The following is a 59,792-nucleotide window of genomic DNA, read 5'->3' as shown; positions in this document are numbered from 1 at the left end:
TTATTTTATTACAAGCTCTAGTTATTGATATTTGAGTGATAATGGATCATTTCTGTTTCACTCTTACATAAAAAAATAACAAAAACAGCCTACTTTGAGATTAAAACACTGTCTAGAATATGCAAAAATGAAAGATGAGCTGGTGCTGTGTGGGTGTGACTATGTGCTGGTGACCTTAAGATGTGTGGGCATAATGAAGACTTGCAGCTTGCATACAAAACATTTTTCACTGTTTGGCTAATTTAGAAAAGGAGTATGATGTTGTCACTGTCATCACTGTTTTTTTGACGTGCATTATTTAATTTAAATATGTGTTTATTCTCATGCTAAAAGAGGTGCTTGCTCAAGATGTCAGTGTATATTATGCCTTAAAGTATGTACTGTATGTTTAGACAGTGAAATGTGTTCATGCGTCTCATGTCATACAAACACTAGGCCCATTTTTTTCAGTGAAAACTCTATTTGGCAAACTAAAACATAGCTTTATAATGGAAAAATTTAGTGGAGCACAGTAAATACTTTCTTTTGCTTGTTTATGTGTACCACTTCCATGCATTTTTGATCCTTTCTAGAAAGTTTGAGATATACTGGTGCAACTTGTGACATGATTTTTACATTATCTTTTGTGTTTTCTTTTTGGAAAAAAGTTGAATGTTTAAAATTTTGCTTTTGCAGTCATAAACAGATGTGTATTTCTAATATTATTATTATTATTATTAATAATAATAATAATAATAATAATAATAATAATAATAATAATAATAATAATAATAATAATAATAATAATAATAATGCTATTGGTGTAACCCCTTTCTGAAATAAGCTACAAAATGCTTTGTAACAAAATAAATGCCGGCTATGTGTAGCCCTGAGTTAGACTGGTGATCTGTCCAGGGTGTCCACTGCCTTCATCCTAAGTCAACTGGGATAGACTCCAGCCCCCTGCAACCCTAATGAGGATTAAGCGGTATTTTGATAATGGATGGGTGGAAGGGATTTAAACCCTACAAAAATGTAATCATATACTACAGGCTAAGGCTGAGACCCTCAATGCAATGCTAAAGCTCAAAACTATGATATTAGCAACTATATAAACTTGGCCTCACTAATATAAATATTGTGACTAAAACCCTGCATTCTTAGAATTTATACATATATGTTACCTTGTAAAGGGCTACTTACTGAAAATAGAAGGAGAGCAAGGTGAACTTTTGTAGTAATAATAATAATAATAATAATAAACTTTATTTCTAGAGCACCTTTCAAAGCTGGAGTTACAAAGTGCTTCACAAAACATTAAAATACACAAAACAGATAAAACAATAAAAGAAATAAAACATCAGTTCAAAAAAAACATAGCAAACTTAAAAAGACCAATAACCAAACATCAGCATAGGAATAAAAAGTTATATAAATGCTTGTCTGGACAGGTACAGAATAAAATAATAACTTCCGACATATAGAGTGGGGCCTTAAACTGAATTCTATATTGTATGGGGAGCCAGTGTAATTGTGCCAGTTATTGTTTGTGATTGTAAGTAGTCTTGTTGCCAAGTTTTGAACCACCTGTAGCCAGCTGATTGTTGAGTTCTTGAGGCAGGTGTCAATAGTCAATAGTCCTCTAAGCTGTACGTAGCCTGACTGGACTAAAGTCTCGATGTGTTGGTTAAAGTTGAGACTGTAATCGATGATGACTCCCAGGTTTCTTGCTGCATGTGTTACATTAGTTGAAAGTGGTCTGAGGTTGGGGATGATGTTGCGGGAAATATATTTGGGGTTAGTAGTCAAGAATTCAGCTTTGTCTGTGTTTAGCTGAAGGAAGTTAGCTGCCATCCAGTCCTTGATTGCAGTGAGGCAGTATTGCAGAGAGTGTAGATAGTCAGTAAATGATATGTATAAGTGGCAGTCATCGGCATAGCAGTGGTAGGAGACAGAGACAGAGATAGAGACTAAATAAAATGGGTACAAGGACTCACCCCTGAGGGACTCCACAGGACATGAGGGCAGATGAAGATGAAAAATTGTCCACTCTGTGACTTTGACTTCTCTGTTAATTATGATGAAAACCAGTTAAAAGCACAAAGGCCGACCCAGTTCTTCAGCCTGTTTAAGAGTATTTTATGGTCTAGTGTTTTGAATGTTGCACTCAGGTCCAATAAAATAAGAACTGTGAGAGTAGGCATTCATAAGGATGTCATTAGTAACTCAAAACACTGCTTTATTCAGAACACAGTCTGATTTTTTTCAAATGTGGAATTAGCATGTTTCATGTAAGGGCAAAAAAGACTGAGAAAATGCAAAATGGCTAAAAAAAAAAAAAAAAAAAATAGACCTCATCTGTCAGCTACAGCATACTGGATCATTTAAATCTGCAATCATATACGAAAATGAACAAATGTGCTACAGGATCTTAGAACAGCAGAAGCACCAGACTATGTAACATCGCCTGACTCATGAAGAACAGAAATATCCCACACACACACAAACCACCGAGTGTCCAGAGAAAATGTGTGAGAGAGAGAGAGAAAAAAGAGTGAGAGAGAGAGGAGGGGGCTGTATTTCTTTCTCTCTCTTTCTCTCTCCTCTGCATGTACTTCACTGATTTACGGCGACTCGAGGCTGCGTAGCGCCAGAAGTGAAGCTGAGCAGGGGCTGGAATAAACGACAGAAGGGACATTGTTCAAACCAAATGAGTAAACAAATCCAATGAGTAAGAGTACATTGTTTGTTCAACTCTTCGCGGGGCTCGTTCTCATTGCGACAGGTAGGCTGTGATCCCACTTTCACTGCTGAAATGATGATCTGCAGGCTTTTATTTTATATATTTTTGTCATGTCACATACTTTCCACAGATGGCATGCTTTCACTATATAAAAAAGAGCTCTATATGGGAATAAACAGAAATGTGAAGACGCAGTTTAATCCAAGATGTTTGTTGGTGTTAACAGTAACACTGGCAGATAAACTCCAAAGGGAGTAGTATAATGTGTGAAGCGAGAGGCTCAGATCATTATACAGGAAAGAAAAAAAAATGATAGTTTATGTTACATTAAACTTTGAGAGAATAAATTAATTATGATCTAAACTTGACAAAATAAGCTTTTTTTCTGCATCTGTGGTATTAGTTCTTATCAAGAACATTCATTTAGTAACTTTGATTTAAAATTTTTTTTTTAGTAGCATTCAATTGAAAATGTTTACAGGACTGTGTAGGTAAAGCCACGTAGATAAGATTGCCCTCTGCAATTGCAAAACTCCATTAAGTGTATGATTTATTTGATCACATTGTTTCTTACATCCCCATCTTGCGTGTCTTTTTGTGTCTAATTATGTCACGATGATTCTTTGAAAGCCGTAGATTATGAAAAGTCAAACAAAGCGCAGAATCTATTAGTTAGATGTTCACTTCTTATTTTTGCTAAAGATCTGATGCCAAAGTGTTCACTATTGCTGTTAATAAGGAAAAGCTGTGATAGTAATAGTGAGGAAAGCATTTTGTGGCAATACTCCTTCAAATGAGTGAATTATTCCCATCTTATCACTTCCCGTGACCTTTTCACTTCAATGGATGCTTTTTCAGCAGTCATTGTCTATTCTTTCCTGACCACACTTGACTTTTTATGCATGCCTGTTGTGCAAAATAAAAAGTGAAAGCTGTGAAGCCATGGGCATTTTCTGACCTTGAACCACTTGCATTCATCTTTATTCATTTGGACAGGGCTGTTAAAACAACACAGTTCTATCGTTGACAGCAAGATAGCAACATGTTTTTCTATTTTAATGCACTGTTTGATGTTTTCTCCACATGTGTGGAATATGAGGATAGACAAAATGCTTTGAGGGCTCTTGTCAGCTCAGTGATGCAGCTTTTATTTTGGTGATGAAGGCTTGATATGTAGTTCCTTATCTGGTGAAAGTAAGAATTTATACTTTTTTGCCAGACTAAATCAGAATTTGTCAAACTTTTTATCCGAAAACCACCTTTCAAGAGACTTTTACATGCATCATTCCACATGGAAGGCAGTAGGTGAATATGTGAATATATGGATGACAAAGGGCTGCACAGTGGCGTAGTGGTTAGCACTTTCGCCTTGCAGCAAGAAGGTCCCTGGTTCGCGTCCCGGCTTTCCCGAGATCTTTCTGCATGGAGTTTGCATGTTCTCCCTGTGCATGCGTGGGTTCTCTCCGGGTACTCCGGCTTCCTCCCACAGTCCAAAAATATGCTGAGGTTAATTGATTATTCTAAATTGCCCGTAGGTGTGAATGTGTGAGTGCTTGTTCGTCTTTGTATGTGGCCCTGCGACAGACTGGCGACCTGTCTAGGGTGTCCCCTGCCTTCGCCCGAGTCAGCTGGGATAGGCTCCAGCCCCCCCCCCCCGCGACCCTAGTGAGGATTAAGCGGTGTATAGATAATGGATGGATGGATGGATGACAAATTAAAGGAAAAACCAACATAAAGTGCCTTACTAAGTTGTTGGACAGTCACCAGTCCACACAGCAGCTCCAGTGTGCTTTGGTACTGACACTAGAACTCTCTGGAACTTTAATGGAGGGACAAACACTATTCTGAGATCGGAGACTGTGAATGCCATAATGTCATCATTCCATTCAGTGACCCCTCATGCCCTCTGGATGGAAGCATTGTTGTCCAGTAAAAGACCACTCCCGTCCGGATAGAAATGATTAATCAAGCTAACAAAATGCCTCAAACGTCATAACGGAGACACTCAGTCCTCTCACAGGTTAAAGGTTAAGGGTTTTCCTATATTGTGTCATCTGTCTGTACCATCCCCTTTCAGACAACTGATAGCACACAAAAATTAAACATTACAGGGAGACGTTTCTCTTAACATTGCCAATATGCACTCCCATGCTGCAGGTGTCCATGCCTCCTGTCCCATTGAGTTGAGCCCCGCCAGCGTTGTAGTGAAATATGGAGACCCAGTCTTGGTTAACTGCAGCACACCGGAGATCCAGTTTGAAGGAATAGGCTGGGAGGCTTCACAAGGAGGCACAGGTTTTGAGTTCGTCAACCATTTGCCCTGGACTGTGGAGCGTCTAACACAATGGACCGTCTCTCCGTTTTGCTTCTTCAGCTCAAATTACTCTAACCAGTGCAGCAAGGAGTTAGACCTTATTATTTACAGTGAGTCTTTGCTTGCTTTGCATGGACAAGATTGGTGGCATGACTGTGTCTGATAACGTTTGCCTTTTCTCCAGCATTTCCAGAAACAGTCACCATCAGCGGTGACCCCAGCAGTGAGATGGAAGAAGAAAAAGAATATAAATTTACATGTCACATCCCCAATGTAGCACCAGTCCAAAATCTCACTGTAAGGTGGTATAAAGGAGACACAATCATCCAGACAGACACTTTTGACAATCCTGCTAAGCGGCCAGTGGATCAGACATCTGACCTGAAGTTTACACCGACTAGACAAGACAATAATGCCTTGTTGAGATGTGAAGCATATATGGATCTGAGCCCAGATGGGCCACAACTTAACATATCCACTCAGGAGTACAACATCACAGTTGTCTGTATGTATATCATTTCTCATTTTTCCAATTCTTTCCTTTCACTATTTCTTTACACCATGAACAGTTCTGCTGTGCACTTTCAAACCACACATGCGTAAAAGTCACTTTTCATGCCTCTTTTGCTTTTCATTTCTTAAATCAAAGTGAATTCATTTAAATAATTGTTGTTTTTGCATCTGTTCAGATGGACCAGATATACTGTGCCCTACCACTGACATACTGGAAGAGCAAACTTTAGAGGAGATTTGCATGGTGACAGGAAACCCCACCCCTCACGTCAGATGGCTGAAAGACGGCGAGCCTGTGAACCCTACTGTCCCTCTGACAAGGGATAATGCTGGGATATACACACTTGAAGCTCAGGGCTTATCCACTGTCCAAAAGACAATCCCAGTACTTGTGTTATGTAAGTGTCACATTCAGTGTTTATGACAATATTACCAAACAGGAAACTCATTCCATCTCAAATCATCAAATTTTTAGAACAATTTCTTGCTCAACCACTCTGATTTGTCTGAGATATTTATAGCATAAAATATGGATATCTATAAAATTTCAGCTTGATATAACAAGTACTTTCTACTTTAATTAGGCTATCTATGTATTATATGTTTTGTGATATGCAACTGCACAAGGGCCATAAAATATCAATAGTCGACTTCTGCATCATCAATTTTTGTTAATTTATTGGAATAACCCAAAAATAGAATTTAAATCCAATATCGTGTTTTTGTGTCTTTTTACAAATATGAAAAAAACTTAAGTACAATTTGAAATGCTAAAAAAATCAAATGAACCTGCTGTAATTCAATACACTGACTTAAAATTATACTTTAGTAAAAGTACACAGATATTGTCCGCAAAAGATAGCTAAAAATGCACTTTATTTTATAAACTGACAATATGTTTTACACTTGAAATCATGCTCTGCAAAGCAATTAGTAATGGCAGCTGTGACATAAACATATACTTGATGTAGAAGGGAAAAGTCAGATATTTGCTCTGGCTTGTAGTGGACAAGAATCATCCAAATAAATCCCAAACTTGTGCTTGAATACAGTGCAGTGCAATAATTGTTCTGTGTAGCCGAGCACCAGTGGGTAGGTGATGTATTGTTACTCCACTGTGAGGGTTTTTGTGTTTTTCTTTTCAGATGGACCAGAGTTGACGTGTCCACTCACTTACACTGCAGTAGAATATTCTCCTCACAACCTCACCTGCACTGATAAGGGCTTTCCTAAACCTGAGACGCTCTGGTTTAAAGATGGTGAGGAGGTTGTGCTTCCACAGAAACTGACCAGAAGCGACGCGGGACAGTATTTTGTCACCACTTCAAACCTTCTGTCGAGTGTCAATGTAACAGTGGATATCACCGTCCTGTGTAAGTCCTTAACACATGCTGGATTTGTAGCATGACTGATGTATGATATTACACTGTATTAGCTTTTTCTTCTTATATGTGCTGTTTAAATTGTAGATCCACCATCACCGATAGTTGAACTCGAGGACTCTGAAGTCCATGTTGGTTCCTCCGTGTGGCTGAAGTGCTCTTCCATGGGCAACCCACGACCGAAATATTCCTGGAATTATTACCAGGCGGCCAATGTTGTGGAGACAGACGAAGATGGAGTGTCCCGTCTGCTCATCCACAATGCTACTGTGTACAACATGGGCTCCTACACATGTGAGGCTTGGAATGACATAGGAAATGTCACCAAAACAGTTCACGTCAATGTTAAAGGTAGGTTCAGTAAAATGTCCACACTGTTTTAGTGTAATCAAGCAGATAAATAAAACAAAATGAAGAGCTTGTCTTCTTATATCGCCACTCTGCGTTGCAATATGCAATATATCATCCATTAAATTCCTCAGATTCAATTTCAAACAGTTGTACAGCTTAAATTTAATTTTTATTAACTCAGGTATAACTCACCATTGTGTAGCTTAGAGTAGTTTCACAGTGTTTGAGCAGAGGCATAGGTGAGCTAGCGTAATGGAACTGCAGCGAATGGGATGGGCTTGGCATAGAGAGAGGCAGGCACTTCATAGATCTGCATATTCTAGAGGAATGACCTATGCACAATATGGTGAAAACCCATTTTTCTATTGTTTTGTGGTTGCTTGGAGATGTAGAGTGGAAGCTGTAAGATATGAAAAGGGTTACCTCTGTTATTTCTAGTCCAGTAACAGTTAGCTAGCCTCCCAGCTTTATGAGCCAAATTAGACACAGGTGCTACCTCAGACAAACAGAGTGTTCTTCCTGAAGGGGGCAGGAAAAGCAGCAGCTTTGGCAAAACAGCCAGAGTTGGACAGGCCTAAAAACAGGTTTTCTGCGGTCATGATGAAATTAATCAACTTTTTAGTATTTTTAGCTGAAAAATTGAAAGACTCACTGCAGGGACACGTGAGACTTTGATTATCTTGCTGAAAAAGGGACACAATATGGGACCTTCGGGATAGTAAGGGATTGCTTTCATGGAAAACAATTTACAAATGTGTAATCTTGATATACAGATATGAATTTTGAGGGATTTTTTTACTGACTAAAAGGCTCTTTAATATTTGCCTGATTTACATGCAATAATATGACCAGTTTAAAAAATATGATCTGGGATTGGGGCTGCACAGTGGCTTGGTAGTTAGCACCTTTTCTTTGCCTCCCGGCCTGGGATCTTTCAGCATGGAGTTCACATGTTCTCCCTGTGCATGCGTTGGTTTTCTCCAGGTACTCTGGCTTCCTTCCACAGTCCAAAAACATGATGAGGTTAACTGGTGATTCTAAATTGTCTGTAGGTGTGAATGTGAGTGTGATTGTTTGTCTCTATATGTAGCCCTGTGATAGACTGGTGATCTGTCCAGGGTGTCCCCTGCCTTCACCCTAAGTTTGCTGGGATAGACTCCATCCCTCCCACGACCCTAATGAGGATTAAGCAGTGTATAGATAATGGATGGATGGATCCTGGATTGTAATACAATAGTTCAGAATCAGAATGAGCAAGTAGCTTGTCACATACAAGGAGTGTGACGTGATTTAGTGCATTAAAGTAAATGCTGACACATAGAGAACTTTTAAAGGGGCATAATAAGTTGTTTCTTTTTTTTTTTTAAAGAAGTGCTGCAATTCTGTCGACAGTAGGCATTGCAAGACAAATAAAAAAAGTTGTGTTGCAAGTCAAATAAACAGCAAGTGAAGCAAATCTCAGGAATTAAAAGTAATAAGAAGTGTTTATAGTGTGCAAGAATGTGCAGATTATTACCTTGAAATTGTGCAAATTACTTCATTGTGTATACTTCAGATGTACATAGGATAATAATCTTATTCTTAAAGCTATTATATTATATTTGTTACGAAGGGAGCTGGAGAAACCAGGCGCAGACACAGAGAGACTGGCAAACAGGTGAATAATGGAAAGAGTTTTATTTAACAAGATAACTAAACTAGTACATAAATGGAGAACTGAACTGGGGAAACAAAACTAAACGTAACTATTCAAAACCCAACAAACAAACACTACGAATACAGAAACAGAAGTCAACCAATACTAAACTGGATTAACAAAACTAAACTAAGGAGGGGTACTCACAAGATGGGGAAATTGATAACAGAGGGGAAAACAGGTTGGGGAAATCCAGTAGCAGACAGGAGATAAGACTGATACCATGGGCTGGTGGAAATCCAGAAGATCAACAAAGTCCAAGTGGGGGAAATTCAGAAGGGGGTGGGAAAAGAGTCCAGAGGGAGCGGAGTGTGTGAAGGCATGTGAGTCATTGTGGGAATCCGAGTCTGGAGGGAAGCAGGTATCCAGCAGTTTATGGTCCGACAGGGAATGAGTGACTGAGCAGAGATTAAATAGTGAGCAGGTGATATTGAGGGCAGGTGAGCTGATTACTGCAGTGTGAGTCACCTGCAGTAATCAGCTGAGTGCAGACAGGTGAGCAGGGAGAGCAAGACACAGGGATGAGAGAGATGACAGACAGAGGGAGCCAAAGGGACAGGTCAAAACAGAAACAGATCAGGAACCAAGGGAGAAAGGAGGAAACAAGAGGAAGAAGGGAGAAGAAGGGCAGGGGCTAGAGCAGGATCATAACAATATTATATTATATTATATTATATTATATTATATTATATTATATTATATTATATTATATTATATTATATTATATTATATTATATTATATTATATTATATTATATTATATTATATTTAAAATAGGGGAAGGCGACTCCATACAAACAATGTATTTTCTCTTTTAAAATAGCCATTTTTTGAATGTCAGTACAATATGTACACAAGAAGTACACTTAAGTGAACAAATTTGGATGATAAATCAATCATACCAGAGCTTTGTGAAATCTTGAAAGGAGAATTTTCCTCCACTACCCACGAAAGATGCCCCCCTACTGGCGGAAGTTGTCCGACTTCGCAAGACACTTTGAGCAAACTTTAGCATAAGAATAATCATATTCTCAAAATTTGATGTTGCTTGGACTTACAATGCAACATGAATATTGGTAAACACATATAGAAATTATTTTGGATTTTTCCGAATTAGAAAAGTGCGGGACTTAGGGAAAAAGTTATAACTTTACTAAATTAACATGGATATTTACATTCATGATATAAAAATAATGTTGAATTAGCAGGGATGTTTAGCTTTCAGTTGCAAAAAGTTCAAGCTAGCTAATGTAGCACAACATTATTAACTTGGCATAAAGTCAATTAGTGAGTATTTCAGACACAATAGTCCTTTTTTTGTTACTGCTGGTTAGCTATTGTGTTACTGCAACAGATGATTGTGTACATATTTATCGAAAAAAATATAACATGAACAAGGCTAGAGTTTTGAAAATCTGTGATAGCTGATCAAAAGTTCTACTTTAACAATTTCACATATTACGGGGGGGGGGGATTATTTCTTGTTTAAACTAATGAGTAAACATCTACATGACTGTCATGTTAACAGAAAAGTTTCTGTATGTATATTCTTAGAATATAAAAACATTTTTTTTGGGTTTTTTTTTAGTGCAACATGAATTTTAGAAAACACATAGAAACAACATTTTGGCATTTTCTTTTTGAATAGTTTATTTCCAATTAATTTGCAACTGAGGGGTCTAGGACAAAAGTTAGAACTTCACCGAATTATCATTGGTATTTAAATTTAAGATATGGAAATAATGTTGAATCAGCAGAGATGTTTAGCTTAGAGTTGCAAAAAGCTTAAGCTAGTTAATGTAGCATAACATTGTTAGCTTAGCATAAAGTCAGCTAGTGAGCAGTTCAGACCATAGACTGTGTAATGGTTCAGAGAGACAATACTTTTTTTTCTTTTACTGCTGGTTAGCTATAGAACTAATATATAATATATAACTAATGGGTAACCCTCTTCTTTTTTTACTGTTGTAAAACTTCAGACTTTAAATGCACTTTAAATGCACTTTAAAACATATTTTTACACTGTTGCTGCTTCTTCCTTTATTTTCTGCTCCTTTTAATAGCATTGAGTCAGTGGTGGTGGCCCCAACAAATTAAATTCTAACTTGTAGCACAGCTGCTACATTTATAGTCTAAGTGTGTATGTGTGTGTGTGTGTGTGTGTGTGTGTGTGTGTGTGTGTGTGTGTGCAGCTGAATATGTATGTGTGTGTCGGGGGGAGGGCCGGTTTCCTCTCCGGTGATGCGGAGCGGGGAGTTGGGCTACAGCGGTGTAGCTTAGCTTAGCTTTCGCCCTAAAAAGTCAACCAGTGGCCGCTTGGCTCGCACTGTGCTACTGCGGTGAAGCAGGAGAGACTCTACTGTAACGGAAGAAGGGCGACAGCTGTTGGGAAAAAAAACTCTGAGATTTTAAAAACATATTCCAATGGAGGATTCCAGCACCCTTCGTCTGCTTTCAGTCCTTTTGACTTTAGAGCTGCTGTCGCTTTCTAACGGGACAGAGAGTAAGTTGTGTCACTTGAGCTAACACTTCATGTTAAGCTTTGTGTCGAGTTTGAAACAAGTTCTGGTTTTGTCGTCCTGTTTATGTTGCCTGCCAACTTAAAACGACACAGTAGTGCTAAAAAAAGTTATGAGGATCCTGGAAATTCTGAATGTAATCAGACATATTCATGTTAGACAGACTTTGAATGGGAAGTAATAATAACTGAATGCGTAAATGCAAGCGGAAAATCTGTGGCATTGCTGTTGTGGTTATGATCTGTGGACCTTCAATAAGCAATCTAATGTTTTAAGCTTCCCCCCACACCCTGTGGCTGTTGTAGTTGTAAGATTAAACAGTGTCTGTGTCAGTTAGGAGCACATTATTGATTGCAACAAGAGGATTTGCCAGGAAGGAATGTGACGCATTCAAACTAAAATGTAGATATTGCAGTAAAGTCCAGCACAAAGAATGGTGGGCAGCAAGTGCAGATTTCCCTAAGGGAGGGGTATATCCTTCCTGAACATTTTCCTGTTGCCTCCAGAGACATAGCTTTTGTTCTTGAGACCTTTGGCCTTTCAACACGACTTCATTAATGCTCCAAACGTGGAAAATATGTGTTATTATAATGCACTGTACTGGAATAACATTTCTCGTCCCCCACCCTACGTTCCACAGGTGCCAAGCTGGAATGCCCTATCAGAATAACTCCAGACACGATGGTGATGCAATACAAAAGCAAAACCCAGAATGCAACGTGCACGCCAACATCCGACAGCTTCGCAAATGTTAATAAAATATTCTGGCAGGATCTGCAGGGAAAAAGAACTGATAGCACAGTTTGGTTTGCTGACACCCACAAAGACTGGAATGAGAGTCCTGTTTGTTACGCAAATTTTCAGGGAATTGGAACGTGCCACAAAACTTTAAACTTCATCCTTTACAGTAAGTATTCTTACAAATGTTCTACTTTTACTGTCATATACTTAACATTTTATAACTTTGATTTTGCTTCTGTAGAAACACCAGACAGTGTTACAATCTATCATTTGGATAACTCCAGCTCAGTGGTGGAGAACAGGGAGCTCCAGCTGCAGTGTGACATTATTAATGTTGCTCCTGCACAAAACCTCAGGATACACTGGTACCGAGGGAATGAAACCCTTAAATCAGGTGGGGTTATCTTTATGTATGTGTTCTGCCTTTTCTATGAGACCCATGATGTCGACCAATGGTACTCACATCTGCAGGACAAAGAGACAAACATTAATAATCATCAGTTAGTCCAGCACAGCAATGGTAAATTTTCTTCATTTAGCAGATGTTGCTAAAATTAGAAACCAGCACGATTCTTGGAAAAATATTTTCTTGATCATCATAAGGACAACAAATACACTGAATAGTGTTTTATTCGCAGCCAGAAGTCATGCTTTACTGTCACCATCTGTACAGCTGATGGATAGAAATGGCTGTATGATGTGAACTTCTTTATCAACCCCCCCCAAATAAATAAATAATCTTCTTTTGTCCATCAGGCTCAGTGCAAATGACTCGCTGTTGGACTGACAATGACACCAACTGCGACATCAGCATGATCAGATCCCCGGTAAATGTGTCTTCTACCATTAGCATCACTCTGAACCGGAATCACAGCGGAGCAGATTTCAGATGCGAGGCTCAGTTGGACCTGGGACCTGGGGGACCAGAGCCTTCTCCAAACATGATGTCCAGTCCTCTCAACATCACTGTCTTCTGTGAGATCACACTTACATTTGCTGCTTAGTAGTCACAAAAAAGACACTGTGGTGGTAGAATTTTGTATGACGTTATTCCAGTGAGCAAATATTTACAGCAAGAAAAGCACTCAGAGAGCGCAGTACTCCGCCAAGACTGTTCATTCCTCAATTTGTGTATTCAGAAATCACGGCAACATAGAATCTGGCCATTCAATATAGATAGACCCTCAAACTAACTAAATAAATAAAAAATTACCTTGCATGAGCACAGGCTTGTGTTGTGCATGTGTATGTTATGAACAGATACTGAATTGCGTGACCGAAATATGTAGCGGGTCGAGTGAATTGACGCAGGTAACTGACACAGCGTTGTCGGCACTTGTTGTCATGGTTACGGTGACAGCATGCCGGCCGCTATATCTCGCAATGGGAAACCCTGAACAAATCCGTGGCTCCAGACGATAAGCTGCATCACTGCAAAAATCTAATGAGGTGGTCCTTGTGTCATTTTTGACTTTCCCTGAAAATTTCATTCAAATCCATTTGTCCGTTTTTGAGTAATGTTGCTAACAGACAGGCAGACAGACAGATTCACAGACAAACGTACACCGATCATCACATAACTCCGCCGCGATCCTTGGCAGAGTAATAAATAGCACACATGAGCTTGTCATTTTTCTTTCAGTTAGAATAAGAGATTACCATGAATTGTGGACTCCGCACAAGTTTAGTTTCCCTTAAATGTCATAGTCTTCAGATAGTTTTATGTCCTCACACGGCTCTGATTTTCTTCTCTGTATCATCAGATAAACCCACCATTAATACCACAAAGCTGCCAAAGACAATCCCAGTGTTCAGAGGTTATCCTGAGGAGCTTGTTTGTGAAGCTGACGGTCACCCACCTCCAAGGATCCAGTGGCTCTACAGCTCAGACAAGGCACCTCATGAGCTTGAAGGCAAACTCATCGTGTCTGAGGCGGGCCTCTACAACTGCACTGCTACCAATGATGTCGATTCCACAGTGCATGTGGTTGTAGTGATTTTAAAAGGTAATGCATATATTATCAGTCAAGCCAACATTATTTACATAACACCTTTAGGACAACACAATCATAGAAACTTCTGATAGATTTCTTTGCTAAATATTTAAAGTCCAAAGCCCAGCTGAAACAGGAACTTCAGTTAATTTTTACACCTGAGTGGGGAAAAAATGTGATTTCAGCAGCATGGTTGTTAGTGCCCGATAGGGTGGTTTAACTGTTTCCTGCTGCTCTTTTGAGATTTTCATCACAGCAGTTCCACAGAGCAGGATAAGGGAGGAGAATAGTTGCTCTGAGCAGGAATGCAGCTCTGGATTCACAACCCTTCAAACCTTAAGACGGGTGTGCTACAACAGCAAAGGACCAGTTCTAGTCTTTACATAAAAAAACACAAAAATATAATAATGACATAGCTCATTTAAACTACATAGCTGAAGAGTGGAAAATGTAGGCTGAAATGATTGATTTCTGCAGAGGCTCGCAGATGGTAGGGTCAAAGATGGTGTCAACAGATGGAGTCCATGCACCCAACTTGCTTTGACTGTCACAACAGTCCAGGCTGCTGGTGGTGTAATCGTGGCAGACATGTATTTTTTGAGGTATCAGTTATTCATCGTTTCAGTGTTACAGGCTATCTGAGTGTTGTTGCTGACCACATGCACCTCTACATCTCTACATAGCCACAGTCTTTAAATGGCTACTCTCAGCATTAAAATACACCTTTACACTACATATAAAAGATGTACGCACCCGCAGTGGCTTCACCCTAATAGTCTGAAGACTGCACTTTTGAAGTGTTGCGTTTGGAATTTGACTGTTGACATCTTGGTTTGTTGAAACTAGACATGACGAGTGAGACAGACGGGCATATTGTAGCAACTTGTCAGTTACAATGTATTTACACCTTAAAACACATTCTGCTTTATCATAAAATTTACTCTTGATAGGAGCATCATTTGTAAGAGAACATCATAATGTATTGAAGCAGACTTGAAACTAGCAATTGAGACCATAAATTCATGAGGAAAATATGTACAGAGGTAACAAACGAAGTGAGAAATAAGGAAATTTTTCATAGGCTTTCATCCAGTTGTACTTTTTTTGCAATCGGGGGGTCGCCCTCTGCTGGATGTTGAATGAATGCAAGGTTAAGGTCGTTTACACATCTCCTTCACTTTTCAAACCTGCATTTATCTTTCATATACTGTCTCTGAATACACCATATTACAAGGGATATTGATCTCAACCTGCTCTCGTGAAAATGACTCCTGTGGACTTCCGTTGCCTCACCAGTGGCCAGGTCTGTGTGAAAGTGCAGCTGAAAAATCTGTGGACATGGTGTGATGCATTTATTTAAACATGGCTTCAGAATCTCAAAGGATTATTTCTAACATCTCAAATGGAATTCACAAAGAATCGATGCTGTATTTTGGGGGGGGAATCCCACTCTTTTCTCCCTATGTTCAGACTGCAGTTTTTATTCAAAGTTTCTGTTGCTTATCATGTTTGCTTTGAATATATGTTTAAGCATCCTCAGACTAGATTTAGCTCACCCTCTCCCATTTTTTGTCTGTGAATGGAATCTATAACCTGTCATTCAGAAGGCGTCAAAACCTTTACATCTACCACTGCTGCATATTACTGCAGACAGAACAGCACAAACATGATAACATCCAGGGCAGTGTAAATTAAAGGTTAGGATTCGGTCCAGTCATTGAATTTATTTCAAAATCGTGACAATATTTTCTGGATGATATGATACTATTTGCATAAAAGACAGAAACAAAATGGCAGAGGGCAAAAGCCTGGGTACGTTTTTGGTGCATGTTTTGCTTCTTTTTACACAGCAAATAGTTTTTCTGTTGTTTCTATAGTCATATAAATATGGCCTATATTCTGTAACACGGGTTGATTACTAAAACTAGATCATTATCTACCTCTGTATAATTGTCTTTTGTGCATGTGCATCCAGTGACGTACATCTTTCATAGAAAATGAGAATCAAATGTGAGCAGTAAGAATCATTGCATGTCAGGAATAGAGTTGCTTGTATTTAATGGGGATTACTTGGACGTTTTACACATAAATATATTCCCTGTTTGGCTGATTTCATTTCAGAGGACTACCTTCCCCTCATCGCTGGATTTGTGGCAGTCACCGTAGTGGCCATCTCCATCGTCTTCCTCTTCATCTACTCCATCTACTACAAGAACACCAAGATGCGCCGCTACAGTCTGAAAAACCCCAAACTCAGCACTCACCATGGGAACGTGGCTCACAACGGCTGGGACCTGCCGCTGCCTATGACCAAACTGTCTTAGCAGTACGTCTGTTGATAGAACCGACCACTCTGAATGAGCTGCATCTCTGCCACCTGGATCTGCAGTGTTTTAAAGCCCACATAGCGCTCAGAGGGCAGGCTGACACTGGACGCTTTTGAAATCTCTTCTGTTCCTCCGTTTGTCACACACCCAGTTTCGCTCACATCTGTTTTGCCATATATAACAGCATTTCATCCTTTAAGGAGTAATATAGTTATGCAATGGAGCAACCTTGACTTGAGATGTACAGTTCTGTATGTACTACTGGATTTTTACCAGTTTTCACTGGACAGGAAGAACGAGCAAGGAATCTGACTTGCAAAAGATAGAGTATTTGTGTTTTTCATGAGCCCAAAGGGAATCTAATGTGATTATTATTGTTGTTTTTATGTTCTTTGTTTCACTAATGTTTGACTTTTTGATAAAATTATGCCCCATTATAATGTACTTAAAGTCAGGTCTCTGTATGTAGTTCTGTTCCAAACCAAACGTGATTTGAGCGTGCACTTAAGATATTGGAAATCTTAGACTGCCGTGGTTTTATTTCTCATACTAACCGGTAATGCTTCTGAGTTTGTATCTTGGAAGGTGTAACATGGAATGTGTGAAACAGGAGAATCTGTGGACACTCGTACTTGTTTATGCCATTTATTGAGCCCACTGCCCTGTCGCTACACTTTGTAAGCCACTCTCTGCACTTCTTTGTGAGTTTGTAGCCTTCTCCGTGCCTGGCCCCTTTGTAGTGCCATACTGTGTCAGGCTCAGGCCTTATGGGACAAATTGTCCTTTTCCACACTTGTGTGCTTTTGTATGAGTGACTGCAGGCGTTATAGCCTATCTGAACTGTATATTCTGAGTGATATTTTATGTAAAAGCAAATCTTTATATTTATTTATGATAAAAAAACAGTAACGATTGAACAATTTAGCATTGTAAATGGACTGCACACAGGTATGTAAACGTTGCAAAACGATGAAAGAGTTATGTGGAATTCACCTGCAAAACGAGGGATATGAGGACATTGTAATGCATTTGTGAATACTGCTGTAAATATTTATCACTGGTGTAAAACAGTATTTTATTATTAAAAAATGTGGCTTTTCAAACAGATTGGTGTGTTTGATATATAAATACACTCTACCATGGTGAAAACATGACACTGCATGGTTAATAAAAATGTAGTCAAGCATTTTATGAAAGGTTTAAATTGTGCCTGAATTTCCATGTGAACACAAATATTTCATTATGATTGTTGTCTGGAATAACAACAGATCTAAACCTCTAATATCAAATCATTTATGATTCTGCAGATTTTTGAGGTGTTTATGATCAACCTAAAAGTAGCCAGAGTTCTCTAACTTTAGCAGTATGAAGAACTGATTGCTCTATTTTGTAGACGTGTTTCATTTTTCTGGGATAAAACTTTGGAAATCCTGAGAACTTTGGGGTTTTCCGGGGTCTGCTTTGCTCAACCCATGGCAAAAGGTTCCCAGAAGTCCCTTGTTGGTGCTGCTCCTAGGGAGGGTGCTGTGACTTCACCCTGGAGGACTCCTTCCTGTACTGTCGGAAATATTGCACTTATAGCGATTTCACTTGGGGGGGGCGGGGGGGTACTTAAATTGCCAAACTTTTTATGTGTGGAAACTGAATGAACACATAACATAAATCTTCCACTGGTTTTAAAATCCATAACTTTCAAGTGCAGTTTGTGTAAATCGTGTTTCCAGTATTCGTGCAACGTTAAATCAAGGGGCATCATCGCAAACATGCAAAGGTTTTATCAGGTGTTTCCCCAAAAAAATGTCGAACTATCCCTTTAATTCACACTTAAAAACCGCCTTAAAGAGCCTGAACCAGAACGAGGGAGGGGATATTTTTTCGAAAGTAGCTGAATAGCTCGCAAGGGGAGTTTACGAGTGGCACGTTAATGCACCACGGTAGCTTTTACTTTCGACGCTTTGTATGATTTGCGGTCGTCAGGTAAAAGAAAACAAGTCGAAGAGAAGCACAAACGTAGCCGGAGCTATTTTGTATTTTATGTCGCTGTGAAAGCGCTGTTAAGTTGGTGAAGCCATGCTGAGGTTCTTCATATTCGGCATCCTAATCGCGTCCACAGGTAATTTTGAAGTAGCTTTGTGTTTTTATAGGTACATGAACTCAGCATGTTGTGTTTTCATAGTCTGAACGTTACCAGCGAATCTCACCGGACAGCCTACGCCCATTGTTTGTTTCACATTGTCTGCTTTACGATCATATTTGTTTCCTCCAGGGGTCACATACCAATGCATGATTTATAAAGTAACTTGTAAATCATTTACCTAGCTTTCACTTACTTTAGGAAGTTATTATGTCCGATTCCCAGACAAGAAAACAAAGACACACAGGAAAAACACTTGGCTTCTCACCAGTGTTAGTTAAGATGAATTGTCATTGTTGTCACTGCAAATATTCTTCCCAAACACCTCAGACTTTTATAGTTTTATATATACAGCATGTATATGTGTGTGTGTGTGTGTGTGTGTGTGTGTGTGTGTGTGTGTGTGTGTGTGTGTGTGTGTGTGTGTGTGTGTGTGTTTGCTTGCTTGCAAATTACTGTATATTTTTGCCTATGTTTGTATAAACATTGCATGTACTTAGTTTTACTTTACATTTACTTTTTTCACTATGGCACAGTAGTTTGTATATTCCCAGTCTCAGTACACATGAGCAGATCTGAACTTTACTGTATTGCAAACTTTGCACATGCTTTTTTTCCTGTAGTGTTTTTCTGTTTATGCCTTTATGCACTTTCCTTCTAAGTTTGAATTCGTCTAATCAGTCCAGATGCAAGTGAAAAGTGTGAAGAATTTCATTGCACTGGTAACTAAATAACAATAAAGCCTTTGAATTTACAATGTTTCCTATCAGTTACTCCTTTTTAAAAGCTGCTGCCTCTTGTGTAAACCATGCAGCGTGTCCCTTCTCCTGAACTGACTACAGGCCTGTAATGCTGTTTTGTGTATGAGTGCATGTAATGTAAGCCTTACAAAAGTTACTGTGTCCTTGCAGGAAAGCCTGTGAGCGCTGCGTGTAAAATTGAGATGAGCCCTCCAAGAGTTATGGTGAAATTTGGACACTCCCTCACAGCCAACTGCACCTCATTGTACAGTGAGATCGCAGGAATTGGCTGGGAGTCCACATATGGAGGAGTAGGCCTTCAGACTGGGATCTCCACTCTCCCCTTTAAAATTGACACTGTGGAACGCTGGGTCATACAGCCGACCTGTTACGTCACTCTGCCTAACGGTGATCAGTGTGAAGAACCCCTGCCAGTCACTGTTTACCGTGAGTAGCCCTTCATTTTTTTTAATGTCCTTTTTGATCATTCATTCACTGTCTTTATTATATTTTTTTGTTGCAGAAGTTCCAGAGAGTGTGTCTATAGCTCAGCCCCTCAGTGAAGCTGGTCCCATGGTGGAGGGCAAACAGTATCGCATACAGTGCGACATCGTTAACGTTGCACCAGCAAGCCTCCTCTCCGTGTACTGGCACAAAGGCAATAAGATAATCTATCATGAGACTTTTAAAGAATCCACTCTATCTCCAGTCAATAAGTCGTCCATCCTCAATCTGACTGCCCAAAGGGATGATGACGGCAGTCAGATCTCGTGTGAAGCAAAGCTAGACTTGGGGCCAGGGGAGCTAAATCATTCTGCAGTGCAATCAAAGTCACATGAAGTGGCTGTACTCTGTGAGTCTCCGACATCCTCTTAATTAAACCAACAGAATCTATCAAATTTGTTAGAGAATTTTGCTTGTGTTCTGCTTTTCTGTGATTGTTCTTACATTTCTTTTCTCAGACCCTCCAGCCTTCATCAATCCTGAAACAGAGACAGTGGAACTTTCAGATCGGGAAAACATAATATTATATTGCAACGCCACAGGAAACCCGGTGCCAGTCTACAGTTGGGATTTCCCACAAGCCATACAAGAGATGAGCAAGAATGAGGACGTGAACCAACCCTTTTTGATCCCATCCTTTCAGTTTCCAGGGAACTATAGCTGTAAAGCCTCCAACACTCAGGGCACCCGCATCAAATATTTCACCGTCATCGAAGCTCCAAGTAAGCTACTGTTGCTAAATTCCTCACATTTCTCAGCTTGTTCCGCACTCTGATTGTCTGTATAATTTGTCATGCTGTTGTTCCCCATCAGGTAGTCAACCTGGGACGACTGCCGGGATTTTATTGGCTGTGTTCTTTGTTTTAATCTTTGTTTTGGGATGTGTGGTTTATCACAAACAAAGAAACTCTCCTGTTGCACGACTAGAAGGTCTGCACAGATGAGCTGATAGTGAGAATGTAACAAAGATTCCCATCTCCCACAGGGGACCGCACAACCCTCGCAGCCATAATTGGAGTATTTGTGGCCCTTGGAGTCCTGCTCTTCGTTGGCGGTGTACTTTTTGTGACGCGTGACGGCACATTTTCTTGCAACCAAAGCAAATACCTCAGAGGACAACCTTCAGGAACTGTATGAGGCTGACTTTTTCTTTTTAATTTAAATTTTGCATGCCTCTGTTATGCAAATGTTGTGCTTGAAGACAAATATCGGGCCCATGTCTCTTAACCGCTGAGGGGCATTGTCTATTCTGCTCGTGCAGCTGGTGTGCTTTTGCTCATGCTTGGCCATGGTAGCTTTAAAAAATGCATAATCTCATCAGCTGCTGTCTTTAAAGCTCCACTAATCAATACTGTTGTTTGAACAAGCAGTACATTTACTGTGCAGTGTGTTTAAATGCACCATAGTAGCCTTGTTACTGTAAATCTGCATATAAATGCCACTGTCAATAATCCCATTTCTCCCCTGCCACAACCTTTCATCAGAAGCATGACTCAGTTAGTTTAAATATAGGAGTGATGCACTTCCTGAGCTTTTTCTGGACAGCTTTTTCCCACAGCAGCTTTCTGTTTCAGTTTTACTCTGACTTTGGATGGAGTCACTTGGCTTATGCATCCTGGGTACACAGAGCAACCTCTAATTTCATGCTGCCGGTGCTATCCCGTCCAAAATCTTTGACCGGATCATTCGCTCACCCCAAAAGCTGACTGAGCTGGTCACTTAAGTGCATGTAAACACACTGAAAGAACCAAATTAGTGTTGAACCCAGGGGCATTATCATCTAACTGAGTGCTTCTTCTAACTCATTGTTTTGATTTTGTGGCTTGCATATTTACTGTATGGTTTGCTTTGAGCTGCTCTGATCATGTTTGCAGTCAAAAGGCTCTGATAAATAAACTCACTGTGTGCAACCTGTGGAATATATATACACTACCGTAAAAGTTTGGAGTCACTTAGAAATGTCTGTATTTTTGAAAGAAAAGCTTTTTTTTTTTTAAATTGAAGATAACATTAAGCTAATCAGAAATACAGTCTAGATATTGTTAATGTGGTAAATGACTATTATAGCTGGAAACAGCTGATTTTTAATGGAATATCTACATAGGGTAGCTAATGATGGTGAAAGGCTAATTGATGATTAGAAAACCCTTGTGCAATTATGTTAGCACATGAATGAAAGTGTGAGTTTTCATGGAAAACATGTAATTGCCTGTGTGACCCCAAACTTTTGAAAGGTAATGTACATATCTTGGACGCATTAGCAGCAATACATTTCTGAGGCCCTAATCAATTGGGGTTTGTCAGCTTTAACACCCGTGTCACCAAACAATTATTTCTTTGAGTGTAAATTTTTAACAGCCAATAGCTTGAATAGCTTTTATTTTTCTATAAATTAATGGCAACAATAGTAACTTGTGTATTTGACAGTAAAACCAGCAGCCATAGTTGCGTTATAGCTTATAATGACCTTGGTACATTTAGGGGCGGAGGGGAGGGTGTACAGGAACGACACTAAATGCTAAATTTTCCACCGACCCAAAGTAGTGACTCACTGCTCAGGCGAAATGGAATTGCTCATTACCATGTTTTTATCCATTCATTTTGTTTATCTTTATTACTAAACACTAACAACACACCTATGTAAAGCTATGCTACATCCTTACATGGCATGTAATGTTGATGAGTTTTTAAAATTCTTTACTTTTTAAAAAAATGTATTCATATTCTGTAAAATTATTTTGCCATTTGTTTTTTCTTTTTTTTGATGCACTGGTACCTTGAATGTTGAATTATTTTTGCACTGAACAGACTGACTATTGTCATTTCTACATTGTAATATTGGACAACAGTTTGTTGCTTTTTTGAGTCTACCTGAATTAAATGACAATAAAAACCAGTCTAATGTACTGGTGAGAGATGTGCTTGAAAAAAAATAAACATTTCTCGGTATGAGAGTTGACCTGATGAAAAAACTTGTAGTGCGAGAAATGTTAATGTATTGTGTGCTTATGTGACTCGTGCACATGCATGAGCCAACTTCTCTGTCAGTTATGTCCTTAGGCAGAATACTGATTGAGGCAAAGTCAAACCAATGTCTATGTTTCCCTGCCACCTTTTGTCAATCCCTTGGACCTCTCTCTCTGTCTCTTTCAGTCTGGCTTACATTATACAGTGCTGAGACTGCCATACTAATTAGTTCTGAACAAAGCGAATGTAAAGGAGAGTGTTTGCTATCCTGCCCCCCATTGCCAATGTAAACTTTTTTTTCCTTTTTCTGAAGCCACGTTCTTCAAGCTCAACTCCTGTCAAAAGATTTTTTTTTAACCGGAAAGTACTGTTTGTGTATGCTCTGACTGTGTTGCCATGACAACCTGGCAGAGTGGATCTTGCTCAATTAGTCATGGAGTTTAAAAAAAAGGGTTTTATTTATTATAAAAGCACAACATGTCTCTCTGGAGAGCTTGCAGAAGGAGCAGCATATTCAAAGCTGCAAGTGATGTGAGGGTCGTCCTGTAATCTGTACATAGAGATTCCCAGCTGTGCTCTCTCTCCATAAATACACCGAAAAGCATCCGATTACTTGTCCACTTGCACTGCAGTTTGCGGTCTGAGCTGATATCCTGTGTAGCATTCTGGTCACAGTGTGAGTCTTACAAGCTACATGCTGCACAAGACCCATACTCCTGCCTGCTGCGATTTCACAAAGCACGGGGTTCAGAAGCAATAGGAGACGAGCGGGCGAGAAGAACTAAAAACAAGCTTTCCTTCACAGCCAGTCATGACTTGACACCAAAAACAAGTGATCTGACAGCATACTGTGACCACACTGAAGTTGACTCACTATAATAAAGACAATTTACTTCTGATTTGTGTGGTTTTGTATATAAATCCAGGAATCTTACTAGTGTTTTGGCTCCAAAGTTACAAAAGACGAGTTTCGGCAACAGATTTTAACTTGATGAAACTATAAATTACATTGTGTATGAATAACTATACATCAGAAGTGATAGTATTCCTTTTGTGCACATTTTGCTCTTCAGAGATAGCATTCTAGATATTAAAAATGAAAAATAGACCATATATTGGTGAGGTTTTACTGTGTGTCTACGTTATTCCTGTTTGCTGTGGTATTTCTAAGCTTACAATAAAATCACTGCAGTGCATAAGCATTGGAGCTGTGTGTGTTTTTTCTCCCCAAAGGCCTGCCACCTGTTAAATTTCCCTCTTTCCCTTTTACCCCCCACCCCCAAAAAGTCAGCTGGGAGGGAACTGTGTTTTGTTCCAACATAGTTCCCTGCAGAGTTGCCAAGGTTGTCCAAGTTGGAATTTTCTTTCTCTTTTCTCGGCCATAATCGACGGCTCGGTGCAGAAAATAACATGGGAGACAATTTACTGAGATGGATTCGCATGTTTTGCATGTTTTGTGCAGGTAAGATGTTGCAGGCGACTTGTTTGTCATGTTGGTTCCAGTAATTATCTTTTGATAATAATGCTGTGGTGATAAATGAAAACGCCGGCGAATTCTGACTTTTCGCCTGTAATAACGTAACGACAATTAGTAGGCGGTGATCGCATAGTAAGAGTCAAATCATTTGCGTTGATTTTAAACCTTTGCAGCCTGAAAATATGCGTGTTTGCGTTTAAATGGCTACAATTCTGCAAGTAAAGTCATGATCGTCTGCCGGTGTAGTACCAAAACTGTTGAATGTGTTGGATTTTTTTTTTTTTTTTTTTTTTTTAGCTGGAGTAAACAAAATCATGTACAAAGTGCATATTTACAAAAGCACTAAAAACCATTACTAATACAGAGATGAATTGATTGTATGCTATAATATAGTGTAAAAATCTGGGAATATTAATGTATGCATCCTGTATTGCTTGTGATTTAAACTGTGTGTTGTAACAGGGTTATATAATACTGCTTATATGCAGTGAACATGAAAGGTGAAGGATGACAGCACTGGCTGTAATGAATGTGATGATCATGACTACTGCTGTATGTCTTAGTGTCAGGTGAAGGTTGCTCCCTAATCCTCAAGCCCTCCAGGGTTGTGGTGGGCTTTGGGGAGCCGGTGTCGGTCAGCTGTGAAGCTGCTCGCCCGGTCCGTGTCCTGGGCTGGGAGTCGGCCATCAGTGCCACACACACACAGGAGGACCGGTCCGTCCAGTGGAAGGTGGACAGTCTCATCGACTGGATAGAGGAGCCCATCTGCTATGGGGTGTTTTTCACAGCTCCGAGACAGTGTGAGGAGAAACTCAACCTTGTCCTCTACAGTGAGTGGGCTCTTCTTTAAAACCTGCTGTTGGAAATGATGAGCTGTTTGACTGACCCAGGCCCTGTCTGTTATTCATTCAGAATCTCCAGACAGCGTCTCCATCAGGCAGGTGAACCACACGGGCCCCATGGTGGAAGGAAAAGAGTACCAGCTGCTCTGTGAGGTTCAGAATATCGCTCCTGTTCAGTATCTCACCCTGAGGTGGTACAGAGGGCAGGCTGAGGTTTATAACCACTCATTCTCTGACCTCACGTCTTCCTCACCCGTCCAAGTATCCTCTATCCTTGTCGTCACGCCAACCAAAGCAGAGAATGGAGCGCAGTATAGGTGTGTAGCAGAGCTGGAGCTTGGACCAGAAGGGCCGCAGCCTCCTCCTACCGTGGCTTCAGAGCCTCTTAATGCATCTGTGTATTGTGAGTCTTCAGCTACTCCCAATCATAAAACAAGTTTTCACATGTTTGACACACTGAAGAATGACGCCTGTGATCTTTCCTCTAGTTCCTCCCACGTTCCTCAGTCCCGAACCGGAAGTTCTAGACTACGTAGAGGGTGCTGAAATCACCTTAAACTGCACCGCCACAGGCAACCCCACACCTGTATACAGCTGGCAATCCTCCCATCCTGTACAGGAGTGGATGGAGGATGATGCCATTGTTACCTCATCCTCATTGCTCCCAGGAACCTACACTTGCACTGCCTCCAATAAACTGGAGAAGAAGAGCAAGCAGTTCACTGTCCAGGCGAAGACCAAAGGTAGAAGGGAGCCCCGAATATGTGACTGTATGCACAAGTTGTCTCCACACACTGCATCCTAACCTGCATCTCCTTTTGCTTTCATTCAGGTGTTTGAGACAAGCAGCGTGTTGGATCAGATGACTACATCAGACACACAGGGGGAATTCCACTAAATGGAATTTTACTGTTGCTGCTTTGGAGATGGAAATGACAGTGACATTCATGACTGAATGGATGTTTATGAGGATCTTGTTATCATCCAGAATTAGATCTCATAGAAAAACAGACCTGAATATACTATGTTTGGTAACTGCCATTTAATTTGTCAGTGTTGGTTTAGTATATAGTCCACTTTTTATGCTTTCCATGTATTATTCTATATCTAATTTATATTTTTTGCTAGATTTATTTTCCTAATAATGAAATCATAATGTAACATTACAAAAATGTAGTTATTCTTGATATATCAATGATGACTAGCAGCAGCCTTTTACTGTAAATATGAACCGTTTCTTAATTATCTTATCTTTATCAATAAAATTTAAATTTAAAAGATGTCTTTTCACATATTCATAATACATCCAATCATTAAATAAGAATATTTTTAATGCAATGAATTGACTGAATTCCATAATGGGATTATTAAGCTTTTAAATAAACATACACCAAGGAAACAAATTAAAGCAGGTGGGTCACATATTCATTCAAATAATCATTACATTAAAAAAAATGGAATAATACAATTAAAGTAATAACATGAATCATCATCATCAGTACTAGCTGTATGGTGTGACTGCTACAATTCTTGCAATGAAAAAAACTTCAATGAATCCTGTACTCGTAAAATTGTGGTAAAATTATGAAAATGGAACAATATATCAAAGTGCAATATATAAATTAGGGCTTCTGGAGATTATTTCAGGTTCAAAGCAACTTTTACTACAGCTGTGCCATTTTAATATTTTTTTTCTGCTCTAAGTGAAGTTTTTGCATTTTCCCCTCTGTCTTTCCACTATTATACCACAAGGTGTCACTGTTGCACTTCCTCAGAGATGATTGGCTTTCCACATGTCACATGATCAAAACACTACCTCGGAACGGAAGTAGCCTGTTAAAGGCTAACACAAGCTAACGACCTTCTATCCAGAACCAAAGTACTACGCTCATGTCAGCTACTTTCTGCCGACAAAGGTGGGAGCCAGTTCTTGGGTCCTTTGTGATTTAGTGCCTGGTGTGTATTTTTCTCACCACAAGTGTACAAAACCTTTTCTCGCTGTTCTCTTTCAGTCATGCCACAGAAAGATCCTTGTCAACAGCAAGCGTGTGCAATCCAGAAGTGTTTACAAGGTATTACGAGTCACTTAGACGCATTCAAATGTTGTCCAGACGATCTCTGTACGAACCTTTGACTGACTCAATCTCCCTCCTTGCAGCTAACAAATACATTGAGAGCATGTGTGAAGATGTGATCAGGGAGATGCGACGCTGTTGTCAGGCGCAGACTGGAAACTCCATCTGCTGCTCCGGTTTCAAAGACTCCCAACCTGCGGACGAGAAAAGCAACACATAGCTCCCTGTAGGATGTATTTGATGGAAGGAATGTCAAAGAAGAAACATTGCATCAATGTTTTATTAAGTGTATAGCATTGTACAGTATCTATATGTAACTGCAGTGGGCTGAATTGATCCACAATTTGGAAGAACATAAAACAACACACAAAGAAAGTATTATTTATCTTTATTACTTAACAGTAATTTAAGAGTTGGAACTATGGAGCAACTCTTTGCTCTTGTAGAGTTGCTAAGGGGGGCATGGATTTGATGTTCCAAACCTCATGTGTTTTGGTGTCCTGGGGCTTTGGAGAAAGCCTACATAAAGCCACATAACATAAATTTCAGTGATCCGTCACCACGGAAATGTACGTGTTACAGCAGCTGGATACAGATGAGACACGAAAGAAGCACGGCAAAAGTTACGAAAGGACAATAGGGCTGAAAAATAAAGATAATAATAAAGGTCTCATAGAGACAATATACGAGACGTGAAGTCTACATATGGATATGTACACATATGACTTGATGACTTTACATATGTACAGGTATGGCATGGAGGATAATGTATCCACAATTATATTATTGAAGTCTAAAATGTTCTTGGGGCAAAGACCAGTGTTAAATGTGATGTTACTACACATGAAGAGCCGCTACAAGGTATTTGGTACTTGTACAACCTAAGTTTGAGCTCTATTCTTTTTGTCGACACAATGTCACACACATTTCCAGTTGGTGTTGGCTCTCCGACATGGTTGTCCTTTGTCTCAGATCCTGTTTTGTGATATTCATTGACGGGATCTGAAGGTACGGCAGGAGTGTGAAAGGTTTCCTGTTAGCAGATGATGTGCTTCTGTTCATCAGGCTGGTTTGCAGCTGAGTGTTAAGTGATATAGATGAGAATCAGAACTTCCAAGTGTGAGACCATGGTTCTGCTCCCTCTGGGTTGGAGGTGAGCTGCTGAGGAGCAGAGGAGTTTCAGTATTGTAGGATCTTGTTCATGTCTGATGGAAAATTAAGCTTTATAGAATTGGTGTAGTATCACCAGTAATGTGTCCATCTTGATTTACCAGTCCGTTTAGGTTCCAACCCTCATCTATGCTCATGACTTCGAGATTGTGACTGAAAGAAGGAAGTTACAGATAAAAAAAAAGCTGCAATAAGCTTCTTCCATTGGTGAAGAAACCCCAGGGTAGACCCAGAACTTACTGAAGGGATTACATACCTCATCTGGCCTGGGAAAACACAGGAGGAGCTTGAAAACATTACTTGAGAGAAGGAGGTTTAAAATGCCCTGCTTAGCCTGCTGCCACCATGACCCGACCCTTTATAAGTGGAAGAAAATGGAGTGAAAAAAACACTATTCAAATTTAAATAGCTCTTTCTCATAGCAGACAGTTTCACATACCATCATACAAAACCACATGAGTCCTGGGGCTAAATGTCACCAGTAAGTTGAACGTAACAGTGCAAGTTGTGAAATGTATTCATCTGTTTATCAGAAATTCAACTGAATTATCATGTCACTGTGTTCACATCCCCACTGTCTGTTGTGAAGTATAAGACATGTGTTTGTGCATGTCAGCACTGAGTTACCAGGACAATCTTGGTTCCACATACCCACAGTAAAAGACAAAAGATTACACAAGTGCGACTCTCTGTTAAGGCATGACGAAATATGTTGTCATTGTTCTTATTGGTATATGGTGAATGATAAAGACATTGTTATTCCCATTAAAGCTCTACATATTTTAAATCTGACCAGTCGTCATCTAGGACGACTGAAAACAGGTAGGCCTAGTGTGTCAAATGTTGTGTGCTCTACATAAATATGCTGTTTTTTGTATTCCAGCAGATCTGTTTGTCATTATAGCTGTCTGTTTTCCCAAATCAATTACATGGCATGTTGTATTTAGTCAAAAGGTCACATCATTGTAGGGTTATGCAGAACTTCACCTACTGATTATTTATCAATGTGTTTTCCTAAAATGCTGAAGTTTCTTCAAGAAAGGTGTTGCAAATGGTGAAAACAGAAAAAAATAATATACCAGATCTCTTTATTGTTTGACGTCACCAGGTTAAAAATTAAACTTTACTTCTAAGAATATGAAGAAAAAAAAACAATTGTCTTTAATATTTTTTGAAGCAAATGAATTTGATTGCATAATTTAGATCCTAGAAGGAACTGAATAACATAGCAGTTCTAATGAAAAAGAAGCTAATTCAACAACCACAAGTGAATTTAAAAATAAATAATAAATACATTTATGCCTGTAAAAATTACACACAATTAAACATGGATGTGCATTCCATAGATCAACAGATCCAGTTTATCATTTGAATTCCATATTGAGGTCCAATTAATCAACAGACAATGGCTAGTGGGGCAACAAAAAAGTTAATTAAAATATAAACTCTGTGCTTGGCAAGATACAAGAACTGGAGACATGTATTGGCATACATATCGTATTGGCTGGTGTGTATTAGCCACCATTGGCCATCTACAGAGAAAATAAACGTAAAATAATACACTTATTCATAAATAAATGCTTTCTGATTTGAGCCCATATTAATCAATGAAATTAATATATACACATTTCTTATAATAAACTTGTATTTGGAAATGATTTATACTCCAATAAAATGTGATTGAACAAAGGAATTGCCAGCTCTTTCACACAAAAACTACAACTACCAGAGTGACGAAGACGCCGTATGTCCTTGTGACGGAGTGACGTGCTGACGTCAAACGGAAATGTGCAACAGCAATTCTTTCTAGAATTTTGTAGCGATCGCTTGCTAGCTCACGCTAGGGAGCTTTATCTGAGTCAGTCTTGGCCAAATACGACCAGCCGCTGCACTGAACACAAATACATATATCTGAGAAGTGAACTATTTGGATGTATTTGCTCTTTTGATTCAAATTTCTAGTTTGCGTCTTTTAGCCACTAACTTAGCCAAGTCATATCCCAAGCTAACGCTGTTAGCGTTAGGTTCTTGTTGGCAGAATGTCCAGGATAGACTACAGCGTGTGGGACCACATTGAGGTGTCTGACGATGAAGATGACACCCACCCAAACATCGACACACCCAGCCTCTTCAGATGGAGACACCAGGTACAACTTTGAGACGCATACAATTAACTAACGATGTTCCGAAACTGGTGCACTTCACTTGAATAGTTAGCAGGCTTCCTGTGCTCGTCAACATGAATATTACCGAGGAAGCAAGTGGTATCGGAGAATGAAGTTTGACCATAGCTTTTGACAATTAAACTTTTGCAACTGTGTTTGTGACTCGTGTTGTAATATGTGTACTTCAGGCACGTGTGGAGCGAATGGAAGAATATAAGAAAAAAGGTGACGAATTCAACAAGGCACTCTGTGAATGTCGGCGTAAGCTGGCAGAGGCACAGAAGAAGCTCCAAGACCTGACCATGGCAGGATCGGGTGATGCCGAACTGAGCAAAGCCCAGGCTGAGGAGAAGAAACTGAAAAAAGAAGAACGGGAGTGGCAGAAGAAGGTGGATGATCACAATCGAGAAGAGAAGAAGATGCCATGGAACGTGGACACGCTCAGCAAGGATGGCTTTAGCAAGGTTAGCCAGATATAGTTGGCTGCAACAGACTTTCAATTTTACAGCAAATTGCGGCAGTCTGATGCTACCATGTTGTTTTAAATGAAAGCACAATTTAGAGTCTGTGGCCTGTGTAGGCAGAGCCGATATTGCCTGCTTATTTTAGGCATAGAGCTCGATATCGTTGAGCTACATATTTCTTTTTTTGTCCATTAGCTTAAATTGCAATTAGATGCTACAGTACAGAGGGCAAAGCTATGTGAGGCTTTCACTACAAAGCTCAAACTTGTCTATGTTTACATCTGGACCCAATTATTTTACATGTTTTCTGTAGCAGTAGAGCATCACATTGATTATATTAACATTTCCATGATTTGTGATGCAAAATTGTGATACATTGCCGTTCAAGTGGATTGCTATGTGATCAGCATCATTCTACAAGCATCTGTCTTTACAGTTTATTGGTTCAGTCGTTGATGAGAGGATGACAGAAGACAGTGTGATTTGGAAAAAGCACTAATTTTGTAGTGAGGTTGTCCCAGTGGTGTAGTCTAGGGCTGGCCTGAATAGCAATTTCTGGGCTCTGGATATTTGGATACCACTGTAATAACCGAATATTCAGGTCCAGCCCTAGTGTATTTGACAGCACAACAGCATATTTTGAATTTATCTGCGATTCAAAGTGAGTTTGTCATGACCCAGCCGCTAGGGTCAGCTGGGTGTAACAAAAACAACCAGATGTCATTGATTCAGTAACACAATTTATTGCTCAGTGACAAATTTAACAAAAGTGATCAAACAGCAGAAAACGGGGCTGGTGGATACTGCCAAATCAAAGAAGCAAATAAAGCCAAACAAAGGCTACCAGAGTAAACAACCTAGCTAAAGAAAAAACAAAACAACTAAACTCCCTAGCCAAACTTAAACACAATAGCAACACCCACATCAAACAACAGAAACTAATACAAATGAGTGCTGAGTACACAAAATGAACTGAATAATTGGTGCCTCAAAACATACATTACCTACAAGGCATAGTACGCAAATCACCTCCCCTCAGTGGCTACAGGACATGAGGAGCTTCTCACCAAATTAGTCAGCTGCTAACGGAAGCTACAGTCTTCACCAAGACTGGTAACTTGTCACCAAATTAGCAGCTGCAAACAGAAGCTATATTCTCCAAGTAGCCACCCATCAGTGGTTACAAAACACAGCAACTCAAGAGGCACCAGGGCAAACTGGTCACATCAAGTCTCAGCTGCACTGACTGAGGGTTTGGATGAAGATTTATACTCTCCAGGTGTGATGATGGCTGTGGCCTGTTGGTTGAGGGGGGAGATAACTGGGTGGTGGCCCAATCAGATAGGTTGGGAGGCGGGGAGAACAAAGGCTGGAGGGCAGGTCTTCAGCTCCAGACTCATTAGCTGAAATGTCTGTCAGCTGGGGTTCTGGTGAGGCCTACACATGCCATCTCCCCATAAAAAGTCCCCAAAAAAACCACCACAGAAGCAAGATGGCACACAATCACCAGTGGCCGTAACAGTTTCTGACAGCTGTGTTGATTTTACTCAGATTTACACACAATTTGCTTGCGGCTTTTTGGCCTACTTTTTGTGGCTCACATACATATATAGTTTTTTTCTTGCAATTTTTAGATATGCATTTGTTAATATTGAAACTCCCGATTTCCAATGATGTGTGATATGACACTTGTCCTAAATAAATCAGAGGCGTAGTCTTTCCTGATTTTCCTTCTCTGTCATTTGTAGAGTATTGTTAATGTCAAACCTGACTCTGCAGAGGAGACCGAAGAGGAGAAGGAGCAAAAGCATAAAACATTTGTGGAGAAGTATGAGAAGCAGATCAAACATTTCGGTAAGGATTATTGACTTACATGAATCATTGTTATTTCCTCCCTGTCACAGGGTACTGATATTTGAAAGCAGAGATACTCCCTCATTAGTTTCTTTACTACAGGCATGCTGCGACGTTGGGATGACAGCCAGAAGTACCTCTCTGACAATCCTCATCTCGTCTGTGAAGAGACTGCTAACTACCTGGTCATCATGTGCATTGACCTTGAAGTTGAGGAGGTAAACATTGAAAAACTGAGTTTGTTTGTCTTCATTCCCTTCTGCGTTCATTTTAACACACTCATATTCCATAGGATGCATGTATTGTAACATTCAAATATACTGTAGTTAGTTTAATGGACTGTCACTTAGGGATTCTCTCATTTTGCCACACAAAGTTTCTCTATTAGCTACTTTCTACTTTAAATTCTGCACATTATTCTAAAAATTCTTCCTTCTTTTGCAGAAACATGCATTAATGGAGCAAGTGGCTCATCAGACCATCGTCATGCAGTTCATCCTAGAGCTGGCGAAAAGCCTCAAAGTAGACCCCCGCGGCTGCTTCCGTCAGTTTTTTGCCAAGATTAAGGTGACTTTAGATGATACAAAAAGTACATCTAATCAAATAGAATGAAATATTTTTTTAAAAATGTAATAAACATTTATGTTACTTAGGAACCTAAACAGGGAATGAAGTTCTTTTCTCACAATTGTTTATTTCCACTTCATCTGTAGAACTGCGAATATTAGGCAAGTCAGAACAATGACCTTTCACATTCTGACTCACCAGAAAATACCACCTCTGAAGCAGGGACTTTTTACATCTGAAACTACTGTACAGGAACTAAATTTAGCCTTTAGCTTCTGCAATCAAAATGCAGATTAAGTCCCTGAGTCTCCATAAAGCTTCACAGTCCTCTGGGAAAACACCCTAATACCAGTTTTATGCATGTGTTCCCTTACAGACAGCAGATCAACAGTATCAAGAAGCTTTCAATGACGAGCTGGAGTCATTCAAGGAGCGGGTGCGGGGCAGGGCAAAGATCCGCATAGAAAAGGCCATGAAGGAATATGAGGAAGAAGAGCGACAAAAGCGCATGGGACCCGGAGGATTAGATCCTGTTGAAGTGTACGAGTCCCTGCCGGCTGTAAGTTCATTTGTTCTCAAGGGGCCTCAGTACTCTGCTTTTGTCTTCTCTTGTTTGAAATGACTCATAAAGTGTGTTCTTAATTACAGGAGATGCAGAAATGCTTTGATGAGAAGGACATCCAAATGTTACAAGATGTTATCAGCAAAATGGACCCAACGGTAAGGTTATTTTATTTAAGCATACAGTATTCCGTTTTATTTATTTTATTCATATTTTTAGTGTCATTTCAGTTAATAAATAGCAAAATGTCTTATTTATGTGTATTTTTGATAAGTCCTAGTTGGAGTTGGTTATTAAATGTGATTGTTTTTTTCAATTTAGGAGGCAAAGGCTCACATGAAGAAGTGCATAGACTCTGGGCTCTGGGTCCCTAACTCCAAGGGAGATGGAGAAGAAAAAGAGGAAGAAGCCACCTATGAAGAGGTGAAACAGGAGCAAGAAGAAACTAAGAAGGAATGACCAAAACTGACCCCCTGATTTGTTTTTTGCAAATGTACTTACCCACTGTATTGCAACTCCATTATGTGTATGATTAGTTTGCCAATCAATGAAATAACTTCTCTAAAATATTTAGCTGAGATTTAAGGGACTAGTACTCGCCTAACTGCACAAGAATGTTGCATCAGGAACCCCCAGCTTGGAAAAGAAACTGCAGCTTGTGTCTTTTGTTATGGCGTTTATTTGTTTGGACATCACCAAAGCTGTGTTCTTTCATTTATTTGTACACACCTTTCAGTTTGTGTGAGTATGTATGTGTACACATGCTTGCCTGCCTGCTTAATTTGTGGCGGTGTATAGTTTTCAGGTTGGGCATATATGTTCTTTTTTTTTGTCATTTTCAATTTTAGGATTTTTGTTTTGTTTAGGGCTTGGTCAATTGATGTATTCAGATGGTTATTTCCCCAAAGTGACATTTTTTTTTTTTTTTTTTTTTATACAAACTTGCTTAACTAAAGGTTGAATTATATCCAACTTCTTAAGAACAAGTTGTTGTGGTGATGTGTCAAGGTGTGGGTGACGTGCTTTTGGTGTGAGTCATAGAAGAATCGCAAGAAAATGATCAACTGCCAATTTTTTGGTGGTTAAAAGTGACATTTACTCCACGTAGTGATTGTGGAACAGTAGGTACACTGGTGAATACGTTATGACATTCAGTTCATCACAGTGTGCATTACGAGACAAAAGCAGTGTTAAATTCAAAAGGTATTCATTTCAGACCTAATAATTACTCTCACGCTCCACTTACATTGTAGCTTAATGTGGCCCAACCTTCACCATATAAATTAACTTTAAACTTCTACGGTTGAGTCTTGTGGGGTCTTGGAATGATTGACAGCTTACATGGGCCCTACTTATTTCCACATTGGTCAAAATCCCAATTAAGTTCCAATTCAGTGGGGAAAGGGCATGTATGTCCTTAAAGCTCACGTGGATGTGTGTTAGGTGATGTGGCACTGTGCCTGAAGGTGCTTTATAGGTGTGGCAGAAATCTATACTTTCACTTTCTATGCTTTTATTTTGAAGGTGAGAGTACTTTGGCTTTTGCATGATGGCAGAGCTGAAAAAATAAACAACTATGAAGTCAAACAGCTTATAGAAAGGCATTATTTGATCATCCTGGACGTCACAAAATAAAACTGCTCGATGTGTACTGCCGTAAGCTATTGTTTGAGAAAATAAAAATGCGAATGCTGCAAAGAAACATCACAAGCTGATGACACCTAGTGATGGATAGAAACAACATGGAAAATAGGACAGACAGCAATACCAGCCCGTTACTTATGCATAACATTAATTATATTTACAAATTTGGGTGTTGTACTGACTTAAGCTGCAATATGTTAGAAAACACACAGACATGATTTTTAATTTTTAAAACACTTCGATTATTGCCATTTAATTTACAGTTGAGGGACTTTGGACAAACTATACCTTATTATCACTGATTTTTGAATTCATGACATACAAATATTGTTAAATTAACAGGGATTTTTGGGAGACAGTAGCCAAGAATTCAAACTAGCCAGCTAGCGCTACAGCAAGCTAATGTAGCATAATGTTATTAGCTTAGCATAGTCTGCTAGTCAGCCTTCAAGACAGCAATACATTTTGCAGTGCTCGTTAGCTTTTATGTTGCAGTATCACATGATAGTGGAGGTAATTATAAGAAATTCAACATTAGCAAAGCTTGAACATTTAACAATTGAAAAGGCCTCTTTTGAAACAGTTTTTGTTATTTGTTATTGTCATGCTCAAATTAATAGATATTAATCCTCATGTTAACTGAATAAAAAAAAAGTTTATGCATATTCTGTTAAGACAACAGAGTATTTATTGCTATTATTTTAAATCAAAACCAATATTACCGTTACTCCAGGCGTGTAAAATAATGTATATATGCCTTAAATCATATTGCAAGTAGACACACCTAATTGGCCACGTACAGTGTGAGTGACTGATGGAGACGGTGCAGGCTCCATGAAGCGGAGGGAGTGGCCATGTTGGTTTCGGGAAGCAGCGTCTCTCTCGTCGACACACGCAGTTCACTTCACTAGAATCTGCGAGAGAAGCAAGTAGGGGAAATACGCTCACCAAAATAATGAAGTGCCACTATCAGCCCTTTTTACAGTGCTGGGTTTTTATGTAACGCCTCAACAGCTCGCCATTAAACGGTAAGATACTCGTTGCACATTCAAGTTCACGGATATGACTGTAATAATGTTAAATGTTTCCTTGTTATGGCAGCGGATACACTGTTAAGTATTTTCGGAGTCGCATAGGCCACTCAAAGTGTGCTGTTTACGTTCATATGTGAGAATATTTGGTGGTAGTGCTGTTTGTGTTGTATACAGTATAGTGTAGCTGAATGTAAACAGCAAGTTAGATAAGGTGTAATCACCGGAAGGCCTTTTCACACATTCATTCGTTTTCACGACGTCATTTGTATTAAAGTTAGTATATTTTTCCTGATTTGGCAAGCTACCGAGCTAGTTTTCAAAACAAATCGTGTAAAATTCGAAATGCCCAATATGATATTTCAGAAAAGCGCAAGGTGTCGCTTTAAATTTGTATTTGAGCTTTTAATGCGTACGTGACTTCAGCCAATACAACAGCTGGTAGGCGTGTGGTTTAAGTTCTGCCTGTCTGTCTGTCTGTCAGTGATTTGGCTGACCCCCATCATGTCTAGAAGAGGGTGGTCTAAGTCTTCAAAGTCAGGAGCATTTCCGGACCAGACTGAGCCCCCTCAGGGCCAGGGCATTCATGTTTATCTCTTCTGGACCAAAGAAGGGGAGAGATATTTGTCTCACACAAGTGGAGAGGTGACAGCAGAGGAGCTGTGCATCTCAGCTGCAGAGGCTGTAGGTAAGAGTGACCACATAATGAGCACATGCAGAACCAGCATTAAAGGGTTGTCATGTGGTGTTTGACCCTATTGGAGGCAGGTGTGCCTAACTTAAATGTTTCTCCCTTAGGGATAACCCCTCTGTGCCATGTGTTGTTTGCGCTCTACAATCCAGTAGCGCGCTGCTGGTACAGTCCAAACCACATTTTCAGTCCAGAGGAGAACTCCAGCCTCATACTTCTCTACTGTCTGAGGTGAGTCAGTGTTTGTGCAACGCTGTCTTTGGAAGACAGATGAAACACAGGAAGAAGATTCACATAGGCTGTCTGGTTTCCTTGCATCTAGGTTTTACTTTCGGAATTGGCATGGACTGAATGAGAATGAACCCATTGTGTCCCGCTATGCTCACCGATCTGGGAGTGATCCAGGTGGTTCCCCTCTGCTTGAAATCTCATCCTTGGAGTATTTATTTTCCCAGGTTTGTGTTTGACCTCTTCATGGTTTACGGTGTTTTAATTGAAAGCACATTTATGCTGTGTTGACAATAATACGGCCTCCTGTGTCCCCAAACCAGGCTAAATTTGAATTTGTGAATGAAGTGGTGGAAATGGAAGAAGTCAACTCAGAAGCTGAGCTAAATCGCTTCAAAAATGAGAGCTTGGGAATGGCTGTGCTTCACCTCTCACATCAGGCAGTGCAGACAGGCTCTACCTTACAAGACGTAGCTGCAAAAGTCAGGTAATCAAAGACATGAAAGTGTCTATATGATTTTGAATAGGTTATGATGACACACACACACACACACACACACACACACATATATATATATATAAAATTTGTCTAACGTTATGGTGGTTCTTTTTTGTGCTATTATTTGTCTTTTCTCCTTCTGTGACAACCAGATTTAATCATTGGATCCAGATAATAATAACATATCTCTGTTTTTTCAGCTTCTTACGCTGCATTCCAAGGTCTTTTGCCAGACACATTGCGAAAGATAACTTCCTGACTAAAATTAGGATCCGGCGTGTGTTTGCGGAGTTTGTGCGGACTTTCCAGCAGCACACCGTGGACAAGGGGCGCCTTGGTGCCCAGGAGATTATGTATAAGTACATCTCGACCCTCGAACACTTAGCACCATGTTTTGGGACAGAGACTTTCCCTGTAACCCACCTGGATGTGAGGGAGGATGCGGATGGAAGCAGCTCTTACTCTAACACCACATATGCCCAGGGTGCCTCGAAGGACAACTTCCAGGCTCCTGCCACACATGAAATTATGGTGTCTGGCACCAAGGGGATCCAGTGGAGGGAGGTGTCCGCTCACAGGGTTTGCCACAATACAGCTTCTAATGGGCTAATTTTCTGACATGTTCTGTATTTTGTCAGTGTCAATGTTTTATTCACTCAGTCTCTCTGTTTAGGCACAGGCAAACACTTACTTGAGGAATGACTACATGAACTACATGAAGAAAGCAAAACAGCAGCCTAGTCAACCGAATGCAAACACTCTCAATAAATGGACCTTCTTCTGTGATTTCCCTGAAATAACTCACATAGCCATTACTGAAGCTAATGTGTGCATTAGCACTCAGGACAATCAATACATGGTGAGAGTACTTGTTTATTCTTTTATGTGAATGCCTCAGTACATTAATTTTATTGGTAAATGTGCTTGTGATGCATTAGTCCAATTGATATAGTGTATATTTGTGATTCTACTGATCAGATTATTCCGTCTTTGACTTGTCTGAATATGCTGTACATTATGCGTGCATGCTTTCTTTCTGATATTCTATATGTGTGACTATAAGAGCTTTGAGTTTTGGTTTGGCTTTGGGCATTTTATTGTTTTGAATTTGCATGTGTCTGTAGGTGGGAGATGTGATTGTAAGCTAGTGATGTCTCTGTACATGTATGTAGGAGGTTCAGATGAACTCCAGCCAGGAGGCCCATTCCTTCATCTCCCTCCTAGATGGATTCTACCGACTGACTGCAGACGCCCACCACTATCTTTGTCGTGAAGTGGCTCCCCCAAGGGTAGTGCTGAGTGAAGCAAATCTACTGCATGGACCTATGCAGTGAGTTTTCTACCCTTATACATGCACATAGACACAAACAGGATGTAAAAAAAAACATAGTATGTTATACCTCTGGTTTTCTTCCAGGGATGATTTTGTGCTATTGAAGCTGAAAAAGGAGGCAGCAGAGGAGGGAGCTTTCCTCGTTCGTTGGAGTGCTCTCGACTATCGCCGCATCATCTTAGCTGTGCTGAACAAAAATGAGGTAAGTCAACACCCACGCTATTCTTTGGGAATTGTTGCAGTGCAGTGATGGTGAAAATTTTCAACTACTGTCTCCACACCTGTATTTATACATTCAGAATGGTGCAGCGCCAAGCCACAAACAGTTTCGCATTCAGCACAAGGGTTCGATGTTCCGTCTGGAGGGCTGGGACAAAGAATTTTCCAGTGTGAAGGAGCTGACTGATAGCCTCAAGACCTTTGTACTCAAATCTGGTTCGGACAGCTTTACTGTCAAAAAATGCTGTGCTCCGAAACAAGCAGGTTTGTGTTTATTGATCACTGCAAATGTTTTGCTGCTTTTACGCTATAATCTGATGTATTTAGAAAAACTCTATGCTGAGGGATGTATGAGGTTACACTGGTTCATGTATGTCTGTGTGACATTCTGTGTGATGTAGAGCTGTCCAACCTTCTGGTGAGGAGGCAAGATGTCAATCGCCGTGCTCGCACTGACTCCTTGGCTCTGAACTTGACCCAGCTACGCTTCCACCAGATCAAGGATAAAGAGATAATACAGGTGATGATGTCCGCTCATCAGCTTTGTATACAGACAAGTTTTGTGCTCTCTGCTCTGTATCTGACTGGGTGGGTATTGTGTTCATGTGCAGGAACAGCATTTAGGCCGTGGCACCAGAACTAACATTTACTCAGGACGGTTGCTGGTGAGAGGTGGAGAAGAGGATGAATATGATGATGAATTCAACAACAACTCTTCTGACCGCAAAGGCATCCACGTGGTTCTCAAGATTCTGGACGAAAGCCATAAAGATATTGCTCTAGTAAGCAGATGTGGTTTGTTATGAATTGCAACAAGTACACTGAATCTAAAGAGACATTACTGCTTCATGTAGTAATATTTACTCTTTTATCATTCCTCTCTTTGTCTTTCTTAGGCATTTTTTGAAACTGCAAGTCTCATGAGCCAGGTGTCCCACAGACACCTGGTTTTTGTGCATGGTGTGTCTGTCAAAGGATCTGAAAGTAAGAGAAATAACACTGTTCAAACATGACAAACTCACTTCTACTTTTAGTGACTTCGTGTTTTCTACTTCCTTGTCATGGTCAGATAGTCAAATTTGTAATTCTATTGCCAAGTGAAACCTGAGGCAAATGCAAAACCACACTTAACCTGTTGTGTTTTAAAGATGATGCCACTTGTTTACATTTTACTTTTGAGTTGAGACTTGTTCCTATATTTACAGACATCATGGTAGAAGAATTTGTGGAGTTTGGGCCTTTGGATGTTTTCCTTCGCAAAGAAAAGGCATCTGTGACTCCTCAGTGGAAGTTCATTGTTGCAAAACAACTTGCCAGTGCTCTCAGTTATCTTGTAAGTTCAAACACTGTTCCTTGTTTTGTTTTGTTTTTTGTTGTTGTTTGCCACAGATTATAATTCAGTACAATTCACTTTAATGACCACACAGCTACATGGTCATTGGGGTGAATTAGAACAAAATAATGCAAGTGATGTACAATTTATGTGTAGAGACTTAGTGAGTTAGTGCAACTTTCTAACTGGACACCAAGACAGGAAATTAAGTAATCTGATTATCAGACCAAGCAGACCAAGATAAGTGCTGCAAGTTGCTTTTTGTCTTGCAACTTCATTGCATTTATAGTTTGTGTTAAACTTGTTTTAGCAACACTGCACTCACTCTGCAACCCAAGTGATTAACATCAGTCTCATTTTCCTTATTCTAGGAGACCAAATGTCTAGTTCATGGAAACGTCTGTGCCAAGAACATTCTGGTAGCAAGGCGAGGTCTAGAGAATGGCATTTCTCCTTTCATCAAGTTGAGTGATCGAGGAATCGCCCTGAGTGTCCTTTCACGGGAGGGTCAGTGCCGGCTCTTGCTTTACATCAACTTTTGATTAGCTTCACTTCAGTATGCCTCTCGACTCAGTCAGCTTCATGTGTTCTGTTCAGCCTTATTCCAATCAGGTTTAGGAAACTTCAGCCTTACCACTTCCTGTGACCTCTTTCCTGTTGTCTTGCAGTTTTTCTTGACAGTGTGCTGTTTAAGGCTTTCTAAAATTAAAGTATTACGCTAAGAGCAGTAGGTTCAACCATCCTAGTTGTGTATGAGTATGCAATGAAAAAAATCCCCAAAGAAAAATAAAACAAAGATCAGTTATTATTGAATAGAATTGAATGTTTTTGCAGCTGCTGCCATTGAATTCTCATAAGAAACCAAATTTGTAGGGTAGTTTAGGTACATTTAGTATTTTATTCTGTTAAACCTACATTGTGAAACTTTTTCCTCCCCCTTCTGGCAATCAGAGTAATTACGCAAACACAAATCGCTATTTTAAAAAAATTCAGACTTTTTTCTTCTATGTAGACACTAATAACAGCTTTAGCCTCTTTTTTTAAAGAGTTGCTATCTAAATAAATACTATTTCATTTTTTATACTAGTTATCTGTAATTTAACAGAACAGGACAAATTTTTAAAATAACACAAAATTGTTCAAAGAAATTACTGTTACTTTTTGGTTCTGTTCCTTTATTTATTTATTTATTACACTTTAATCCTCCCTCAAGCATCAAAACTAATTCCTGGATGCTTCCTAGGTGTTTCTGCTGTTGGCTCGGCCATACTCCTAGCTCTCCTACTCTTGCTATAGCCTTTTCCGCCTCTGCAGTTGCTTCTCTCTTCCGCTCTGGCAAACCAATCGTTGCTGTCTGGGCGGCAGCGCTAGAATGTTGAGAGAGATACACCTATTGCTGATAGGCTCAGTCAGTATTATATGAACTTGAACATTACCAGTATTCTTTATATGTAAAAGTCACAAACTAAGCAAAAATAGAACAAAAAGTTCGCTTTTGTAACTGTCTATTCAGCTTCCTAAAACATTGCACCATGCTACGCTGAATCTTGAGGAGTTCTCTCTCTTTAATCGGAGCACCCAGAGCTTGAGGTCACCTTAACACGATTCATGGAACTTTTGTCATTTTCGTTGTTGCTTTTCTCTGCTGCAGAGCGTCTGGACCGCATCCCGTGGATTGCCCCCGAGTGTGTTGACAGCGGTGCACCCATTGGCAATGCTGCTGACCAGTGGAGCTTTGGCGTCACACTGCTAGAAATCTGCAACAACGGCGATCTTCCCATGAGCTGCAGCACATTGTCTGAGGTAGGCCCATGCTGCAGCTTTGACCTTTAATTCTCTTCCAACAGCTAAAAGCTTCGCCTGCTCATGTTATCCTCTCGACCTCTAACGGTAACTGTAACCTTTTCCCCCCAACAGAAAGAGCGCTTTTATCAGCAAAAAGGGCGCTTAGCTGAACCGTCCTCCCAGAAACTGGCCACGTTCATCAGCATGTGTTTGACCTATCAGCCTGAGGAGAGGCCTTCATTCCGCACTGTGCTCAGAGAACTCCCAGAAATCTATAGTCAGTCTTTCTTTCACCTTACTTTCTGTTTTTCTTATAATCCGTTTCTGTGCTTTCAATAAAAAGCTGCCTTTTTTCTGCACCCAGATCTTGATATATCACCCAGTGAAACTTTCCCTGATGCAGACCCCAGCGTGTTCCATAAACGCTACCTGAAAAAGATGCGGGATTTGGGAGAGGTGAGTTCCAGTACCACATCACCGTTAGTTTTCTTTATTTTGTGTATTAGAGGGAAATCAGCTGCTCATTGTTCATGTACAGGGTCACTTTGGAAAGGTGACGCTCTACTTGTATGATCCGTCCAACGATGGGACAGGAGAGCGCGTGGCAGTGAAAGCATTGAAGCAAGAGAATGGTCATGTGCCTGAGGGCTGGATGAAAGAGATTGAGATCCTGAAGTCCCTTTATCACAGCAACATTGTCAAGTACAAGGGCTGTTGCACTGAACTGGGTGAGTCCTCAGCTCTCATCTGTCTGCAGTTAATATGTTTGTTTAAACATATGTCAGCTTACAGTCTGCATGTGCAAAAGAGTGCTTGCCCAGAACCTCTCTTTTAACTTGCAGTGCTCAGTGGATTATTCAGGGAATTGATTTTTGGTCCCTGCTGTTCCTCTGTAAATATTGAAAATCTATTCAAAGTGCACCGCTGTCTCCATTGTAGGTCAATATTTTCAGCTTTCAACACTCAGCATGCTGAGCACCACAGCGCCAGCATAGGCAACAGGTCAATGCCTTTTTGAAATAATAGAAATTGGAACATAAAAATATTGTTGCACTGTCCATTGACAGGAGGACAAGTGGTGCAGCTAATAATGGAGTACCTTCCTTTGGGGAGTCTGCGAGAGTACCTTCCCAAACGTAAACTCTGTGTGCCCCAGTGCCTTATGTTTGCTCAGCAGATCTGTCAGGTAAGCCAACACTGTTTTTTCATTATGTGTGTGTTTTTTAAAATGTGATTCCCTCTTTTCTCAAAGTCAGTGGCCACTTTTTAATTACATTTTTATGATTTGACCCCTACTGGACACAGTCTTGAATCTGAACTGCCTGAACATGGGCTTAACTCAAACTCAACCTAAGCAGTTTTGTCTACAGTGATAGTTTAATGCTAATAAACTATTTCTTTCTGTAGTTGTCTGCTTTTTGCTCGCCTTGATTCAAAAGAAGCTGCGTGTTTCTGTTCATTTTTGTACAACATGAAAATTTCCATAAACTGCCTACAACATAACTGCCTGAATAAGAAAATCCTACCACATTAATCTTTAATTCCCTTTGGTAGCACTGTAGGTTTTTGTGTGGTTTCATTAATTATTTCTATGTAAGTTGAGTAGTTCACAAGCATTAGCAGTATGTTACACTGTACTTTTTGTCTCAGCCACCTGGAAAATGTGCTGGAAAACATTTTTGCCAATCCATATAGTAGCATTTCTGACATCTCGAGAGAGATATCCTTGTGTCCCTGTTGTCCATTTCCATGGCATCATGCTCATTCTGAATACACATTTTGTCCATCTTTTATTTCTGATGTTCTCTTTTAAAGGGGATGGAGTACTTGCATTCAAAGCGGTACGTCCATCGAGATCTAGCTGCCCGGAATGTCTTGGTGGAAAATGACAGTTTGGTGAAGATTGGAGACTTTGGCCTGACGAAATACATCCCTGAGGGAGAGATCTACTATCGTGTCCGTGAGGATGGCGACAGTCCAGTGTTCTGGTCAGTTCATGCAGCACCTAACAGTGTTACTCAGTGCTTTGCTGAATGACTTGGGACACAGAATTGTATTTTTTGCCCTTTATAGGTATGCCATTGAGTGCTTGAAGGAGAATAAATTTTCCTTTCCCACTGACATTTGGTCCTTTGGAGTAACTTTGTATGAGATCCTGACCCGCTGTGACCATCGCCAAAGCCCTCCCACAGTACGTCATCACTGGCCTCCTATCACAAACTGAAACCTGCATGTATTTGTAAGTTAGACCAGTCAAATACATTTGCAGCCCCTGTGTTAAATGCGCATTGTACCCTTATGTGTTTTTGTAGAAGTTCTTTGAAATGATGGAGACACCCCATGGACAGATGACTATGCTGATACTCATAAAACTGTTAGAGAAGCGGCTGCGTTTACCTTGTCCCAAAGAATGCCCACATGAGGTAACATTACATAATGCTTAAACAGCATTGACATTTTTCTTGCTTCATGAGAGGCCTGATTCATGACTATTTTTTTTTTATCAACAGGTGAAGACGTTGATGGAGCAGTGCTGGGATGAAGATCCTGCAAAGCGGCCAACATTTGGATTCCTCATTGAAAAGTTTGAGGCTATCCGCCGAACATACGACTGGCAGTCCAACGTAAACTTCTCTTTGGCTCAGATGTGCTGATCAGGAGTCAGTGCAGATCCTTTTGACTACATGTCATTACTTTGCCACTATGCCAACCATATGTTGTAAGCATGTGCTTTTTAGTGTGCAAGTCCTGCTGTCACTATTTACAGATATATCTTTATAGGCTTTTTTATGATAAAAGCACACTATCCTCTCATACGTGATGTTAACACAGTAATAATCTCAACTCGTGTGTGTGTTTCTTTTGTATTATTTTTTTTGTTGTTGTTATTTTTCATTACTGATGAGTCGAACCTCATGAGGAATGTGAGGATATCAGTGTCAGGTTTTGTCTTTTAAAAGTTACGGCTTTGTATATATCACAGTAAGTATTAAGAAAGTATATGATTGGGAGATTATGGTATTTCCTTTAATGTCTTATTTTTTGTATATTTTTGAGTGTATATTAACTTTGTATTTCATTTTGTATACAGTCAAAAACAAAACCTAATAAACAGTTTTCTTTATGATATTCAGATCTGTATGTTACCAGAGGGCCTATTTGCAGAAAAGTACAGATACATCTGTCACTTAACTACTTCGAAAGGCACAGTAATTAACGCAACTTGTACAGTTTTTTAAAAAAATCATACAAAGAGGTTATTGACTCAGGAAATGGGCTAATAGTCTTTGTTCTTGGCCAGTAATTGCCTGTTCACACACTACTGCTGTAGGTGGGAAAACAAGTGTGTCAAGCTTGTGAAACATTTTGTACCACTGAGGACAACACAGCAACCCATCTACAAGCAATGGTGCACCTAAACCTCAACTGTAAAGCAACAAAAAAATTCAACAAGAGCACTGCTGCTTTGACATCGGACCAATTTTATTCTAATATGCTAATTAACCACACTGAACTGACAGTCCAACATGGACCCAATTAGCCACATGTGTAACAGACCAGTAAAAACCCATCTGACAGCAGCCAAGTCCAGCACTTAGGTATATGCAACAGGTGTCTGTGTCAGTGTTCTGCCTACACTTTGAGAAAGACCTCATCACATACAGGAAGTACCTGTCACATGGAGGCTGTCTGCACTGCCATCGTCATGTAAAATGCAAATCAACAGCCACAGAAGTGTGTCTTTTTAGACAGGGTGTTTCCAACCACTGTCAACATAAAAGAGCTGCTTCAAGCTCTCTCCGTGTGTTTGAAGGAAAGTACAGCGAGGACCATAGGCTGATGCCTGTGGACATGTACACCACTATGCAAAGGTCCAGGGTGATGCTGCCATCAGCTTAGTTACTGAATGCATATTATGATACTGCTACGTATTGTGTAAACATGAAACTGAATAGACAAGAGGCCTTCTTGGACATATTGTTCTTACTCATAAGTTGCAGTGCAAGTTAAAGTCCTCTGAACACTGACTTTTGTGTGATACTGGCAATATGATACTGGCCTTTCCCTCCTGGACTGGACTCTGAAGCCCCTTGAAGGTTCTATGATGCCAAATGCAACACTTTCTCTGTATCTTTCAATGACAATGCGGATTATATTGTCCTATCAGCTGATACAACCTGCTACAATCCAGTGTAGAACTTCTGCAGTTTCACATTTTGCAGTAACATCCCTCTGATTTGCTGCCAAGAATGTACAATGTAATAATCAAAGCAAAGAGTAACTATTTTGAAGAATATAAAATATAAGACATGTTCTGACTTATTTCACGCGTTTTTGTTTACTACATAATTCCATATGTTTTCATTTATAGTTTTGATGCCTTGAGTGAGAATCTACTATGTAAATATCCATGAAAATCAAGAAAAAGTATTAAATGAGAAAGTGTGTCCAAACGTTTGGCTGGTGGAGTATATGTATGTGGTAATTGGACAAAGGAACTGGACAACAAAAATGCCAGTTGTGTTTTCTTTCAAAGAAGAAGGTAAAAAATAAAATTAAAAACAAATTTTTATTATTATTGTTGTTGTTATTATTAAATTTTACCGTTAATTATGTTCAGTTTTGAGTACAATATGGGGACACCGGTGGCCCCGCCCCTACACTCCGTTACGTCGTAGTCATGGAGATTGCGTCCCCGTCTCGTCCAATCAGGAGCGGCGCTGAGGCCATGTGTGTATTGTTTAAACTGCTCAAATCGGACAGAGTTTCCAGACCGACAAAACTTGCACCAAACTGAGTGATGGCGGCCGCCGTGTCTGTTAGCACAGCTGCCATAGACGAAACAACAGACACAGGGCCCAGTTTCGCCTCTCGTCCACTAAATGAAAATTACGACCTCGCCACGGATCAAGAAAACTGGGTGCCCGGAGATCGCCGCTATGCCGAACTCGTCCACGGAGAAGAGGACGTTACTCCGGGACGCGAGTGTCAGAGAAGGGTCGACGAGGACTTGACATCGCTGAGCTCTGAAGAGATTGAGAGCCGCTTGGAGAGAACCCGCCGGGAGTTTTACAACCGCAGGAAAATTATCATAAAAAACCTCCCCTCTGACGTTAGCAACCAGGTAAAAAAAAAAAAAAGACTAATCAACTGGTGATTTTAATCGTTGGATGATTGATTGACGGTGCCCTTTGGCTAATGTTAGCCTAGCTGCCAGCCTGCCATGCTACCAATGTTAGCCTGCTAGCCATTTAACTCGTTAGCTGCCTTTAACTTTGTGATATTTGGCTTTATTGTATATTAAGCTGGTTTAAAAGTCAACACACGTGTCATTGGTGGCAACCGAACTCCATTAGTATTTTCTTTGGATGTTGTGGATGAGGTTAGTTAGCTAACAGCACCCGCGTTGTCTGCCAGGTGGTCAGATAACTGTCAATAATGGTCATCTGTGGCCTGTATGACCTGACACTCCGGCCTTGTGGGTAAAAGTTCAGTAGCTTTGACATTCGTGGTTTTATTTCGCAATGCAAGCCTCCAAACCGAATTGTGGGCGATTCTAACGTATGAAGGGGGTGCTTTACAGGTGCACTGGAGCTTTTCCATCGGCCCATCTGTTGTTAATGCTGCCGTCTGGTTGTATCAGCTATGCCTGTGATTTACTCATGATGCTACATTTTTTTGGAACGTGCCTGACTCGTGGGGAGCGGTGGGCCTGCGGGCGGTACCATTGTTCATAGAGGTGTGGGGGGGGGGGGAGTAGTGGGAGTTCGAGATGTGAGTTGAAATATAACAAAGGGTGGAAGGCGTGGAGACAAAACGTTTCAGAAAATGCTAGACAGCATCGCTATTGGTTTGTGAATGGGCGAAAGCAGCGCAGAACAATTTCTCCTGCAACAATGACTGAGTTATTCGCCTCCCAAATTCCCCCCACAGGTGCACTTGTTGCTCATTTCCCAGTGGACATGAATGAGTTAATTATACAATGATCCAAATTTACAATCAAACAATCTACCCTTATATCATTAGCAAAATCTGCAGCTTGGAAAGTAACCTTTAATGTGTGGAGCCCAGATTGATGTGCATGTTGCAATGATAAACTTAAATGTGTGTGTAATTATTCTCTCTTCTTACAGGAGGTCCATGAGCTGTTGGGCAGCTATGACTTGAAGTACTGCTTTGTTGACAAGTACAAGGGCACAGGTTGGTGTAGCTGCTTCTCCATCATGTTAGGTATTGCATGTGCTTTGAGCTCAGTTTAAAGTATATTATATAACTATAAAGAAACAAAAATAAACTGAATAGCAAAAGAGACAATTCAGCTCAGTATTTGCTGCAGTCCTTTTGATAAGGTTCACCATCTCAAGGGCTATTTCCATAAAAAAGATAAGGTCCCTGACTCACTGAACAATAAAAACAAATAGACATGTCAAAACGTTCTTTAAACCTTCTGTAAAGACTTTGCTTAGAATGGCCAGTCATACAGTTACTTATCTATTTGGTTGACAAATGGTGTGTCACATTGCAGCGTCATCAATTCAAGTACAGCAAGACCATCAGTTTCCTTGTGTATATGACCTCACATGCCCTATGATGTGAGCTGCTTCTTTATTCTAGAGAATTGCTTGTTTTGCTCATGGATGAAGTGTATGAAAGAGCAGCTTGCCATTGAACTGAAAAAAACCCTGAACAAATAGCTTAGAATATGCATTTAAAATGGCTTTCCACATTGGCAGTGCAATGTTTCACTAGAAAGTGGCTGATAATAGTGGGCCTGAAAATTGCATGAGCCAGATGGTAAATTCAGGATATGTCTGGTATCCACCAAGCTGTTGTGGTATTTAGATGTGTTTTTTAATCTAGCTGGCTGGTATAAAGATATTACCTTTTTAAATGTGGATTTCAGACCCAACTGCAGATAAATTCTTGCATCCCTTCTGTTTTTCTCAAAACATGGATAACAGGATGTTGGTTTGACATGCAGCAACACAGTGTGAGGTGCTAGTATACCTCTGTAAAACATAGACAGGCATATTAGCATTGATGGACAGTGACATTAAAGCTCATACAGGTCTAGATGTGACTTCTTCTTGCTGTCAGTGATGCTCTGTCAGATAAAATGCCATTGATTCTCGGCAGTCACCATGGCAACCATTGTAGTTTCAATAAGGGTAAAGTTGCACTGGCATAAAAGACGGTGTGTGCTGACATCGTGCCACCGGCATTGTCTTTTATCACAGCTGCTACAGGGAGAAACGGTGTCACCACCAGGGTTTGCTCCCTGAGACCTGCTGCGGATGAAAATGGGTCTTTTTTTTCCTTAATGCTGACTGAACAAATGCCGCCTCCTCACTTTACACCAAATTTTGTGTTCCTCTCTTCTGTCTCCCATCACTCTTAGCATTTGTGACACTACTGAATGGGGAACAGGCGCAGTGTGCCATCAAAGAGTTCCACCAGCATGCGCTACGGGACAGGGAGATCACTGTGCAGCTGCAGCCAACAGACGCTCTGCTGTGCATCGCCAACCTGCCCCGTGCTTTCAGCCAGCAGCAGTTTGAGGAGTTGGTGCGACCCTTTGGCAACCTGGAGCGTTGCTTTCTGGTTTACAGCACCTCCACCGGGCATTCCAAGGGCTATGGCTTTGTGGAGTATATGAAGAAGGACTCGGCAGCCAGGGCCAAGTCAGAGCTCTTAGGGAAGCAGCTGGGCTCCCGCATGTTGTACGTCCACTGGACCGAGGTGGGCTCCCTCACTTACCCACTGCTGCACTCCAAATGCTTATGTGTGGACCGCCTGCCCCCAAGTCTGCTGACAGCCCAAGACCTTCGCAATGCCCTGGCTGACACCCATACACCGGTCTTCTGCCAGGTCAGATTGAGCACACCCAGAGAGAATACACAATACTGATTTTACACCAATAATAATGAATACAACCTTGACATGAAACTTGCTGTTGGCCTTCTATCCCTGGTGATTTTTTTTTGTGTGTGTGTGTGTGTGCAGCTCCTTTAAATTTATTCAATGCAAGGGCAGATTAATGAAATTTGGAGATCATTTTGAGCTTCTTGACTGTTATGTGCTGCTAAATATATCAAAAACATTTAAAATTCTCCCTGAAGGTGTGTGGGGATTCACTTTAGGGTTGTGTTACAAACCGCGTACCCTATATTTGATCTTCCAGTACCTTTCACCTTTACCCCAGTTTTTTTTATGTGGCCACTCAAAGTTTCTATAGCAATAGCAAATGCTGGTCTCTATGGCGATGACCACCTGACTCCCCCAGGTGGTGTCATTCAGCAAGCTTTTCTGGAATGAGAGAGAGGGGTGTCATTTTAGCACAGCACAGTCGTAGTTTTCTATTGTTTTGATTTTTTTAGGATTGTGGAAAAAGTGGTGATGATTTAGGACTGTGTGATTATTTAAGACAAACAGTTTTGTTTCCCAGTGTTAGTTTTAACAAGATACGACTGACTTGTTTATGAGGTTGTGAAATCCGGTGGCGTGAAATCACAAGGCCACATCTAGTCACTGCTGGTGAGTAAAGGCGCTTAAAAGCAAATTTCACAGCTACATGGTCAGAAGAAGAGTACTTTTATTAGTAACTGAACATTCAAGAGATGGTTTGATGTTTACAGGGCTTCCAGATTTGATCTGGATCTTCTATTATTTACATAAAATGAAGTCCTTACTAAGAGTGTTAAAATTCTGATCATTTGTTTTTTGGGTTGGGTCCTTCATGCTTAATATAAGTCTTAACTGAGAGGCTGGTATGAGAAGCTGTCACTGCTACATCAGTTAAAAGGAGTCACGCTGTTATTGGTGAAACAAACAAATTTGGAGGTTTTCTTCATGTTTTTTTTTTTTGTAGTTTAAGCAGTGATTCTTGTGCATTTCAAGGGTTTTATCGGACATTTTTAACATAAATGTCTTGTGTGCTAAAGTATGTATTCAACACTGAGAGTCGAAGGGAAAATTACTATTACTTCTGTGTGTTGTATTTATAGACGGCAGTATTTAGGCAGATTATGTCTGTGGATTTTAGAATCACTGTTTTAACTCCTCTCCACAGTTGGCTCAGGGACAAGATGGAAGTTTCCGGCGTTTTGCAGTGTTGGATTTTGCCACTGCAGAAATGGCCGAGGAGGCACAGCGACTCACAGATGGCAGGCTGCTGGGCGGGACGCACATCAGGGTGTCCTTCTGTGCCCCAGGCCCTCCTGGGAGAAGCATGTTGGCTGCTCTGATCGCCGCACAAACCATGGTATTAGATCAATACACTGCATTCACATGTCCAAAGTCTCCCGCTTGATTGCGCTTGTGCTGAATCTCCGTCTTGTGCTCCGTCCCTTCAAGGCTGTAAACAGAGGTAAAGGTCTTCTCCCTGATCCCACAGCCATGCAGATACTCACAGGCCTCAACAACCCTGCCACCCTTAAAATGCTGCTCAACCCTCTGTCACAGGGACACAAACAAGGTGAGAAGACCACAGTTGCTTTTAAACAATGGTTCGAAGATTTGTTCTGGTGCTGTGGATCTTGATGTAATTTATGTCCAGGTATCCTCGGCGCAGCCCCTACAATGCCGCTGCTGGCCAACCCCGCTCTCTCTGCTGCCCTGCTCCAGTTGCTCCTGCAGAACCAGGCCAAGGCCCAGCAGGTACTGCTGCCTTTTAACCTTTGCTCTGACATGTTCCTTCAGACTGTTTTTAAATCATCCTCTGCGACACATATAGAATTTCTTCCCCACTTTCTGCTCTGTCCTTCTTCACCATTAGCAAGCCTTTCTGGGAAATCATCTTCTGTGGGCTCAGGTGCTGCACAATAAAGAAAACCCTCTAGTGCCTTGTGTGAGTGATAATGGTGTTTGTGTTTGGCTATCAGAGTGTGAGGTGAAGCTCGACGGATCCAGAGGGCTGTACTACGAAGGCAGACTAGTGGGTTAGCGAGGTATGGTGAGCTTAAATGTCAAGAAGGTAGCTCTCTTTTTGAGCTGGCTAGATGGTAACCATGGTAACCTATGCTGTGGAGCTAACCTGGTCCAGAGCAGGTTTTGTTCAGAGTTTTGGATGCAAATCGGCTGGAAGAAGCGTCTCCTTTTAACCAAATCCTTTCCTGACTTCTCTGTTAATGATACTGATTCTCGGCTGAGGGAATACATTGCATCTGCAAACCTGTTTAGCTGTATGTTACTAATGCCACTGAGCAAAGCTGTGCAGTTATAGTATCACACACTGTATGCATCGTGTTGCCATGGGAACCCAACATGTATTCAGCTGCAGAAATCACTTAAATATATTTTTATGTTGGCCTGATTTGCTGCGAAGTTCGTTTACACTGCTGGTACTGCAACAAATTCAAAAACTGACGATTCTACTGGTATTTATTCCCGAGATCATTCAATCAGTAATGTTAATTTCACTTAGATTTTCGAAAAATTTAAGTGATATCCTGCATTATGGGACAGTGTCAGACCTACTGTATCATTTGCAGTAGCAGCTTTTTTTTTTTTCAGAAATAAAGTTGATATTCTCCTCCATTAAAACAGCCTGTTGACTGAAGCGGCTCCACGCGATTATTTCGTTTTGTACAGAAGAAGAGTCACGTGACACGTTAAATGGCCCCTTTTATGTGAATGTGGTCAGAGTTTGAAGCAGAAAGTCTGAGTTAACTAAGAAAGTTGAAAACCTCCTTCATGGTACCTGTTAAGTCTGACTGGGATTTTAGTTTTTGCCCAGCCGACTTGCACAAAGTAAGCCTGCTTTGTCAGACTGGTTTCTTAGTACAGCCCTCTGGTCTTTTGATATGATTGGGTGATAGAAAAAGCATTGGCTGGGCAAGCTCTCGCTAGGAAAGTGTGAGGTTTTTGTGTGTGTGTGTGTGTGTGTGTGTGTGTTTTTTTTTTTTTTTTTTTTTGTTAATCTGAGTGATGTAATAGGTGTACTACTCCATTTGTGTGCCAAAATTGTAAATAACTATTCTGTAAGGACATAATTCCACATGTGGTGAGTAAACCTCGGTGCTGATTAAGTGTGCTCGTGTGGTTCAGAGGGGCTGGAGTGTTATAGCAGGGCTGTGTGACCCTCTTGTGACTCTGAACTCTAATCTCTCCTTTGGCCAGCAGGCTGGACTCATCGGGGAGAATCCTCTGGCTGCTCTGCCTGTCCAGCAGGGTGTCCATCTGCTCGGAGACCTGCCCCAAGGTTTGGCATCCGTCAGCTCCAGCCGTAGCTCCTTGAGCCACAAACTGCATGTCTTTGCTTTGCCTCTGATGATAAACATCTGTATCCCCCTTTGCCTGTTCATGCTACTCTTTACATTACTCGCAGTGTCTCGGTCATGTTGCTAGATTAGAAGCAGTGTGATGTACACTACTTATTTATGTGTATTATTTTCTACGTTATAGATTAATACTGAAGATTACCACTGTTTTGTTTACAACATAATTCCATATGTATTCTATCATAGCTTTGATGTCTTCAGTGTTAATCTACAATGTAGAAAATAATTAAATAAAATCTATTGAATGAGAAGGTGTGTCCAAACTTTTGACTGGTAGTGTAATAGAGTTCTATACCTGTAAAATTCTGTATGAATGTAATTAGTATGAATTTGTCATTCTGTATGAAGTTGATATACAAATCTTGTTTCCCCTATGAGAGGTAGCCAAAATGATCAGTAACTAAACATGCCATTAATATTAATGGACAATTGCGGATGGCTCTGTTTTCCCTAGGTGGTGTAGTGCCAGGTCTGGGTCTGCAGACGGATCCCCTGCCCCCTCTAAAGTCAATGCCACTGGGTAGAGCCCTGGCAAGGGAGCAAGAGTCCCCCACATCAGCGGGCGCCTTCCCCCAGACTTCCTCTCCCACCCTACAGGGCATCTCAATGCCCCTGATGGGTGGCATGATGGGGGCAGATGGCCTCACAGCACAAGGGGTGAGATCCGAAGTCATTTCCATTATATATTTTGAGCTATTTGTACTTTTTTCGCCTACCTTTTTTACTTCTTCAAAATGGAAGAAAAAACAGAATCTCCCTTTTCCCTCATGTCAGGTATCCATACTCGGAAATCCTCCAAAAGATGCAAATCTTCCCCAGAGTGCTTTCCTCAATGTCAACAACGTTTTTCCCTCAGGTGAAGTACTTCTTTTTTTTTTTTTCCTCTATGGGTCAGATTCTCCTAATCAGCAGTCTGCTCCTGCTTGCTGCATCAACTTAGGTATTCAGATAAGCATATCCACTGTATAATATCTAACTGCCCCCTCTCTCTACTCCAGGAGGAAACTGCAGACCTCACCCTTATAGGAAGAGGCCAACGCTGACTAATGTGTCCAACCAGCACGCACACCAGAGCATACAGCCAAATTACAGCCTGCGTTACCAGGATTCCTACAGCCCCGAGTATCCTCCTCTACACCAGGTAAGTTCTATCACTTTTTCTTTGACTTTTTAAACTTATGTCCTTCTGACATTACTTTGCAAGTCATGGTGGCCTGTTGAAATCACGTGCCTGACTGCTCATTGCTGCCAATTTATTAAGCAATATGATGTGATGTGGCCTCATGACCATCTCTCCTCAGGATCCCCTGGCCCACTTATACGAACAGCAGGAGAACCTTGATGCTGGAGCTTTGGCTGGATTCGGTCAGCAGGTAGTGTTGAGCGAACTACACCTTTGGGTTTTTTTTTTGTTTGTTTTTTTGCGTCATTAAATGAAATGCACACTGCGCTTTAGTAATAACGTTGTGAATTTGTCTCTGCAGCTCTCCCGTTACCCTGAATACAGTGAGCGGTTTCCCCTCTACAGTTACCCTTCCAGCCCACCCCTGTCCTCATACTTCAGCTCAGGGCCCGAGGGCTCCAGTAATGGGAGCCTCCCAACCACACAGCTCAACAGGGTAAACCCAAACCTTTGAACTGATTTAGACTAGTTTTCTTCTTGAGCTATTGATTACTACAAGAACACAAAGATGGCACTATAAGAGATAAAAAGCAGAGGGTGAAGTTCTAAGAATAAGCCGGTGTTAAATAATTAATGCTGCGCTGCGAGTGCCTGAATAGCAGAAGTCCAGGTCACTGAGAGTTGCCTGTTTTTCCTCAGGCTGTGGGGATGCCTCCTGTGAGCCACACCACCGACTTCCCGCCAGGTCTGGGGAATGTCATGAAGGTAATTTAGAGACTCTATTGTTTATTGGAGTTTTTGTACCCAGTTTTTTACTTTTACGCCAAGTTACTCTTCACCGATTCTTTTTCATTTTTATATTTTTCTGGTAATTATAGACTCCCATTGGTAGCCACAAGCGAGTCTTCTCCCGGCTGATCCCATCCCCGGAGCCGAGCCCTGAGGGCGGCTACGTGGGCCAGCACTCCCAAGGCCTCGGTGGTCACTATGCAGACTCCTACCTTAAGCGTAAGCGTATATTCTAAATACAGCTGAATGCTTCTTGCCTCATGAGTAGCCATTCAACAGCCAGGACACAGTGGCATCTCCTCCCCATCTCCTTCAGTGGACTTTGTAGCTTGGCGGTCCTTGGATTTGTCTCCTGTGTGCTCCTGTGAGTGACCCCTGGAGGGCGCTGAGGAGTGCAGCCTGTTGCTGTCTGGACAGTTGTCACTCCGTGGGAAATTATTGGTTGTTTGATTTGTTTTTTTTTTCCCCTCTTTTCTTCTGTGCGTGTATGATTATGGCATGTTTGTAAATTAAGTTTTTACTTTTTCCTATTTTTATTTGATTTTTAATTTCCTGTTGAAAAATGTGTACAGTGAGAAAAAATGGTTAATTAGCTAATGGAGTCTTTTCTTTTAAGCATTTTTTAAAAATTATTATTCCTGTACTGAGTGTGGCATATCGGCAGATCTACAGTTTGGCCAATTTTCAGCGGCAGCCCATAGGCTGCTTTTTATAATTGACATCTCACTGCAATGTCATGCTGTTCACAATTTCTGGCAAAGGGACTTGCATAGTGTAAAAAGCTTTACTTCAAAGGCTCTACTTTTTAAAATGGCCTTGCTAATTCCATGTAAAAAAGTTCATTAGTTTGTTTAATGAGATGGTGTTTTGTGTTGTGGTGGTTTTTTCCTGTTTTCCCCTTTACTGCCACAGGGTTGTATATTTTGCTGTTAAACTTTTTCTGGATTCAGGCATTTTTCTCATTGGTTAACGTGCAACTTTCCATCCACCAATGATTGATGTATGTACCAGAGTTTGTATTATGAGGTGAAGCTTTTTACCTTTCTGGGATGTTTTCTCAAGCCTTAACTTTTCCATGTTGTTCGTCTTTTGATCCACACCCTCCAGCCTGTCTGACTCTTACTTTTTCCTCCACATTGGTTGTCGAGTGATGCACTTGGAGGGCACACTAATTTGTTCTCACCTGTAGAAGTTGCCGTTTCAAGTCTCCTCTCACTCACATGTCCAGGAGTTGACTATTTTCTGTGTTTACGTGGGTTCTGCATTGCTAAGTTGAATTTTGAATGTCTTTAAAAGTCTACACCACGCCTGAATGGTTGAGCTGGGTGGGTGGGGCGGTGGACACGGGCTGTGTGCCACCTCTGGAGCTGTCAGCAGATGGTGAATACAGGAACACGACTCCCTGGCGAGTGGCTCAACTCTCAGCTGAATTCTCTAAATGAGTACATGGCAGCCGGAATGATGTGCGCAGCCAGTGTTCAAAGTTTCCCAGTAATGGTGGGAGTTAAGTCTGTCTGGGGAGATACTAATGGAAGCTAGTGGCAGATGATTGGTCAGTGACATGGCTGTCTTCGTTTCTTTCTTTTTTTAAAAAATTTTTTTGAATAATTATCTGGTTGACAGTTTGATTGTGAAAAACCCATTACCTCTGATTTCTGCTCGGAAATGCAGCTACACTTGAGCCTCAACAGTGTTATCTGTGATCTCATCCTGCCCTGTGTTGGCTTCCCTCTTCATTTACCATTTCTGTGTTATTTGCTGTGTAAATAGTTAAAGCTTGATCTTTTTTTTTTTTTCTCGCCCCCGAGTCCAAAACAGTTGTTTTCTTGAATCTTACCTGCCTCTGGTCTGGTGTTTTGAATGAAATTTGCTGCTCTTTGTGTTTTTCTTGTCCCCCCCCTCCATATGTTTGAAAGCTGACGTGACCAAGAGTAGCACCACAGCAGACTGCTCATGTTGTGTATGGACCAAGAGATGCAGCTGTACTGTATGATCATCATTCACTCTGAGTGATTTACCTGCTACCCTCTCATCTGTACCACCATGATTGTCTCTGTATGTGTGTGTGATGTGCGCAAGTAAATGTTATTTAAACTCATCAGTTCTTGTGAACTTATTTACCAGAACGTTTAGATTCAAGCCAATATAAAAATCTTTCTTTGTTGCCCCAAAGATTTAACTTTTTAAGTTGTTGGCATGTTTAGTTCAACACTTAATTAGCTCTTTATGCAGCGATGCCATTAGAGTTTAAATTTTAGACAAATTAAGCTTGGAGCTGAGTTCTTACAGTAGCTTGTAACAGAAATGCTTAATTGGTAGTTTCTGCCTGAAAAGCCAGAAACCTTGATTGCAGGAAAGAGGCACCTCTGATCATTTATTTTTCTTTCTACATCAAAAGAATGTTGATGTAGTCATTCCAGAGAACCAAATCAACACTTGAAAATACCAGAGAAATATTATCTGTAGTGTTAAAGAAGAAGAAAAAAGACAGAAAATGGCATGTGTGGTTGAGAACACCAACCTCTAAGGTGCCTTGAGTTGTGTAACTTTTATTATGTCATTGTTCAGTGCTAAAAAGTCAAACCTCTGCTACTGGCTGAAAATAAAGCATCTGAGTGGAAGACAAAGGTACACTAGGTGCAACCCTGAACTTATCCTACGTTATAAACTAATGTGCTTTAGATCTAGGACATAGAAGTTACACAAATCCTTCAGGTTTAACATGCACAAGTCAACACATTGTGGTTTGATTTTAACTACACAAGTAATGAACCAAAAGCACTTCTTCTCAATCAGCTGATGTTTTGCTTTACTGGTTCACTAAGCAGCAACAAAAATGATGCTTCTGCATATGGGTGTGGTAGACCCAAAACATGAAGTAAACAGAGGAGAAGATGCATCCAAACATTTGAGCGATAAAGCTTGTGGATGCAACCCAGACTGCAAAAAATCTCTGCTATCGTTGCCCCATGTGGGGAAAAAGAAGCTCAGACAGATTCTGTATTAGTGTTTCGTGATGTACGGAATGTTTAATAATTGATAACCAAACCTGCTTCTGCTGCTGCTGCTAAGGTGCCTTTGCACTTTTTGCTGTGCGTTTCATTTACAACGTGTTGTTTAACAGGCTCCATCGGTGCTGCATTGCCGTGAATGTGACCTGTATGAATGTTAAGAAGGTTGCTGCTAAGAGGATAATTTGTGCTCCCTGAATGGATAATTATTTAACAACAAATTCAGTCAGTCATCAGCTCTAAAGGCTTGATAACAAGTTGCACAAAAGAAAAAAAGAACTGATGAAACATGTCAAACTGAGAAGTGTGTGAATACATTTCAGTCTGATTAGGCAGCCTGATGACATTCAGACTTTATTAAAAACAACAAACTAAAGTAATAACTTCAAATGTCAGCCGTGTTCTTATAGATCTCGTTTTTTCGACGTATTCTGGAGGTGACGGCAGGTCAGCAGAGATCTCATCAGACAGATGTGAAATGCTTAAAGCCGTCGGCCCAGATGATTGACTGGAGGATTCCAACCCTTCAGACTGAGGTGCTAAAGGCCAAGAGGTAGTTGCTTTCCTCTCAGCGGCCATCAGGATGAAAAGCTTTGATTAACTGTTATTCTTGAGGTCCCCACTGAGCCTTGAGGAGTCGAGCTGCTGATGGAGATTTCCCCCGACAGGCAAAAACACAACTGGCCATAAAACTCCCTTTTTATAACCACTGATATTGTTCGTGACATTTCTGAAAGAGAGGCGGTTT

General features: G+C 40.5%; 6 protein-coding genes across 10 annotated transcripts; all 6 read left to right on the top strand.

Annotated features, from left to right (window-relative positions):
• The first annotated feature begins 2,605 nt into the window (after window positions 1-2,605).
• On the top strand, window positions 2,606-17,667 carry LOC111574825 (hemicentin-1). The gene is made up of 11 exons (XM_023279612.3): window positions 2,606-2,764; window positions 4,880-5,146; window positions 5,221-5,541; window positions 5,726-5,947; window positions 6,695-6,922; window positions 7,019-7,282; window positions 12,137-12,403; window positions 12,479-12,631; window positions 12,994-13,212; window positions 14,001-14,243; window positions 16,353-17,667. Exons 1-11 carry the CDS (start codon window positions 2,707-2,709, stop codon window positions 16,553-16,555), a joined length of 2,445 nt encoding a protein of 814 aa, XP_023135380.2. The 5' UTR covers window positions 2,606-2,706; the 3' UTR covers window positions 16,556-17,667.
• Window positions 17,668-18,427: 760 nt separating this feature from the next.
• LOC111574840 (cell adhesion molecule 3) lies at window positions 18,428-24,105 on the top strand. 2 transcript variants are annotated; one of them, XM_023279631.3, is made up of 5 exons: window positions 18,428-18,671; window positions 19,604-19,879; window positions 19,956-20,285; window positions 20,395-20,658; window positions 20,750-20,915. In XM_023279631.3, the coding sequence occupies exons 1-5, from the start codon at window positions 18,629-18,631 to the stop codon at window positions 20,878-20,880; spliced, it is 1,044 nt and encodes a 347-aa protein (XP_023135399.1). In that variant the 5' UTR covers window positions 18,428-18,628; the 3' UTR covers window positions 20,881-20,915. The 2 variants fall into 2 exon arrangements, with proteins under 2 accessions (XP_023135399.1, XP_023135398.1); XM_023279630.3 differs by lacking the exon at window positions 20,750-20,915 and adding an exon at window positions 20,922-24,105 and having other exon boundaries at window positions 18,432-18,671.
• Window positions 24,106-24,206: 101 nt separating this feature from the next.
• Window positions 24,207-26,502, top strand: LOC111574845 (hemicentin-1-like). The gene is made up of 5 exons (XM_023279639.3): window positions 24,207-24,365; window positions 24,944-25,210; window positions 25,293-25,625; window positions 25,711-25,965; window positions 26,055-26,502. The coding sequence occupies exons 1-5, from the start codon at window positions 24,314-24,316 to the stop codon at window positions 26,060-26,062; spliced, it is 915 nt and encodes a 304-aa protein (XP_023135407.1). The 5' UTR covers window positions 24,207-24,313; the 3' UTR covers window positions 26,063-26,502.
• Window positions 26,503-30,262: 3,760 nt separating this feature from the next.
• Window positions 30,263-35,051, top strand: LOC111574826 (cell division cycle 37, HSP90 cochaperone). The gene is made up of 8 exons (XM_023279613.3): window positions 30,263-30,614; window positions 30,821-31,096; window positions 32,845-32,950; window positions 33,053-33,168; window positions 33,395-33,517; window positions 33,894-34,076; window positions 34,166-34,237; window positions 34,401-35,051. The coding sequence occupies exons 1-8, from the start codon at window positions 30,507-30,509 to the stop codon at window positions 34,536-34,538; spliced, it is 1,122 nt and encodes a 373-aa protein (XP_023135381.1). The 5' UTR covers window positions 30,263-30,506; the 3' UTR covers window positions 34,539-35,051.
• Window positions 35,052-36,575: 1,524 nt separating this feature from the next.
• tyk2 (tyrosine kinase 2) lies at window positions 36,576-45,969 on the top strand. The gene is made up of 24 exons (XM_023279603.3): window positions 36,576-36,751; window positions 37,239-37,442; window positions 37,553-37,676; window positions 37,768-37,900; window positions 37,997-38,160; window positions 38,373-38,751; window positions 38,846-39,031; window positions 39,345-39,502; window positions 39,590-39,707; window positions 39,805-39,988; window positions 40,126-40,244; window positions 40,336-40,506; window positions 40,621-40,708; window positions 40,930-41,057; window positions 41,429-41,564; window positions 42,709-42,860; window positions 42,975-43,119; window positions 43,207-43,298; window positions 43,381-43,570; window positions 43,910-44,028; window positions 44,658-44,830; window positions 44,916-45,033; window positions 45,155-45,265; window positions 45,353-45,969. Exons 2-24 carry the CDS (start codon window positions 37,259-37,261, stop codon window positions 45,494-45,496), a joined length of 3,516 nt encoding a protein of 1,171 aa, XP_023135371.2. The 5' UTR covers window positions 36,576-36,751; window positions 37,239-37,258; the 3' UTR covers window positions 45,497-45,969.
• Window positions 45,970-47,595: 1,626 nt separating this feature from the next.
• Window positions 47,596-58,131, top strand: raver1 (ribonucleoprotein, PTB-binding 1). Of its 4 annotated transcripts, none has more exons than XM_055004916.1 (15): window positions 47,596-47,967; window positions 48,977-49,043; window positions 50,242-50,711; window positions 51,913-52,104; window positions 52,197-52,317; window positions 52,399-52,499; window positions 52,618-52,653; window positions 53,964-54,042; window positions 54,576-54,778; window positions 54,896-54,977; window positions 55,120-55,262; window positions 55,423-55,494; window positions 55,606-55,740; window positions 55,944-56,009; window positions 56,123-58,131. In XM_055004916.1, the coding sequence occupies exons 1-15, from the start codon at window positions 47,644-47,646 to the stop codon at window positions 56,267-56,269; spliced, it is 2,238 nt and encodes a 745-aa protein (XP_054860891.1). In that variant the 5' UTR covers window positions 47,596-47,643; the 3' UTR covers window positions 56,270-58,131. The 4 variants fall into 4 exon arrangements, with proteins under 4 accessions (XP_054860891.1, XP_054860890.1, XP_054860892.1 ...); XM_055004915.1 differs by having other exon boundaries at window positions 52,618-52,689; XM_055004917.1 differs by lacking the exon at window positions 52,618-52,653 and having other exon boundaries at window positions 53,961-54,042.
• The last annotated feature ends 1,661 nt before the right edge of the window (window positions 58,132-59,792 follow it).

The sequence above is a fragment of the Amphiprion ocellaris genome, chromosome 19 (assembly GCF_022539595.1).
Source record: "Amphiprion ocellaris isolate individual 3 ecotype Okinawa chromosome 19, ASM2253959v1, whole genome shotgun sequence".
In the NCBI taxonomy this organism is placed as follows: domain Eukaryota; kingdom Metazoa; phylum Chordata; class Actinopteri; family Pomacentridae; genus Amphiprion; species Amphiprion ocellaris.
The sequence above is the reverse complement of the archived record's forward strand: the minus strand, read 5'-3'. Positions and strand labels throughout refer to the sequence as shown.

Coding starts and splice junctions, on each gene's coding strand:
- LOC111574825 (XM_023279612.3), top strand. CDS start 2,707: ATGAGTAAGAGTACATTGTTTGTTCAACTCTTCGCGGGGCTCGTTCTC. Junction 6,923..7,018: donor AGTGGATATCACCGTCCTGT/GTAAGTCCTTAA, acceptor TTTAAATTGTAG/ATCCACCATCACCGATAGTT. Junction 14,244..16,352: donor GGTTGTAGTGATTTTAAAAG/GTAATGCATATA, acceptor ATTTCATTTCAG/AGGACTACCTTCCCCTCATC.
- LOC111574840 (XM_023279630.3), top strand. CDS start 18,629: ATGCTGAGGTTCTTCATATTCGGCATCCTAATCGCGTCCACAG. Junction 19,880..19,955: donor CCTGCCAGTCACTGTTTACC/GTGAGTAGCCCT, acceptor TTTTTGTTGCAG/AAGTTCCAGAGAGTGTGTCT. Junction 20,286..20,394: donor ACATGAAGTGGCTGTACTCT/GTGAGTCTCCGA, acceptor TTCTTTTCTCAG/ACCCTCCAGCCTTCATCAAT.
- LOC111574845 (XM_023279639.3), top strand. CDS start 24,314: ATGGGAGACAATTTACTGAGATGGATTCGCATGTTTTGCATGTTTTGT. Junction 25,211..25,292: donor ACTCAACCTTGTCCTCTACA/GTGAGTGGGCTC, acceptor TTATTCATTCAG/AATCTCCAGACAGCGTCTCC. Junction 25,626..25,710: donor TCTTAATGCATCTGTGTATT/GTGAGTCTTCAG, acceptor TCTTTCCTCTAG/TTCCTCCCACGTTCCTCAGT.
- LOC111574826 (XM_023279613.3), top strand. CDS start 30,507: ATGTCCAGGATAGACTACAGCGTGTGGGACCACATTGAGGTGTCTGAC. Junction 30,615..30,820: donor TCTTCAGATGGAGACACCAG/GTACAACTTTGA, acceptor TGTGTACTTCAG/GCACGTGTGGAGCGAATGGA. Junction 34,238..34,400: donor TCAGCAAAATGGACCCAACG/GTAAGGTTATTT, acceptor TTTTCAATTTAG/GAGGCAAAGGCTCACATGAA.
- tyk2 (XM_023279603.3), top strand. CDS start 37,259: ATGTCTAGAAGAGGGTGGTCTAAGTCTTCAAAGTCAGGAGCATTTCCG. Junction 37,677..37,767: donor ATACTTCTCTACTGTCTGAG/GTGAGTCAGTGT, acceptor CCTTGCATCTAG/GTTTTACTTTCGGAATTGGC. Junction 39,708..39,804: donor CTGTGCTGAACAAAAATGAG/GTAAGTCAACAC, acceptor TTATACATTCAG/AATGGTGCAGCGCCAAGCCA.
- raver1 (XM_055004915.1), top strand. CDS start 47,644: ATGGCGGCCGCCGTGTCTGTTAGCACAGCTGCCATAGACGAAACAACA. Junction 54,043..54,575: donor GCTCGGAGACCTGCCCCAAG/GTTTGGCATCCG, acceptor TGTTTTCCCTAG/GTGGTGTAGTGCCAGGTCTG. Junction 55,741..55,943: donor CAACCACACAGCTCAACAGG/GTAAACCCAAAC, acceptor GTTTTTCCTCAG/GCTGTGGGGATGCCTCCTGT.